The sequence below is a fragment of the Haemaphysalis longicornis genome, unplaced genomic scaffold (genome assembly GCF_048455015.1).
Source record: "Haemaphysalis longicornis isolate Haplotype H1 unplaced genomic scaffold, Haemaphysalis longicornis Haplotype H1 scaffold_4, whole genome shotgun sequence".
Classification (NCBI taxonomy): domain Eukaryota; kingdom Metazoa; phylum Arthropoda; class Arachnida; order Ixodida; family Ixodidae; genus Haemaphysalis; species Haemaphysalis longicornis.
In genome coordinates, this window is record NW_027526361.1 from 182,152,802 (window position 1) to 182,221,761 (window position 68,960).

The following is a 68,960-nucleotide window of genomic DNA, read 5'->3' on the forward strand; positions in this document are numbered from 1 at the left end:
TCTCCTCGTATTAGGAACAAATTTGCACATACACTTGCAAACTATGATCAAAATAGAAATATCAATCTAATAATACCGCATTCCTCACTCGACCCGCCATGGTGGCTCAGTGGCTATGTTGTTGTGCTGCTGAGCACGAGGATGCGGGTTCGATTCTTGGCCTCGGCGGCCGCTTTTCTAAAAAGGTAAAAAGCAAAAATGCCCGTGTGTACGATATTTCAGCGCATGTTAAAGGTCGCCAGGTGGTCAAAATTAATCCGGAGCCCTTCACTACGGCACGCCTCATCACCTGCGTTGCGTCGGCACGTTAAACCCTTCAATCAATCAATCAATCAATCAATCAATCAATCAATCAATCAATCAATCAATCAATCAATCAATCAATCAATCAATCAATCAATCAATCAATCAATCAATCAATCAATCAATCAATCAATCAAATCAAATGCAGTCCTCTATCAATGCCAAGGACAAATTGTGTGCAAGCTTAACAAACATGAAACTAAATGGCGCACTAAAATATTCAGACAGTTTTAAATATTTATCATGGTGGCTCAAATAAGCAATTGAATGCCTTAACGTAACCAGCCCTACTGCCGGAATTTTTTGTCGGGAACAATCAACTCAAACCCATACTTTACGAATTCATCGTTGATGAAATGAGGGTTGTAGACAAAATGTTTTCTTTTTGCCGCATCACCTAGCTGGAATAGATCCACAAATACTGAATTATCGGTTGATAATATTTGAAATTATGTTACCGTGGTAAGTTGGTGTCTGCAAACACCGGTTGGTCGATAGAGGGTAAATCAAAGTGTCGATTTTTTATTATTCTAGACAAGTTACGCTTGTCTTCGACAATGTAGTCAGGGTAGCATAAAAAACGGCCGCTGTTGTTCATAATTTTCTTTCTGAAATGCAGTAAAACAAACGCCGCGGTATTATACTTCGTTAACTAATCATTCTGGAAGCGCCGAATTTCTCTTTCCAGTAAGACGGTGGCCGAAGCAGATATCAGCAGAACGTGTATGCATGAGATAGCAAGCGTTTTTATAATTTTTCTTCCTCGTGAGTTAGCCGATCTCCTTCCAACAGCACTAAAAGGTACCCGTATGTGCCTAAAGGATGAGAAAAGCTGCACGTAACTATTCAGCTTTATATCACCGAAGAACGGACGTGACTATTCAGCTTTATATCACCGAAGAACGGACATTAAAACAATACCAGAAATGCACACAATTACACCAGTCTTATTTCTTCAACCGTCATCTCAACTAATTCTCCTGGTCCCACCATGTAGCAGTAGTCCCACAGAATTCGGTACTGCTGTTTATCACTGTTTTTTAAACGTTTAGTGTTTTTCTGCAGCGCGCAACGCAGAGGCAGTACTTCAAGGTGGCCAAAGTGCTGAGATCACATTCGAGCAGCTGATTCGCCCTGCCAGGGGCTCTCTGTGCGTCGTTGTTGACTATGGGAAAGGTCCCAACAAGGCCGGGCAGCCGGATCGCGGGATCTTGAACCTCGTTGTGACGCCCGTTGAGAGATCGGAGTGACAGAGCACCATCAACCTATCGGGAGGTTCTGCCTTGGTCATCAGTGCGCAACTCAACCTCAGAATCAATGTTCTCTGCAGGTGAGCGGAGTTGTCAACGCCTGTGAATAATACTTTACCGAAAAGATAAAATCTTCATGCGAAAAATCTCGAGGTCTCGCCAGTTATTAAGAGCCTGAAAACAAAACGGCATGAAAACAACAGCTGCGTAAACATTGGCTCTTGTCATTAACACGCTCAATAGCAAGCGCGAAGTCGTTGCTTAAGTTTAGTTGGATGGTTTGAGTGGTGTTTTTTCAGCAGTGGTGAAGGTTAGGAACTGATTCAAATCCCCAGGGCACCACTAAACGGGCCAAAAAACCTCGAACAAAATCACATTTTCGTACTTCAATTCTTCTAAACGAGCCTCTCCTCCCCCAAAACGAATTTCAATATCACCGAATTCCCCCGGGGTGCCGAAGTTTCGGAAAGATTGACTCATAATTACGCGGTAACACGATATCCTATGGATTTCAAAGACGCTTTCTATGGGTCACTCTGGATCCCCGATTACAACAGTGACGGGTGGGATACCGACCATTTGCTAAATAGTTTTATGCAGATCGGGTTATCTTTCGTCGTGCCAGAAGAACGACCAAGCCAGCTGGTAAATATCCGCAGCATCGCCATGTACGACAAAGCTTGCTCCTAGTAAGGCATGACCAAGACAAGTCTGACTCGAAGGCCTCGCCTTTCATGAGTTTTGCCTGGCATGTTCAATAAGCATTCAATGAATGATTGTTACCCACTTAATATCCGTACATTTTTTCAGAATTATACGTAATGCTTGTGAACCCCATGCATTAGAGACAATAAAACTTGATTGAAAATTTTATTTGCTCAATGTTAATGAGGATCTGGAGGCACTCTAGCCAAAAAATGTTTGTGACATGCGGAAACTCAAACGTTTGATGCAATTATGTATCCTAGGTAATTTTAAGCTGGTTGGAAAAGAAAGAAAAAGAACTTAGCCTCAGTCTGTAAAGCCGCGCCTTGACGTGTTCGGCAGATTTCATTGTTTAAAATAAAGTGCAAAGGTGAAAAAATAGAACAAGATTGAAAGTCGTGATTTTTCGTCCCCTAGGAATGCAATCAAAGAAAAAAAAGTCGCAAAGTAAGGATGTTGCAGTTCTAAGTGCCAAGTACATATTTGAAATATGTGTTAATTAATCGAAATAGTTCAGTTGTAACCGACTTATCGACTAATACGAATGGCAGCGGGCAGGAAGAGGCGGGAGCCAAAGTTGTATGTTGCTGTAAAATAGTGCCTTGCTTCTATAATGTACTTCACACGGCAAGCAAGCAAGCCAGCACAGAAGCAAGAAACCAAATAGGGAAGGCCACCGATAATGCCAGCGAGGTGCGAGGAGCAGTTTTCATTTACAGATTCAGCGATAGAGAATATGGGCGATGTGTTAGATACAATCTTTTTTCTTTTTCAGCCCATGTGACATCCAGAAGTTACATCACAGTGTAGTCTACCAGGAATCAATGAGCCTCGACTAAGTTCTAAGCCAGTACAGGTGGACTATTTCTCAACTTGGATTTTGAACTGACCACGCACGAGACGTAGCTTCACACGTAGGCATAATTTTACAAACACAAATTGAAGATCACTTTAGTACTCCTGAAGAGCCAACACTAAGTCGAGGAAAACGGAAGTAGTTCATTTGTAGCTCCTTCTGCTTGCATGAAATTATCAAAATGAAATATTTTTGTGCGGCAGTGGCGTTCCGAAATGTTCAGCTTTTTCCTGGTATGTTTCAAGCATGTTGCAGACGGTTGCACCCCTGCATGCTGATTTCTGCGATTGCCTCAACAAAACTGAGAAACAAATTTTGCAGAAATTCCGAGAATTATCCACAAATGCGAAGCATTCTTAGGCCGCTTGTCTTGAGTGAGAATTTTCGCCATCTAATTTTTTTTATTTTTTTCGAAATCCTCGCAACGATTGCAGGTGAAACTTCTGCGAAATCTTCGTCATTGTGGAAATTCAGGGTGATACATGCTTCGCCATTTTCCGTTTTATTTTATATTTGTACTATTCTTTTAGTTTTTCGTAATTTAGTTCAACCAATTAAGTTCATTTAAGCTATTACAACGATTACAGGTGGAACTTTTGCGAAATCTGCTTTATCGTTGAAATGCCATGCGGTATACATTTGCCCATTTTCCGTATTTTTAAAATATTTTTCTTATTTCTTACTTATTCAAAATTTCGTCCGACCAATTATCTGCACTTACGCGATAACAACGCTTACATTTGAAACTTTCCCGAAATCTTCAATATTCTGGAAATACAGGGCGCCAGACGTTTGGCTATTTTCCGTAATTAACTATATTTTTCTTATTTTTTTATTTTTTTCAAAATTTCTTTCGACCAATTATCTGCACTTACGTTATCACAACGATTACATTTGCAACGTTCGCGAAAAAGGCACCACTATTGTGAAAATGCAGGGCCTTACATGGTTCGCCCTTTTGCGTAAGTATTTTATAGATTGCGTATCTCTTTAGCTTTTCGAAATTTCGTTCCACAAAATATGTCCATTTACTCTAATATAACGACTACAGGTAGAACTTTCGTAAAATCTGCATTATTGTGGAAATGGCATGCGACATGCGTTTTGACATTCTACATATTTTTAAAATATTTTTTTTAGTTTTTTAGTTTTTCCAAATTTAGCTCGACGAATTATCTCCATTTACGTTATTACAACGATTACATTTAGAACTTTCGCGAAATACGCACGGTTGTAGAAATGCACGGTGTTACACGGTCCTAGCTGTGGGGGTGCTCGGCAAAGAATGCTACGCATTAAAACATTTCATTTTTATTCCACCAGCGGTGTTTAGCGCGAAAGCTTCAGTACTCCACATTTGAAGAAACGCTTGGAGGGAAAAAAAAAACAGTTATGAAGGGCACAGCACCCCACAAAAAAAAATTGGAGGTCAAGGTGTGGATCGCACGCCGGGAAAGGTTAATAGCAGTGCCGCAGTAGGGTCCGAGGAAGGCCCAAAAAAGGGGTGATGGAGCTCAATGACCCAGGAGGGTAGGCCTGCGGCGCATCTGATATACGATCCGCCTTGAAAGCGGTAGAGGCTGACGGGGACAACAGGGTGCTCATGGAGATGGTGAGCAAGAGTAACGAGCTTCGGGGTAAGCTATACAGGTGGCTAGTCAAGTCCATTTGGCTAGTCAAGTCGCCACGGTCGCTGCCACTACAATAAAGGGACTGTTCAGCAACAGGTGAACGGGACGCTCCTGGTGGTGGCAAGCGAACGCAATGAATTTTGGAAAGTGCTGAGCAGGAGGTTGGGCAAGTGGAGACCGGTGCAGCTGAAACGTTCACCAGAAAGTTCAAGAACAGATCAGCGAGAGGTCTTGGTGAAGGCGAGTGGGCGAAACGAGTTTCGCAGGGTGCTGTCCAGAAGGCTAGTCAAGTGGCGATGGGCGCGGCCGTAATGTTCAACACAAAGCTCAACAGCATATCACGAGCAGTGTGTCGGTGATGGCGGGCGAGTAGAACGAGTTTGGGAGGGGGCTGTCCAGAGGGATGGTCAAGCGGGAACGAGCATGGCCGCAAAGTTTAACCGAACATTCAACAGAAAATAACCGACTCACGCTGTTTGAAAGCCCTAAGCATCCCCTACAATTTCCACGAGGGCACAGATCTCGAATGATATTATGGCGAGAAATATTTAATTAATAAAAAAAGAAACGCCTTTTTCTTAAGGAAAATATGGTGAAAAGGCGAAGCTTTCTTCCATACAGCATGAGGTAGAGTGAAAGTACGAAATCCAAACTGCTTCGACCGTATCCGAATGGTGCAATCTGATTGACGTCGGCTTCATATTGCGAGGGATCGGGGTTTGATTCCGACCAAACTCTAAGAAAAAACGGTAGAAAAAGGGAGCAACTTTCACTGTTCGTCCCTTCAGCCTCCCTCTGACTGTTCAGCCTTCAGCCTCCCTCTGACTAACTGGTTAGTCCCTCAGCTGCGCGGGTATCGGGCGAGGAGCAACGTTGCTCCTCCGCGAACCACTCCCTCTCACCCTCCACGGCGAGAAACATGTCTGCTCAGCGGTGCCGAACAAGCGGCAGCCAGCGGCATCAACCGCTCGCCCCCACTCACCACCGTGTTTTGATTTGCGCAATCTAAGTGCTACATGCATGAAATAAGCGAATTTCGTAAATATTTAACCACAGACTGCTCCACGCGCCCATAATAGCGGCGCTCATCGCATATCGCCCGCTATACTAAGCCTATTCCGGCGGGCGGAGATGTCTTGGCCGCTCTCAGCGATTTAAAACACCCGCACCGGCGCAGCCTGACGTGGACCGTACCTCAGGGAGAAACACGTCAATCACCCCAGGCAGCCACCGCGCGCGCCGATCCTCACTCACTTGCAGTTACCAGTTCCAGTTTTGTCTACTCTTTGGTTACAGTTAGCTATCATGTAAACAAGAAGATATGTGCAGTCGCTAACGCCCCAATTCCTGACCGTTTTGTGTTTTAGAAATACTAATGCACAGTTTCGTAAACATGCAAAGAGTGGCACACTCTTAACAAAAAAGCTCGTAAAAGGGTAGTAACGTGTGTATTTACTAACTTTTTAGGGAGTTTACTACTCCAAAATACGGTACGTAGTTCCTACCACTAAGTGTGGAACCGTTACTAGTCTAGACCGTGCACTTAGTAACTGCTGCTGGTTTGATACTAACATTCATGGAAGTAACAAATTCTATGAATTATTGAACATAATAACTGCAGCTTTTTTTCCACACCAAATCACGATTAAAACGTTTTTGCAAATCCCCATGCTGTCTTGTATAAGCTCACATTAAACTGCATAATTCTGAAATTATCGCTAAAATATTTTATTTTTATGACCAGCCCACTGACTCTCTCGGGGGCTTTCCGCTGCTGGCTATAAAAGCAAGATCAGATGTATTTATAAGGTAACTAAGTAATACTCGCTCTCCTCGTGCATCCCGTTGACTTTCTTGCTCAATTCGCTTGTTGATTGTCCACGTGTGATGAGTTCGTGATGAATGTGTCTATGTCGCGCTGCGCACTCAGCAGATTCGCATTGTCACGCGTAGTTTTTTACTAGTTCATCATTGACCAGTTAGTAAAAGCAACTAACTACCTAGTCAATACTGGGACAAGTTCCGGCCTCATTCCGGCGCCCACATTTGACAAACGGCGGCTATATATATATATATATATATATATATATATATATATATATATATATATATATATATATGAAGTGTAGTCATTGCGAATAACGAATTCTTGTGCCGCGTATGTTTCCGTTTATGTCGTTTGTGCTGTGGTGTGCATGTGGTGTGTTATTGACGTCGGGTTTATGGCGCATCCTTGCAGAGAGTGTGGTGCGTGTGAATGCAAGCCTCTGGGAATTACATATACGTCCGAAAAGGCTCTGCGCGCCGACTTGTGCTTTATTTGGTTCCAAGAATCTTTTAGGGCAAAACTATTGGACCTTCTATTAGGCTTTGGTGTTTAACAATCAACTGCGAGCACAATCTACGAACGATCGTTTTTTAAATGCAGAGCATTTCTTTAACTCACGATGTCACCCGTTCTAGGCGTCCGTAGTAGTCCGCATCGCTCGCAGGTGCGCCTTCTCGGCGCGATCGTGGCGTGATAAAGGCGGTGTCGGCGAGGCTGGAACGCACTCATCGCCGCGCTCTCTCGTCAGCCCCGCTCCTCCTCGCCTACTCTCCGCTCGCATCGCGCGCTCTCTCCGCGGTCGGTTCGCGCCCAACAGGTGGAGGCGCGCGCGTCGCGGGATCAACAACATCTGTGGCGTGATCGTGACGTCAGCATCGCGCGCGCGTGGCGCGATCGTGGCGTGATAAAGGCAGGTGTCGGCGAGGCTGGAACGCACTCATCGCCGCGCTCTCTCGTAAGCAGTTGCCACAAGTGCAACAACATTAACGTAACGCGAACTACTCAACGTCGTGCGCCCCCGGAAATGCTCTGCATTTGATCGTGCCCCTCGCGAGGGGGATGTTTCACGCTCCGCTCCACGCCGATGGCAAGCGGGAGCGCCATTGCGCATGCGTGGCGCGCACAGACGCGAACGGCATTGGCTCCGGTTGCGCTGAGCGCGCCGCCGATACCGGAGCCGACCGTCAAAAACGGTCAGCTTTATCTTTCGGCGCGCGTGGTTCTCGAACCGTCGATTCACATCTAGAACATTGTAGATCCAAGAAGATTTTTTCACGGGCCGCTCCGCTCCGATAGCAAGCGGGAGCGCCATTGCGCATGGCTGGCCCGCTTGGCCGCGAACGGCATTGGCTCCGGTTGCGCTGACCGTGCCGCCGATACCGGAGCGGACCGTCGAAAACGGTTAGCTAAAACTCTATTTTTTAAGGCTTTCAGCGGGCTCAAACGCGCCCGCAGTGATCGTCGTAGTGCTCGAAAATGCCCATCAAGGTATTCAAACACGCTCATAGCAGCATGCTCGAACCCCTTAGGTGGTGTTTACTATATGCGTAGCCTGCTGGTGATGAGATATACATAATAGGAAGCAAGAACGAGCGGCGCACTGAGCGGGCTTGTTTACCGGCGGCCATTTTGGTTGAAGGGAGAAACGTTGCTCCCTGTGCTAAAGGCGCAACCTTGCTCCTTTTGGGGACGAGCATATGATACATCGCAGTTAGTCCTTTTAGGGAGCAGCTACCACACCCTTTTTTCTAAGAGTACAGGGGAAGAGCATTTTCTTGAGGCGCTTGATGTTCCTTCGGTTACCACCATCATCCCAAGAAGCAGAAATTGCCAATGCCAAGCATGGCAAATCATCAGTGGCCAATGTTTCCGAGCTTGGCAATACCTCGGCCGCCATCATTGGCTGGCGCTTGGGAAAGGTGACAAGCCAACAATTGGCCAAGCTCTGGAAGGCCAATATTGGACAACGCTTGGCAAAGTATGTCACCATGATATTGCCTATAGGTGGACCCCAGGCTATTTTCATGCACATTTTGGCTTTGTGGCCAGTCCTTATGACCAATGCCTATTTAATGAGTTGCCTCGCGGCCCGATTTTTGCTTTATACATGCCATTGTACAGGAAATTATTTAACGAGTGCGCAATATTTATTTATAGCGCATTCGTTAAATAATTGTTTTGTACAATGGCATGTGTAAAACAGAAATGGGACCGCGAGACACAATAAACACACTGCATCAACTTTGCGAAGCAATTACGTGACTTGCCAAAAACAATTCAGACACACAAAACGCCGGGTCTCTCTCTGTAGTTTTTTATTATGCATATCAAATTTACGAGAAAACTGGCTTAGCAGTGGCAAGAATACGAACACAAACACGAAAGCAAAGACACACACAATAGTCGAGAAAAATTTAAAAAAGCGCTGCTCATGAAGCGCGAACAGATTATGCTTCGTTTAACTGCTTGCGATGCCTACAAAACCAAAGCATTCAGGTAAATGAAAACAGGACCATTACCCCGGTCATTCTCCGACTTGCCAAGATCACGATATTTTGTTGAACAGCACTATTGTAGAATAGCCCAGCTTGGAAAGCTTGTCTCGGCTGCATCCACCACTTGTCCACGGGAAACAACTATACGTAGTAGCGCCTGTAATAAGTAAAAAAAAATAGTTCACCACAATGCTAAATGCACGCTGCTTACTAAATACAGCACCTAGCACCAGCCTTACCACATGTCCGTGAGAAAATATATCCGTGCCGAAAGTTCTGGCTTCTTAACACTCGCTATGAAACATAAAATGTCCTACACTAATCATAAAACATAAAACGCACTGCACTATTCATTTTTCAATACTGCGTTTTACGGTAGCAGTTAGTTGGCTCGTTCTTGAGAAAACAGTCCGGAATTTCACCGAAAATGGGCTTCACTCTTGCTGCAGTCACGCAAGGTAATTAAAAAAAGTCGTATACACAAAGCAACGCGGCTACTGAACCCCCATAAACATTTAATCGCGACTGAAATGTCGTGCCGTCAATGTTTTATTGGCGTAAGTTTTGTTTTCTAACAACGCGGGACCCAGAGACTACAATGTAACGCACTACACAATGGGTTCGGAACGCACGAACGTTCAGTTTTTTTTTTGCAAGACATCTAGCCAACTTGGAGGTTGAATAGAAACCTTGTTTTGAATGCATTATATTTTGAGGGGTAACAAAACAAAGCCACAATTAAAGTCTTAAACTGGTTATGGTGTTGCTGTTGCCGTCGCTCACTTCTGCCTCGTCAGACGCGGCAGATGCGAACGGAACCGACGGAGAAGCCCAGCGGCAGTGTAATTACTTTGTCGCTCGACAATATCTGTACGTTGCTGAAGAAAATAATGAAACGAAAGCTTCATTTATAGCTAGAGTTTAATTAAGCCAGCTTAGTACATCCGCAGCTCTTATACTGCACACGAGTCTTGCTTCAACGCATGCTGAACGTCGTGAACCTGCAGTGGGAGCACGGCCGCTTGTTCGGAAAACACAAAGCCGGAAAAAAGGATAGCTAGAACTGGCGACACACAAATGGAAGCACATGTATGTGACTGCTTTTTTCTTCGCAAGAACCAACAACTCTAAGCAGCACTCACGGGCGCCAGATAAACGACAGCTGAAGTTTTGGCGGGTACGAGCGCGAGCTCTCCCGCACCGCGCAAGGAAAAATTAAATGGTGACTTACGTTTTCAGCGGCGGCCGCAGCAGCCAAACGATGTTATTCCACCAGTCAGGTATACTTCACAGAGCCACCGACACCAAAACGCACCTCACAGACACGTACAGGAGTACTGCGGCAGTTTCAATGCCACAAAAGAGGCGGAGCCATCGGTGCAGCGCGTCCGTCCGCCAGCCCCGCCGCGGGGAGAAAGAACGCGCAAAGGCACAACGCTGAAGTAGTTCGACGGGCACCGTTGCGTTAGGACACACAAATGACCCATTCCTACTGAACGTGTAACACTATCTCTCACGCTCTTTTGAATACGCTGCACTTTAGTTTAAGTACGCTTTGTTTTAAATGCAGAGCATTTCAGTAACTCACGATGTCACCCGCGTTGACGTCCGTAGTCCGCACCGCACCCCTCCCTACTATATAAAAAAAAAATACTATCCGGCGCCCGGTTTCGATCCCTCGACCCTGCGGGCGGAACGCAATGTACATGGTGCTCTACCGACTGCGCCACAAAGCCGACTTTTTTTTTCTTTAATGCATAGAAATTTGATAAAACTTCAAAAGACAAGATACTTAACACACAATATAAACACTAACAGACAGCAAAGGGCAAGGACATCAGTCGAACAAAGATCAAAACTCAGGCAAGCAAACGCACGCATCCAAAAGAGGCAGCCACTCTGGTGGATCACTCTGCGCAGCATAAACGCTCGGCACCAACGCCGCCTGTTCCCGAAAGATGCACTGGGTCGGCCTAGGGGGTTCCGCATGCCGATCAGTCATGCGGCACCTCCACCAGCTAAACAATCCTAGGAGAACGAAAACGTCATATGGCACCCGATTAACATCTTCAAATGGCAGGAAGTGAATGATGTACGGGGTGATGTCAATGTCATTTTTAGTGTCCGCTGCAAAACATCCCAGAAGAACACAGCGTCCCGGCACAACACAAAACAATGATCAATTGTCTCAGGTTGATTACAGAGGCGACAATTATCCGACCAAGGAATAGACATTCCTTTTTCGCGTAGCCATGTCTTAACTGGGAGTGTGGAAGAATGAAGCTTGAAGAAAAATGTTTTTGCATTTGGCGGGATACACATGCTCATTACGCGTTTTAAAACATTGCTTTTCTGGTGGCCTAAGTAAGGCTGGCGATAAATAGGCACCGGGAATAGACTTTCAATAAGAGTGTTCGTCATAGTTTTCCTTGACATGCTGAACAGATATTCCAAGGAAAACCGCGCGGTAAGAAAGTTAAATGACTCCACGACCTCTTTGAGAAATCCCCATGGAGGCTGTTTATTGACTTCGCCCGTACATACAAGCAAAAAAGGCAAATGGAAACTTATGCGCTGCTGAAGTACAGTTATTAAAAGTGGGTGATCAACCAATTTGTAGAAGAAAAAAATTCCCCGCATTTACCCGAGGGGAAGAATGTGAAAGTGCGAATGCAGGAGTTGAATTTGCGCGGTTCGGTAATGTTCGCGAAAGAGAGATCACACACACACACACAACCACAAAGAAAGAAAGATGCATTTATTCACAGACACCTATTTGTGTTGTCGTTGTACTTGATTGCTAGAGCGTATCTAAGCTTTGAAATTTCGTGTCAGTACTCCTTTAAGCGGGTGCATTAGCCCTTCTCACGCCCGATTCCTGTCCAATCCCCCACGTGGGTATGTGCCATGCACAGACACCTATTTGTGTTGTCGTTGTACTTCATTGCTAGAGCGGATCTCAGCTTTGAAATTTCGTGTCAGTACTCCTTTAAGCGGGTGCATTAGCCCTTCTCACGCCCGATTCCTGGCCAATCCCCCACGTGGGTATGTGCCATGTCAGCGGCCAGGCAGCGCGCGCCCATCTCCCCCCGTTGCCAAGGAAGACGAGGAGATTTCTGGCCAATCCCCCACGTGGGTATGTGCCATGTCAGCGGCCAGGCAGCGTGCGCCCATCTCCCCCCGTTGCCAAGGAAGACGAGGAGCGCGCGCACCCGCAGCTGTTGCTATGCGGACGGCGGCGGAATGCGGACGGCGGCGGACGCTTCAGGCTCGCTTAAGAAGTGCATTCGCACTTAAAACGAGACATGAGTTGGTGCACAAACAAATGCATGAGCCCAACACCCCCTGCCTTTAAAGGAAGAAACAAGTTGTCCCTGCGCATAGGTTCCCATTGAGAGCCCCACACAAATGTTGCAAAAACTCTATGTAGGGCCTGAACTTTTGCTCGCGCACAATGAAGCACTTGAAGAACATAAAGGAGCTTTGTGGCAAGGAAGACGTTACACACTCTTGCACGTGCAAACACAGAGAGGTCTCGCCCATTTCATGCCTGCGATGCACGCTTAACTTGCGTGAGCGCTGATGACCAATGAGGCCCTGTGTTCCATATTTGATGTAACGGCACGTCGAGGTAGTGAAGTGGGGCGCTATCCCAAATAATACCAGCGAATCTGGATGGTTTTGTTCCCCATTGTCCGATCCAAAATCCCTTAGTTTTTTCCATATTAACATCCGCTCCAGACACATCGCAGAACTGCTTAGTCACTGGAGGAAGTTAAGGATGCCATTTACGCACTTAAGACTAACAAGACCCCAGGGCCAGATGGCCTTGGTGCGGAGTTCTATCAAAAGTTTTCTAGTATCCTTGCTCCAGTTCTCTTGGACGTATTTACGGTTGCCTATGATCATAATATCTTGCCGCCAACCTTTTATTCAAGACACAAGGTGCTAATCCCCAAAACTGCGGATGCAGAAAAACTAAGGTATGTAGAGGGTTACCGACCAATCTCCCTCTGCAACGTTGACTACAAAATTTTTGCAAACATTTTATCTAGGCGCCTTCAATTTGTAATCACTAGTTTAGTGGGGCCCCACCAAACTTGCGGTATTCGGGGCAGGAGTATTCACACAAATATTCATATCGCTCGTTCTGGCTTGGAGTGCGTGTCCGATTCGGTAGATCAGGTGGCCCTAATATAAATTGACCTTGCAAAAGCGTTTGATCGGGTTTCTCATGATTTCTTATTAGCACTTCTGGCAGCAGTCAACTTAGGCGATGTGTTATATAAGGGCATCAAGCTGTGCTATGATCCGTGCAGTACACAGCTTATCGTCAATCGTATTCTGTCCGAGCCGATTGCGATCAAGTCGTCTGTCAGACAAGGCTGCCCCCTGTCACCGTTGCTGTTTGCATTGTACCTCGAGCCTTTTTATCTCAGCATTCAGCAGAGTCAAAGAGTGAAAGGTTTTTGCTTACAATTGTGCGAAGTTAAGGTACTTGCTTATGCAGATGATATAGCGTATTTTTGCGCTGACAAAAGGAGTGTCCAGGAAGCCCTTACAATGCGCCACAAAGCCGACATAGACTGGGACGCTACGAACGCGCCTGATATCGTTGACTCATTCAAATTACTGCTGACGAGCGCTCTCTCGTCAGCAGTTGCCACAAGTGCAACAACATTAACGTAACGCAAACTACTTAACGTCGTGCGCCCCCGGAAATGCTCTGCATTTGGTCGTGCCCCTCGCGAGGGGGATGTTTCACTGCGTCTTCTCTCGGTCGCGGGACCCGTGGCGCCATCTGGCGGAGGCGCGGCACAACTCGTAGCACTTTCTTTGAAAAAGCTCCTCGAAAGCGCGGCAAATATGAAATAGGGATGACACGCTTTCATGGCCCGGTGCTGTGGCTCTTTAGGTAACTACCTTTTGCTGCGTTGTGGCCTGTTCACTCGCTCTAACCGTCGCCGTTACGGGCTCGGCAAGCTCAAGGCCAAAATGCGCTTTTATCCGTCAGCTGAAGCTCGGCTTCCGATTAGCCTTCCGTGTGACGTTACTTCCGGTCGCCGTTTGCTTGGCGCTCACTCAATCTTTCAGCCGAGTTACCGATGGGTGGCCAATAGCTCAGAAGCCAATGGGGACCCAAGGGGTTTCCAATCATTGGCAATCGGCCTCGGCTGCTTGGGATAGTTTTGTGAAACCCACTGTGTAAAGTCGGCTTTCCTGTAGTGCCTTTTACTCGGATATACGACGCAATCACAAAGACATAGAAAGCTTCGCTTCAATGCATTCAACTGTTTTACATGAGATAAAGAGAACACTTTCAAGTTATGCAAAAGGTATATATTTACTCCGCAAATTAGTATGAACATTTGGGCTGGTAATATAATGACGAAATATGTACAGGGTGTCCTAGCTATCATGCACCAAGATTTAAAAAAAGAGCAATGGCGTTACGCGAAGAAAACCTAGTGCGTAATGTTTGCAGTATTGTGGAGAAGCGGATAGTATTTTTTTCGTTAATGATACTTAACTAATTAATTGTAATTATTTATCTAACTCGAGAAGTACTGTTCTAATCACAGAAGTGTCAATAAGGCACTTGTAGGTACCCACGAGGGGCATCTAACTGCGGTATTTTCAGCGACGAACTAATTGCGTACTCATTTATTCAGACTGATAAAGAAAACCCGCGAAATATGAAAAATACCACGTGGGGGCGCTTCCGCGCGCATTGTAAAGCAGCGTCCCCAAATAAGCTGATTGAAAGCAACTGCTTCGCCTGTCACCCTCCTGAAGAGACAGCGCATCACCTTGATAACGGCATGCATGGAAAGAGCAACAGCAGCAAGATTCGCGGGGCGCGTGTGCAAATAATGCACAAACTCGGTCGCGATTTATTCTGTCTTTCTTTTGCTTATTTCATTCTGGGTAACTCAGAGGCAGCTTGTTTGAGGGCATTGCTTTACGGTGCGCGCTAATGCGCACGGAGGCGCCGTCACGTGGTATTTTTCATATTTCGCGGGTTTTCTTTACCAGTCAGAATAAATGAGTACGCAATTAGTTCGTCGCTGAAAATACCGCAGTTAGATGCCCCTCGTGGGTACCTACAAGTGCCTCATTGACACTTTAGTGATTAGGACAGTTCTTCTCGAGTTAGATAATTAATTACAATTAATTAATTAGGTCTCATTAACGAAAAAAAATGCTGCCCGCTTCTCCACAGTACTGCAAACATTATGCACTAGGTTTTCTTCGAGTTACGCCATTAATCTTTTTTTAAACCTTGGTGCATGATAGCAGGGACACCCTGTATAGGCAGACACCTGTAAACGAAGCGTGTGGGAGCGCGGTAATCGTTCGTTATACACGTCATTTCGTTATATGCGTCGCGAATTTTACTGATCCCCTATTAAGCAGATAAGCATATTGAGAGAAACAATGTTAATTTGCATCATATTTAAACCCCAATAGACGAAAAAAGTCAATTTTTGTCTGCGTAGTAGCATGTCTTGCTGAATGCAGTACCTTTTGCTGTCTGACCTGATGCTGTCGAAAGTCAAGGCGTGCTGAGGGGCGAGGTCAGGGAGTGATATATGCAGTCAGGAATATATCTGCAGCGCGTGCAATGCCGCTACCGTGTCGCGGGTCGTCATAACGCTTCGCTCCTTTTCAAGCCTTCGTCACTGCTCGCCTGGTCATTTGTGGCGCCCCTTTTCCATATGACGGCCTCCACGATGTCATCTGTTGTAATGTCAGAGCAAACCAGGTCCTGGTTTCCCACCGAAACGATATCGTCGGTAACCACAACCGATACCACATCGCCGCACGCGCTGTCCGTATGTATGGATTCCTGCAGCTCCGTGGCCGAAGTGGGTGACAACGGCCATCGGCACACCTATCAGTTGAGTCGTCAGCCAATGGGATCCCGGAATAGGGACTGCACCCAGCGTCGCCAGCAGTGCTGCGCCACTGGGCCAGGGGAGTGAAACTTCCTATACCTTGTATGGGAAGCGATATTCGCTCGCAGTGCCGGACAAACCCCTGGTGTTTGGGGGCGGTACTAAAAACATGGCGACGCGTTACAGACGCCATGCACTGGGTGACGCCATCTTAATGAGGACTGAAAAGCCGAGCGGGAGGGGGGGGGGGGGGGCATTTAGCCTAAAATTCATTTGGGACGCACACGCAAGGCAAATTGAGCGAGTGGCTAGCGCACGACCTTGTTCCTGTTGCGCAAACCACCACATTACCAAAAGAGCAATTGTTTTGCCCTGATTGATGAAGTTTTGCGCGTCCACTTCTTTTTGCAGCACTTATTATAAGTACGACGTTGTTTTGGTTCATTAGTACACACAATGTAGACAATAATAAAGAGTACAGTTATTTTATTTTTATTGCCTAAAATATCATTCGTACAGTAAAAACACAACTTGGATATTTTGCGCTTTTAGTCGCAAACAAAAGTGTATGGCACATGGTCGCATGCTAATAACTAGGTATCCAGCCAGTGCATTTCTGTCCAGTGCCTTGTCTGTCCAAGGTCCGCGCAGTCTCTGCTGGTGAAATGGGCAGGACACAGGCGGTAGCTGCCGCAGATCTGTCGAGGTGGTAAATGAGCCAGGTCCTGCCTTCTCGCACACTGGAGCCAAACGCGAGATCTGGAACATCAACAAGCACGTTTGTATATTGGGGTTAGAATGAATACTAGCTTTAATGCTACTTTCAGGCGCACATAGTTTTGAGTGAAAACTGGCATCTGTATTCGTAATAAACGTGATCTCATATATTTCGAATCTTTCTTTCTTAAATTGATTTTGGCTACAAAGACGACTTGTGACAACACCAATCGTAAAGGCAAATTTTAAATTAAAATCAGCCTTTATTATTAGGAGACCCGGATACGTTTTTCTATTTTTTCGATCATATTGTTCGGTGGCAACGACCCACCTTTAGTCCAAGTCCAAAATACTTTTCTGCAGACAAAAGCAGCCATCCCACACCACAATCGCTAAGCAATTATTCATGCATATTAGATGCAACGCATCTCATTCACCCGCCTTGTCTCTGCATCCGGCGTTGTCGTCGTCGGCGTCCGCCCCTCCCCCATTCTCCTCGCCGCGCCAGCTGCGCTCTGCGCCGCTCACCCCCTCTCCTCTCCGATAGCGAACACTCTCTCGCAAGGGGCATTGGATTGGATTCGATTGGCTTGGCTTGGCTTGGCTTGGATTTGGATGGGATTGGATTAAAGTGGATTGTGTTGGATTGTGTTGCGTCATAGCCGCGGCAGACGCACTGGCGCCGGCGCGTCTCTTCACCGTTATGCGCCCTATAAAACGCGGTGCCTGCGCCGCTCCGCTCCATCGTTACAGCGCCGTTCCTCCGCTGTCCAACGCTGCAACGTGAACCCCCCTATGCGTCGCATGTACACAGGGGTTCCCGCGAGGGGAGGTGGGAGTTTTTTATACTTTCGCGCATTATGTATTCCTCAGGTATTTCTCGGGCCCTGCAGTAAACAGTTGGTTATAAAAACCTGATTTAAGAACCTCTAATAAATTACCAGCAAAGGTTAAGCCTGCATTGTCTAATTATTTATCGGCTTATAGCTGTAACTGCGTTTTTGAGAATATATCGTTCTTGTACTTAAAGCTGAAACTCGAAGCACGGAACTGAAGCGTAAAGTAGAAATTATAAGAGGCGGAATTATAGTTATGATTGTATTATAAACACATACAGTAATTGCTTAGTTTGTATATTTATTCATACAAATTCATTCTGCTATATTCCGTTGATTCACGTGAAGAAAAAATGCAGAACACACAATTGAAACGCAATAAAATAATTTATGTAATTAACACGTACTTAGTTAACATAGTGCTAATAACATGATATGAACCTATGGACCCACCCTTTGAGCCATAAATGTATGGGAGATGCCTTCCTCCATCTGATAACACTGATAATACTGATAATTTTTATAATATTCACGATTATATTAATATTATACTAACAACAACAACGCAGGCAATCAAAAGCTAATAAAAATAGTGCGGATAGGCTTACACTGTTTCATTAGTTATTGTATATGTTGCCTCATATACATTTTCCTGCATACCGTGCATTCCCTGGCGCTAAATGCAAAACACACGATCGAAACTCATTAAATCAATAACGCACGTATAAACAAACGTGTGTAGCTATGTAGACATTGGATTAATTACCAGATGCTTTGCCGCGAATTTTATTCATAATTCAAGAGTGAAAGAAGACAATCACAATGTAAAAACAAATAGTGCACGTGTAGCTCACTTAAATTATAAAGCTAGTGCTGCAACCGCATCCTGCTATCTCGTGCAAGCGTAGAAAAAAATTCCCGCGCCTTCTCGCGAGGGGAACACGAGTAAATGCAGAGCATTGGGGCCCCAGTACTGGTTGAAGGCAGTGTTGCTTCCATCGCTTCTTCCGTGATGCTGGAGTAGCAGACACGAGTAAACGTGGGAGCGAGCGTCAACCAAGGAAGGAAGGAGCAACGCAGTGACTGAAGCACGAGCGACCGCTAGCCGCTTTATATTTGCAGCGCGCGCAGTAGAGGGAGAGCAGTACGGGGGGGAGAGCGCGCATGCGCAAGCAGCGCGCACCCTTCCACGCCCCACCGCGCTGCTATCAAGCACCTGTTGCGCCGAGACCGCGACGGAGCGAACGGGCTGACTACGACGCATGCGAGCGCCAGCTGCTGTTGAGAGAGAGGAGGGAAGGAGGAGAGGCGCACCTGCTGCGGACGCGGAGCTGTGGACGCCGTCCGACGCAGGAAGAGGCGAGGCTAAGAAATGCTCTGCATTTAAAACAAAACGCATGCAGATCGTACCTTTCGTCCGCCGGGATCCAAAAGAAAGTTATGCGGCCTGGCGGGAAGAATTTTGTCACCACTCAGTACAGCACTATCTGTGATGACGGCGCGAATCCATTCATGCGTCTGTTTCGTTGAAACGAACTTTACGGTGGTAAAAGTGGCCCTCGGAACACAGTGAATCATAGCATACCTGTGGTCACGACAAGAAACGCCCCTTTTCAGCGGTGCGAAGTAGAAAGGCGTGGTTCCCGTTTTCCACTCGGGGTGCCGCTCGTGTTTTCGCAATCTCGAACTACAACTTTTAAGTTCACTTGCATATTAAGAACTCCGTAATTAATAAGTAACCTGGCAATAAATATAAAATGCAACAACAACGTTCATTTATGCTCGTATGTAGTACAGCCCCCAAACGTTAGGATCGCTGCAGTCACGGGACAGAAAAACGGCGGAGTTTCATCCCCCTGACTAGGCCATCGGCAACGCCTCCCCCCCCCCCCCCCCCGGCCGATACGGAGCAGCCAAGCTGGTCGATTTCGATTCGCTGCTGTGCGTTCCCACGTGTGCGGCTGGCTGGCAATAGTCCTTATCAAGCAATTGGGCGATTTCTTCATTAAGCAGGTGCCGTAGTGGCCTCCGCTGTAGTAACGTTCAAAACACATAGGAAACGTCGGAATCTGGCCAGGTCATGTGACTATGTGGCATGCTTAGTTTTACAGGCTATTTTGTAGTACAAACGTTCGTTGTAGCGGCGTTTGACGGTACAGCACAAATGATATACTCCAGCGTAAACAAAATGCTATTCCGTGGTTAGCTGGCAACAGCAGCTGACATCGGCAAGAGGGAGACTTCACGGAGCACTCCGTGAGCACCATAAATGACAAGAGGACAATGCAGAGGTGGGGTTGAACACTGCGAGCATTGACGATAACTGCCAATCTATTCTATCCCAGCTTATTTCCCCCAACAAAAATTTCTAATAGCAACGTTCACAGGGCCATCACTTGTTCGCGAATCTTCGAGGGGCATAAGGCAAGGCTAGCTGCAAGGCACACTGCCCGCACGTAATGCTGAATATCGTGCCATAAGAGATCTGATACAAAAGGAAACCCCTTTATCACATAAGTGCTGCTGCAAGGCGAATGCACAACATTTTTATGTAGTACTGAATCGGGGTTGCAATGGTGGGACCCCTTTGCTAAAAATATTTGATCTTGTATGCTAATTCCGTTTCTCAGTTCTCCATGATCGTGCAATACCGCAATGTCACCCTCCAGAAAGCATGCTGTCAAGCAAAAAAAAAAAAAAAATGATGAACCATTTCGCTCTTACAACGTGGATGAAGTGTGGAGTATGATGAGGTGAAGCGTGGTGTCGGGAATAGTTTCTCGGCAGCTTATACTGAAGTATTTTGAGGAAGGATACAGGAAAAAGCACAGCAGGAAACAAGAAAATTATTTCTTCGTTCTAAACATATATTTGCCTCCAAACACACGCAGCAGAGAAAAATTGAGAAAGGGCATCACCATTAGACTGGAAATTGTAGTGGGTGCTTCAGATACTGGGTCAATTCACGTATTTTTCTTAAGATGGAGGAACATCTTTCGCTATTAAAATTATTTTATTGAGAAAGAAAGCATAAACAGGATACTGTTGCGAAGTAGTCGTGTCCTAGTTTGAGCAATTTTATCGCTGGCGCTGCGCATCAATACGGCTCGCTTCGCTGAAGTAAGTAGCTTTAATTAGGCGGAACGCTGCAGTAAAGCAATTCGCTGCCACATTCCGGCAGTACACCAACTGAGGACTATGTGCGAGGAACTCGCGTAAGCATGGAGGTATCTTGAAGACACAATAAGGGGTAGTTAAAATGGGTGGATCGGTCGGCCGCTGTCGATGCGATGATCACTGAAACGATGACTCGCTCACTCTTTGGCCGACGGCACGTAGGCGACAACTGTCTACGCCAAGCAAAAGCAAGATTTACAATATGTACACTTTATTCACGCAACGTATTTACAACCATCAAGCCTCATGAACGCATAAAAGAGGTCGGGACGAGGCCCGCGTGGAGCGGGGCTCGCCACTCTCCCCTCTCTTTTCCTCCAAAACACCAAATTCCTCGGTTTTACCGCCGAAACCCCGCCCACAAAAGGGACGTCACAATTTGAGAGTGAGGATGGCTTATTAATTAACCCCCACTAGGCCACTGGTTGGCCAGCGTGACAAACAAAGCTGGATGGATTCAAAATATTCACGTGACCTACATCTCAATCTCACACATAAACCCGGGGTTCCGCAAAACAGAAATATAAGACAAATAAAAACCAACCAACTAAAAGCACAACTAGCGCCGGCCATCGGTTATCGAGCGGCTCGCCTTAAAGTATTGTCCATAACGTGCACGCCTATGTTTGTGCTCCCCGCCGCCGAAATTTCTTTGCACTGTAAGCACGCCGAGTGCATAACAATGCCTGGGCGCCTGTCCACTGACGCATCCCAGCCACCGAGTTGTCAGGGCCAGACATGGAGCGAATGGAAACTTGGCCCAGTAGCCTTCAGCTGCATGTGTACCCGTGCTAGACAGAACGTCGGGTGCCTCCTTCTCACGTTTGACCCCTTGACTGACCTTCAGATGCCGTCCGCTTCGGGCATTCTCGTGGCGGTAATCGCGGACGTTAAAGTGTCAACGGTACCACTCCGACGGCTTCCCAAACGAGCTAGACGAAAGCCTTCGTCAAAGGCTTACATCGCTTTTAACTGTTGTGGGGTGACCGAGGCATTTGTATAAGGCCTCCCCGGGCCCGCTCGCCGGTTGAACACAAAAGCGCGGCGAACAAAGAAGAAGCCTCCGCGGTTTCTCCTCATGCATGCCCCTCGCGTCCAAGTCAAGTCGGCCGGCATGACAACAAACACCATAAAGGTAAGCAAGCTAAGTTCAACGAACGATACCTAGTTGCCGGGTGGATCGAATTAAGTGCGGTGCGTGAACTCAACAGGGGTGTAAAAAATTTTCTCGTTGCGTATTTCGCTGTTCTGAATCCCACCTCCACTCGAGCCTAATGAACCGCCATGCACTATTGTGCTCAATATGACAGTAAACGCTCATCAGTATCCAGGAGATTACAGTCAAACCCGTTTATAGCGAATTGCAATATGCACCGCGATTAGTTCGATATATCCAATAGTTCGATATAGCCGAACCCACCTATGACGAACTTATCGTTACAAGTTCGCCATCCGCGGGAGCCCCCCTCCTCCTCCTCAAATCCACCATCCCCGCATGCAAAAACGAACACAGTAAAGTAGCCGTTACCATACCCAAAATAATCCATTTATTGCAAGTATCAAAGCTACTTTCCGCCTGAACTGCCTACTTTGCAAAGAAAAAAGCGGTGATTTTTGTTTTCACTTTCGTTTTGGCGGCTTCAACTAGCATAGCATTCTCTACACGAAACATTATTTGCACCAGTTCGAGTCCGCGTCCTCCAAAATCTAAGAAGCATTGGCGGAGCACATTGACTGCCGAAAGCGCTTCATTATAAGCGTCGGACGGCTTTCACTCGCGACATCATCGGGAATGTGGGGCAGCTCTTCCCACAGTTCACCGATGCTGCTGTCTTGGTCCGGAATCGCTGACTGTGCGGGTTCCGTCCTGAGTCCCGCGCGTCGGAAGCAGTCAATAAAGTGTCGGGCGTCATGTCGCTCCGTGCGAGGCGCAATGTCTAAGTCGCAACTCTTGCTCTGTGGTCGCGGCCTATCCACATCTCAATCTCCGCTCCGAGACCATGCATTTCGGCGGCCATTCTAGGCGCGCAGAGTTCGATATATCGGATGTGAACTTCGTTATAAGGAATATGTTTCCCATGTATTTCCGTAACTGAATTATTTTTGTTCGATATATAGCATGATTCGCTCTATCCGGGTTCGTTATAACCGGTTTTGACTGTATATCGGCAAGGCAATGACTATTGGTATAAACGTTCGTAAAAGGCTTGGTTGATTGGGGTGTCGTGCTCCTAATGCGTCCTTAATCTTTAACCCCCGGGTACCAGACGAAGGTTTTTCATAGCGGTGAATACTAGTGAGTGTTGCAGGCCACAGTGAGCGTCACAGTACTACTGTTAATAAATCGCTCTTCATCTTTTGCCATCGATCGTCTCATTTGCTCTGCCGCCGCATATCAGTATGCACCACGGTCTTGCACCAGTCTTGTGCTGCGAGTATGCTCCCGACACCAGCTCAGCCCATATGCCCGTTTAATGCTCCATGCCGTGAAACATTCATATTGAACAGCCTCCTGCTTACGTTGATGTCGGCAGGAATCATGCGACGTGAATGCGAATGTTTACCTCATCCTGGAATCATCTTTTCAATACCATAGTCTTTCTTGGGCCGCTAAGCACAGAAATTGTCTGTCTGTCTGCCTGTCTGTCTGTCTGTCCGTCTGTCTGTCTGTCCGTCTGTCCGTCTGTCCGTCTGTCTGTCTGTCTGTCTGTTGGTAAGTCGGGCAGCTGGTCAGTCAGGTCAGGTCAGCTTGCCAGCCAGCCAGCCAGCCAGCCAGCCCGCCAGCCAATTCAGGGCCGAGAGTTGAAAAAAATGCTTGAACGAGAAATTAAGATATGAAGGACCTTTTCGGAATACTAAAACTGCTCACGTGCTCCATACATGTGAGCATTGTTTAGCAAAAAACAAGTTACGCATATGTGAAGCAGGTGATGTGACACAGCTTATAGCGGAAGGGTTCAAGGGGCACGTGGGATTGGCTGCTGCGGTATTAAATAAAGAAACGTCAAATGGTGTCGCAAAGAGGCGAGATAAAACGAAATATTTTCAAAAGGCGCCTCGTTTAGCTGTTCAAAGAGCAACGAAAAACGGTTGCCAGCGGATGAAACGCGGCCAGTGCGAAAGCGGGAACATTGAAGGGAATTGAGCAAATGTCAGTTTTATTCCTCATAGGGGGAGGAGGGAAGTGGAACGGTGTGACGAAAGGAAGCGAGAGAGAGAGATGTTGTTCGATGTCAAAGGAGAGGGTAACATAACCAACTGGAGGGCGAACGTCGGTGCAGGGCATGCTGAAATCACGTATGCTCTTATCATGCTAGCGTAAAGTTTGGTCAAACCTGAGGCGTGTGCATACCCACATCCTCGACTCCCACTGCAGAGCTGTTCCTCAGCAAAGATTGCGGGCACTCTCTTTCTGCGTTTTTAATTTGTAGTATTCAGGCACTGCGAGCTGCTGAAGCCACATGTCGCGTGCACGCCGTCTTTCGGTACGTGCTTTTGCAAAATATCACTCTCAGCCCCGTGATAAGCGCTGGGAGTTTCAAGTGCGTGCCGGCAACGAATAAGTAACAGACCATCCACAAGAACTGCGACTTGGTCTTGTTGGTATAGGTTCATGATGGGAAACAGCGCAAAACAAGACTTGGACAAGAAAGACTACGGGGCGAAGCCCTAAAGAAGACTCGGACAAGAAGGACTACGGGATGAAGCGCTTCGTCCCGTAGTATTTCTTTCCAAGTCTTGTTTTGCGCTGTTTCCCATCACGAAGTAAAAGACCGACCTCGGCGAGAAAGATTCGGCTCCAATCCACCCTGTGAAGGTGGTTGGAAAGCGAAGCTGTAAACGACATCCACAACGATTACGCATGCGACGTTACTTGAATTTACACACGTGGCTGTACAAAGAGTAAAACCAGAAACTCTGCAGCTGTAAAACCAGAGACTCTGGCAGACAACCCAGCAGCGACGGCAGAAAGAAAACAGATGAGCGTCGGCTGAAGGACGAGCAGGAGGGCTGCACGTGGAGTTACGGCGTCATCAATATCACTGCTCCCCCCTCACTCTTGTTTCATGCGCCCCCGCCAAAGAACTCCTTTTGTGCGTTCCTCCTCCCCTGACGCTGTTCCGTTCGCCGCTATCCAAACCACGTGAAAGCTGTTAACATACATTATGCGGTTTGCCCTTCACACCTGGGCTCTGAATGAGCGCACGCGGCATACCCGCCAGTCTGCTCGTTGAGTTCACCGTCTGTCTCCCCGTCTCCTCGTGTGGGCGTATCTTAGTCGGTCAGGCGATGGGCTCCAACCCCGTTCCTCAATGCGGGTCCACGTCCGATTCCAAGCGGTGAAGGAAATTTATTTTATTTAGGCTGGGAGTTTTCTGTTGACGCGGACACGAAAATTTTTATGGCTGGTAAAGGTATTCTGCTTCGCAGTAAGGTGTAAGGTAGTGTTTTCACGAGAGCTAAGCAAGGCGTATCCGGTCGACATCTTTGCTTTTGGCGACAATAGCATGTACAGCTCCTTGTGCACAGGAGAAAACATATCTGAAGTTGTTTAGCGGAAAATAAAATTTCCCTTCCTATAAAAGAATTCCATAAGTCGGCTCGGGTCACTGGGGCGTTGAGAAGCTAGCGGCAAATTTGAAACTTTTAACACTGTTAAACTTAAACTACTGCAGATGTCGCCCTAGTTTTTATGTAAAGACTGCATACTCTCAAATGATGGGCCGTGTTGGTGTTTGGTGTGCAGATTGAATTTTGTTGAATAAAAATTCCCAAACTAAAAACGCCTTTTAACATTGCCCAAATTTAGGGCAGTTTTTCTTTGCAAATTAACAAGCTAGGTAGTTCCCATTTTTTTAGTGTCATTCTTCTGTTCTTCTTGAAGCTACGTGCACATTGTAGTTGATGTTGTCAGACGGTTATGCGTATTTCAGAAGAAGCACTTTACTGCAGCCAACTAACGCATTTTGGTACATTTTGAGAACCAATAAAAAGGGGCTATATCTTCCATTTATTTAATTTTCACACATTAAAGCCAAGGTTGCTCTGTATCACCTACATAAAAACATGTTGCACTATCTTCGTTGTTTTGCAGCTGCAAAGCGCCACAGATGGCGGTGACACACTCAAGTGGTTTGCAAGGAGCTTATGACTGCAATGTAGAGAGAGAAATGGCTGTTACAAAGACAAAATGATTAAGGAAAAGTTGCGGTGAGCATGCTTTTGTCAAACTAAGCGTGAACAAAGTACGGATCATTAGGAAAGCACCACAAATAAATCGTTCAAGCTAACGCACTCGCTCTTCAGGATGCATCTTTTCATGCACTGCTCAGTGTTTTGCGTGCACGAGCTGCGCAGGCCCAGTTGCATATACAGGGATGGTAAGATGAGATCCGGACCTCTCGGGAGTGATCGGAGAGCGTGGGCTATGCACGAGCCGAGCCTAACAAGCCGAGCCGAGCCGAGCATAGCCGAGCCAAAATGGAAAGAATAGAAAAAAAGCATATAACCATGACCTTAGCCGCCATGAGCAATAGCAGGAGGCGGCCCAAAGAAATCGCCCCAGCCAGGAACACTTTCTGCGTAATCATCGCCTTCTGCGATTCGCGCGCATCGGCGGGCCGCAGGAGGTTGAATGGCCCAAGAGTAGTGTGAAGCGCGTGCTTTGTGCTGATTATTGGAGATGGCATGAGAAAAGAATTGTGTCATGTAGAAACTTCGGTAGTGTGAAAGATCTGGATATTGGAAAAAAAGATCCGGTTGAGCCGACAAACAAGCACATACATCCTTGCCTGTAAGGTCGCTAGACGGCTGCCACCCTTGTACCGTTAGCATCTAAGACGCCATAGTTGCCGCTAACCCGCTATTGGCCGCTGAGGTCAGCCTCACTAGCCCTCCTGCTTCATGCTCAAACAAATGGCAGTAAGTACGTATGGCATCGTCGGTGCTAAGTGCGCTGTAGTAGCACATGGTGCCGAAGAGATCCTCGTGAACCAGTTCGTGCGAACTTAAATTTTCAGTTAACAGACAATTGCACGCGCGGGCTATTCATGAAGTTTGAAGAGAGCGCGAGTACCAGATCAGACAATTGAAATACGCATAGTTCGAAGTAAAGGATAATTTGCAGTCTTGGTTCATTAAAGGGATTTTTGTATCACTCCATGGATCCGTTGTGTTTCATCCAAAATGTCACGGCAATCATTTAAATTCCAGTGGTTTAAGAAGGCCTGGTCTCGAATTGTGCGGTTGAGACGTGACCAGAAAATAATTATAAGCAGGACTAAGCCGGACTCGGAAGCCGGAGCTTCAACACGGCATTTAGGTGCCATGTACCCGATACACATTTATTTCACCAACGTATGCTCACCGCAAAGCTTCTTTAGCAATTTCCTCTTAGTAACGGCCATTTCTCGACCTACTGTGCGGTCATAACCTTCTAACAAACCACATGAATATGTTTCCGCCGTACTGCAAACAAGGCCGTATTTGGCGCTTAAAACTTCAAAACAACAAACATAGTGCTACATATTTTTGATGTAGGGAATAGAGAGTTACGCTGGCTTTGAGTTGTGCAAGTTTAAAAAATTCCATGGCCTTATTGGTTTTCAAAATACACCAAAATGGGTTACCTAGCTGCAGTGCAGTGCTTTTTTTTAAAATTGAACCGTCTTGACTACATAAACTGATATTTATATAAAGGTAGAAAAAGAATAGAAGAATAATGCTAAAAAAATTGAACTGCCTAGATCGTTTAGTTGCAGAGGAAAACGGCCCCACATTTGGGCAATTTTAAAAAAAACCTTCAATTCGGAAATCTTTATTTAAAAAATTCGCTGTGCATGCCTATCACTAGTACGGCAAATAATTTGAGAGTATGCAAAGTCTTTACATAAAAAGAAATGGGGTGATAGCTTCTGCAGTTTTTGTTTTACACTGGCCGAAGTTTCAAGTTCTCCACAGTTCGCTCAACGCGCCAGTGCTCCTAGACGATTTTGGAAATTTTTTTGAGGACGGGAAATTTTTTTTCCCACAAAATAACTTGAGATATGTTTCCCCATCGGCACAAGGCGCTATATATAAGATGGCCGTCTAAATCAAAGATATCGACGAGACAACCAGGTCTGATCTCTTGTGAAAATTAGTCCCCGTAATTTCGCTTATTAGAGCGAAATGAGTACTAATCAACATAGCTCAAGATTCTCAAGAATCGACCTCGCGCCACCCTAAAATTCGCCGCGAGCGCTCAAGCTCGCAACGTGGCCGCTGTTGCATGACACGAGTAGGCCAGTGTGAAACGACTGCTTCCGCTGCTCCTTATCGCCCAGTCTCGGCGGGACCGCCTGCGTGGGCGTTTCGGCACACGCGAACCACGTGACTAGGCGAGGGTTTAGCGACTAGTATACGAAAACACTTCGCTGAATAAGTTTACAGACGCAAATACTAGAGAAAAAAATTCAAGCCTCTCCGCGAAGTGAATCATGACGAGTGGGCGAAGTACTGGGGATCGTTCTTACCGTAAATCACCTGTGGCATTGCCCACTCGCGCGTGTAAATGAGTGACAATGCGTGTGCACAGCATATAGAATTCCAATCCAATCCAATCCGATACAATTTAATTTATTATAGTCCAATCCAAATCTAATCGAGACCTATTACAATACAATCCAATTCAATCCAGTTCTCCTCACGCATGCGCAACACTGTCTACACGGACGCGAAGGCACAAGCCACGAACAAAGCGAGGTCCTAAGGTGCGCTGCCCCTAAAACGCAATGCACGCATACGAGAGACCTGCTTTACCGGTTGCTTTGACAGCGCTTGATTCCCCAGTCTCGCCATCGATGGCGCTCTGGCTGACTCTGCGTGAACTTCAGAGCAGAGCAAGCTAAAGAGGAATTCAATCGTCCGGTTGAGATACTTACCGGCCAGGCTTCGAAATCTGAAGCAACGGCACACCTTGACAAACACTGTGTGCATATCTTCGCTTTCGCTTGTGATAACTATGGTTAGCAGTGTTAAAAGCGGGGTCTTTTTATTTCCTATTATTTGGCTCACGGGGCCCAGACCACATTATCTATCCAGCTAACTAGCCATGCGCTTAAGGATTAATCACTTTATAAGTGCAAGAAATTGTTCACGCTACTTTCTCTACATTATGGCCACTGCTTAGTTTTCATAGCATTCTCATTCGCTTTCTTAAAAACTAGGACAGAAACGCCCTTTCCCCCTGATTCTTCGCCATTGCCAGCTTGTACTGCTTTCCTGCTCATGGCAGTCCTTTCAACAGTGAGTACTCTGCAGTTTTTTAGCGAAATGTAAAGTATTTTCGCGCAGCTAAAATCGGGGTTGAAAACTTGCTTTGTACACAGTTTCAAGTCTAGCAAATTGCGCCACTAAGCTCCAGAGCCATGGAAACTATCCTATACAAATGCATGTGGAGTAATATTTAACAGCGAATTACACAAAAAATATTCAGAATGCTGGAAAATTCTTTTACAGTTTTCATTTCCACGTTGACTTCTTGCGTTGTGCCAAATATCACTTTCCCTAAGTGGTTTTGCTATGTTCCTGAGAGGTCGGAATGTCGAGCGAGAAAGCTGGGTATGTGTCGGTCGACACTGCAGTACTCAGGAGCAGACTGTGGTTGCCTATCACGAACCCTAATTTGAGACCGCGTAATCTCAAGCGCCGACTGCTCGACGGCTGATTGCATCGTGGTGTGCGGTTTCATTCCGGCACGTTCTCGCCCGAAACCTTCTTTCCCGGAAGAAATCCGAAGCGTTTTCTCAAGGCTCGCATAGAGGAACCAAGTGGGGTGAAACGTGGACGTGGTGACGTGGACCGCTCAATAAGAAGGTAAGCCCACCGCAACAAAATTTAGCTCTCCTGTTAACACGCATGCAATGCCCGGAACTAGGTGGTCAAAACACTCCGTTGAAAAGGATGTTTCATTCCTAATTGCTGTTCTCCCTTGCACGTCCAGTGATAAAACACGCGAAAAAAAAAAAAAGTCGAACAAAACGAAATAGCTGTAACTTGCATTTCCACGCCTGGAAAGAAAAAAGGCAAGGTGCATATTTTTCTTGCTTGTGTTTCCTTGCTAAACCAGCTGGTACACAAAACCACCTGCTACACCAGCTGGTACACATAATTTAACCTTAGTTTCACCTAAAATAATGAAAAAAATGGCACTTACCTAAAGGATGCCTGCCGTTTTTATTCGAGCATGACGTAGTTTAGGGGAACTGCATACGCGATAGACTAGTATTTATTTCAAATCTTTTGGTAGTTTGCCTCGGTTATGGCAGAAAACTCATTTGTTTTACATTTTGGTTGATGCGTGTATGTTTGTCCTAAAGATCTGGTGAGCGGTAATTGCATTTTTTTATTCGGGTTCCATGTTCCGCCAGTATATTATTCGCCATTCCTTAATTTTAGAAAAGGAAATTGTTTTTTTCTTATTTGGGGTTCTATTTTCTGAAACTATATTACTCGCCAGACCTTAATTTGAGAAAAGGACATCGTGATAGGAGTAAGAATTCAGTATTCTGATATTTTCCTTCATCAGGACTTGAACTACACACAGCAAGGCTCAAGAGGAATGGGAGTTGGGGGAGTTGCTGAATATCAATCTATATAAAAAGAAAAAAAGACAAAAGGATGTAACGGATAGGACAACCTCGATTACGCAAAAATTATGCTTTTGACAAAACACAGCTCCTATTCGCACTTCCACAAACCACACGGTGCAACAGCCCAATAGAGAGGCGCAACAACCTAATAAAGAGAGCACCGCGCACGGGAGGTCTACGCTATCGCAATTAAGCTATCGGCTCGGGTAAGGAGGGATATCGTTTGAATACGCAAATTCTCGATCATATAATAGTATGTAGGGCACGCTAATGTAGAGGACTCCAAATCGTGTTAAATGGGATGCCTCGATTATCTGCCGCGTTGTTTGGTCCCTCTGTTTCGAAAGCACCGTGCAATCTTCAAGAACTGGCATACAACCGCTCATGCTACAACGTTTCGCTAAATGAGAGTGCGGTTTATCTTGGAGGGATAGCCGGTGCTCCGATAGTTTAGAAAATACTGCAAGTTTTATGACAGCTGAACAAGCATGTGATGGGAACACCGAAAGATCATACCCGGCTTGAACGCCCAGCTTGGAATTAACAAATATACTTGCCTAAAACCGCCGAATTACGTGTCGGCACGAAGAGAGAATGTAGAAAAAAATTAAACCATACCAGTGGCGCATCAATGTATTTAAGTATTCCTTCTTTCCCAATACAATTAACGATTGGATCATGCTCCCCAATGAAATTGTGTGCTCACCCAATGTTTTGAGTGCTATCGAAAGTGTTTCCTGAATGCTACCTTTTGATTTTGTTGCTTTTGACCGTATATTGTTGCTATGTTTTGAATTATGTTCTGTTGCTATGTTCTGCTGTGTTCTGATTACCGAGTCAAACCTGCATTGTCATTCTATAGCTTGAATTTGTATGATTACTTGTTGTTTTGTGATTACTAAACCCCCCTACAAAAATGTCGAATGGGTGCTGTAGGTATTTGGAATAAATAAATAAATAAATAAATAAATAAATAAATAAATAAATAAATAAATAAATAAATAAATAAATAAATAAATAAATAAAAAACACTATATAAATAAAAAATAATAAATAAATAAATAAATAAATAAATAAATAAATAAATAAATAAATAAATAAATAAATAAACAAATAAATAAATAAATAAATAAATAAATAAATAAATAAATAACCAAACAAACAAAAAAATAAATAAATAAATAAAACCCTCCGCACTTTACACATCTTTTGAAGCTCCAAAGCTTTTTTTACAGTTATGCGCCGCCCGCTTCCCTTACACATCTACAGAACCAGCTATGAAGTTTGAGGTGAGCCGGCTGAGAGAGCTGGTCGTCGTCCTCTTGGCGGTGGCCTTGCATGGCTCCAAAGCCCGTCTGGTACCAAGTGGGGGAAGCCAGGGCGCCGAAGAGTGCGAAAGCATTCACCTGCGCTTCAGCCCGGATCACGTCTTGTGCAAGCAGAATGACGGCGCCTGCCAACTCATCCGGACCGGCCTCAACAACACCGACAAGGACGCCATACTGCACCTACACAACCACTTCCGGAGCCAGGTCGCTATTGGCAACACCTCGGGGCTGCCTCCGGCCTCTGACATGCTGGAAATGGTGAGTGCCTTATGTGCGCTGTGACTTTGATGATAGTAAATGGCCACCGATCAGTAGTCAAGCGCCCACAGCCTTCGACGTTGTCGGAATGGAGCACTTTGGGACCAACCTATACGCGAAAAAAAGTAGACATTTTATCTGCCGAATGCGCCCTTCGTCGAATGACATTACTTTTTGGTGCAGTGTGTTAGGTCGGCGTTTTGAGAAGGAATTCGTATTCGTTGCAGTTAACTCGGTAAGCACTATCAAGTAATCAATAGTAAGCTATTTATGTCACTAAAGGTAATGGTGAACCTCCAGTGCGTACTTCTGTTGATAATTAGTGCTACGCTAACTTGGACTTGACATCTTTAAAAATGTTTGGATAAGCCACACGAGCCATGAAAATGACGTTAGGTGTAGTGCTAGGCAATATTTAAGGAGCAACTTGTAAAAACAAAGTGCTTAGGAGGAAGGTATCATGGCTCAAATTAAAAGGATGTGGTATTAGACATTATATGGGATTCGGAGGGTTTGTAGCAGGAGAACCATCCGATTAAATGGATGGATACTGGGGCGTACGACTAGAAGCAGCAGAAAAGATGTGACTCAACGGAAAGATGAGAGGAAAACTCACACGCATAGAAAATATTTGAATTGGGGAGGGGTTCTGCGTCTTTTTAAAAGAGCTACTCCGGTTAAAATGGACGATTGCTTGCGATGTGGAACGACTTTTGTAGTTGCGGCGTTATAGCGTTGTCGCCTCGTGAAAGCCGGACAGTTGCACTACAAAAAAAAAAAAAAACCCCGGTGACCAGTCGGGACCGGTCACGGCAGCATGCCGCCGTCTTTTTTTTTTTTTTTGTTATTGGAAGATCACAACTTCGGTGCTGGTTATACTTCCTACCCTTATGTTAGGCACATTTTGTCATGCGGACACTTCAAGGCAAATAACAATAAGCTTATATCAAAACACGCACTGGAAGCAACTTTATATGAAGAACCAGGGCTAAATAAATCCTGCTGTCCTAAGGATTCCACCGTCATAAGCTAAGTATACTCGCGATACGTGGAGCTGATTGCGCTTCTGGGGCCAAACCCGGGATAAGAGTGGTACGGTATTTCGAAGGTGCATTTTGAAGTCTCGCGTGGGCGATGTGGGCGATGAGTGGGACGATTCGTGTGGCGATGAGCTACGAATAGCCTTTTTTTCAGTGTGTTGAACATGTTTTAAAGTAATCCCCTGATTTCACGCACACTATATGAAGCAAGCTGGAGGTGTTTTATTCATAAACGGCTAAACCACTATAATCAGTGATTGGAAAGAAAAAAAAACTTTCCCAGATGGCGCAAAATGTCATGTGTTCTGATCTTGGCGCATTTTATACAAAGAAACGTTTCAATAAAAACAGTTGTATCCAGCTATACGATATGAGAAGAGCGGCGTTTAATAGACTCTCTTGCACCAAACAGGGGATTTGTGTTTTGGTGAAAAGTTGTGTGAGGACTGTCATAAGCTACGGTAATAATAGCGGCGATGAAATGTCAGCCGCGACGCTAAGCCTAAAGTGCCCAATATCCGACTCCGAGCATCCGAAACCGGCTGCGGGTTGTTGAAGAAGACCCTCTTCGAAAACTCGCCGCGCGCGTTTTGGTTCTTCTAACTTCTTGGGGGCTCCCAACTCTTGGTTCCCGTATTCTAAAACTCCCCATTAAGCCACGAAGTGTTTCGCCACGTACAGAGGCGCGGCTTCCGTGGGCCCTCCGGAGTTCTCGAACTTGATGCGAGGGAAAGGCGCAGGTTCATTGTAAACAGACGAAAGCCCGCGTTGCAACTATAAATTCCTATGGCGCGGTCCTAATTAAAAGCAAACCTAGGCATGTCTAAACCCCGCTCGAAGGCGTTGAAAAGTCGCGTTGATACCGTCCATACATTGCGGATAAGTTGTGCTGAAAAACATACTTGCCGTACAGAGTATACGGCAGTGATCGTTAATCAAATCAGGGCATGGATATAAAAACAAACATCGGAGAAGAAATAGGCACTGCTTAAGCCAAACTGCAGATAGTATCAGCACTCTTACGCATGTGTGGCGAGCAATCCGCTCAGCGTTCTCACGTACACTCATTTACCAGGCAATGCGCGCCGTGCGCGGTGAGATCACAACTAAGCGGCACGGTTTCATCGCTGTTGCAAGCTCTATTTTCTTGGCACACACAGTCCCGTACATGTCACATCGCAAGAATTTTATAATGAATTAACAGCGTAATTTTCTCGGCATCAATTGCATCGGCCTCGGCTTTAGCTGGCTGCGTACGAGTTGTCGGTGGCGATGGTAGCAACTACCTAGACGCGGCGGTGTCGCCAGAAAGAAGCGAGTGGTTGATTGCTTGCCCGGGTTATTCAGTCTGCAGGCAACGTTTTCCTGTAATTTGCATGAAAACCGCGAGAAGGGGGCACACTGTAGCCACAACAAAAAACGCGCGGTCACAAAAGCACAGGAAATATGTTCGAGCAGACGGCATCATAACCCTGCATCGTACAAGTGACGTCACTCGTTGTTGGCGGCACGGTATGTCTCGATGCCAATAAAGAATTGTTTGGGCCACCGCGCACAGTTCACCGCAGGCGTAATCGCACAACGCCTCCCCGGCGTGCACGATCTGCCTGAATATACGCGCTTCGCGCTGCTTCCACACTGGCCCTTAAACACAAGCACGTGTTCAAGCGTACATTGGTAGCGTTGGAACCTACAACATGTAGATGAATGTTCTGTTCTAGAATCCATTTCGCCAATATGGCCATCGTTCTGTATACCCTCTCCCTGTCGTAACCCCTTGCAAACACTTCCAGAGCATTCTAGACTTTCCTCGCATAAACAGTCTACCGGCAGTTCAAGAATGCAGTGGGCCGAGGGTTCTAAAGAAATACAACGCAAAGCGGGGTACAAGATTGCATTTCGGGAATCCCTGGCTTACGATATCTGAGGCCTATTCCGACGTTTTTCTTTGCAGGAATGGGACGAAGAGCTCGCCAGAGTGGCTCAAGCTCACGCCAACCTCTGCTCCCCTCAGCCTTCGTGCCCGTCCTGCATAAGAGTAGGTATGTAACAGCGAAATTTTCCATAGTTTCTTGTGCTGAAATTTAAATGGGAAAGTGTTGGCCGTGGCAGTCTGTGAGCTTGTTTCTGCAGAAGAGGCGGGGCGAAACCTTGTTTGGCGGGCACGGGACTACAAAGAGCTGTTTTTTAAACAGTATTCTACAGCTTGTTTTCCTCTTCAGCGTATTGCAATAGGTATTGCGGGTTGTAATCAGAATAGGAATTTGGAGGGTTTGGATACCCCTCGTGCCTTGCCCCATTGTAAGTTAAGCAATAGCGGGAAGCGTTAGGGGACCATATTGGCTGGCATGGACATCTTTTACAGAGTACTGGCAATGACGCCAAAACGGCAAAAACATATCGCTGCTATACATGGCTTAGATACTACTTACCTCTTTTATCAAATAGCCACACTGAGGCCACTTTTATGTAAAAAAAATTGGTTGATTCCTCTGTCATACGAATCGGTAAAACACGAAAGTGAAATGTGCAGCGAAATCTTCAACTGAGCACATTTTGCGGGTCGGCGGCAGTCTTGGGGGCGTGCTTGGCGAGCGACGTCCTGCTTGCGGGTCGCTTCGGTAAAGGTGTACTAGCGTCACTTCCGTGACGGATATGATATCAGTGAAATCTTGGTGTATCCCGGCATATAATACTTTTGTCTAAAAATATAAAACCCGGAAACGAACAACGCTACGTATAACGTGCTGCTGCTGATGATGATGATTTCTATTGGTTTCCCCTTTGTATCGGGGTGATTGGTTTCCCCTTTGTATCGGGGTGATTGTACCGAGACATACCGTGCTCTTTACTACTAAAGGTTGCTTCCCCGCAAGAAGACCGTGTTGTGCAGGGGTGCATCCTTTACAAGCTATTGATTTGTTGTACTGGCGTCATTTCAGTGACGGATATGACGTCATTGAAACATTCGTGTATCCCAGAAAACACTTTCGTGTTAAAATGGTTCGATATTTTGCGCTAAGCTTTCTATGACATCAAAATCACGTTTGCTTTCATTAGTAGGGAAGAGTCCCAGCTCCTTTTTCGCAGAATGCGCAGCTATTTAAACCATATGGATGCACTGACACTTACCGCCATAAAAAGTTTAAATATTATTCTCATAGACCAGTTTTTCTTTCGCTCTACCAAGATTACTGTGGGATAACCGTAAATGGCAACGTGAACAGCAAAATGTGTTATTCTGCGTTTAGTTACCAGCAGCTTGTCCATGCGGTTGGAAATGACCCGCCCCGTGGTAGGTGTAATTTAGGACAACGATATAAACACTCATATCGTTTTTATGGCGTTGTGGGGATTTCAGAGAAGTTTCCGTTCGTCGGGCGCACGGGCTGCTTGATACGTTCCAACTCCGAGGACAACACACGTGACTGGGAAGGATGTATCAGAGACATGTACGGGGAGGCCGGCAGGATTCCCTCTGCATCATCTAATTCTGCCCTTAAGACGACCCGTGGCGCCGAAAGTTTCTCCCAGGTAAGTCACTCGGTCCGCACCAGTCAAGAGCTTCAGAAAAATAAAAGGAGTATTTGTGACGCTGTGCAAGTAAATGTCGAATCAGCGGATCGCTTGGTCTCTACGAAGGCACAATAAAATTTGCTGTATCAACGAAATATTAAGAATTCTGACAGAATAATGGGGGAGAAAAATAGACACTAATAGTTTCTGTATGTAATGACGAATTGCATCGACGGTGTTGTAAGAGATTTCAGTATTCAATCAAACAACAATGCGACTTCGTTGCGTTGATCTCAAGCGCTTAAATGAGTACGACAGCCCTGCATGATATGGAAAGTTATTTGTCACTGTATGCGACAGGTGCTCTTGGTCATTGAGGTGACCTTGCTGTAACTGAGGCGCGTGTCACATTGTGTTTAAAAACGCATGCGGTACCACTGCGTGTTGCTTCAGATTTTTCATTTCATGATATTTTGTCTTGTCCAATCTTAGAACTTTACGTTGTCCTTACTTTACTCGCAGCTGGCGTGGGCAAAAACCTGGAGAGTGGGCTGCGGATACGCGATGTATCCGTCGCAGCGCCAAGGTTCTCGCTTCGAGAAGCGCTTTACCTGCGCCTATGGACCTGGGTGAGAAGAGTTGAGATGTTCCACTGAAGCAATGGAAGACTTTGGGTTTGTTGGTTCATATCACCAAGAGAAAACATCCCCATTTTTAAATGTTTTATGTGGCTTCTCTCTTTCCCCACTTCTTGGGGAGCAGCCTTTTTGTTTATATTGCCGTGCGGCGGATAAACACTTTTGTTGGTGTTTCGTGGGCGAACAGGGGCAGCGACGGACAAATTGCAGGTACACTTCAGAAGGCCATAGATACAATAGAGAAATATCTTGCGTCGATCGGGTCGAAATGCTTGGCAGAAAAATCAGAGGCTCTTCTTCTACCATCTACAAAGACGAAAAGCAACAGTCTCCCTTGCAAGAGCTACGACATTGCTTTACGAGTGAATGTCAATTACATACCGACCCTAGACAGTATTAGAGTCCTAGGGCTGCTCATACAAACAAATGGCAAAAACACTGAAACTATCAGGAGACTTGAAGCGAGTACCAGCCACACGTGCTGGTTACTTAAGCGCATTTCTAGCAAGCAAAGCATGCGGGGATGAAGGAGGCCAATCTCCTGATATTGGTTCATCCTTTCGTCATAAGTCGTGGGCTATTCGTGTCCTCCTATGTCAAACTTGGTAAAACAGAGAAAGATAAAATTGAAATGATACTCATTAGAGGGATCAAAACCGCACTAGATCTTCCTCCGAACACCCCGACGGTAAAGCTTCTACGACTAGGTGTATCCAACACTCTAGATGAGCTCATAGAAGCCGCCACGGTGTCGCAGCATCAAATAATTTTAAGAAGTAAAACTGGAAGGAACATCATGAAGCGTCAGGGATTCCAACCCTCTCAGTGCTCCAAGCAGACTGATATCGTACCTAGACATACTGGGAATAGACTCATGATTTTACCGCTGCCTAAAAACATGCAGCCGGTATTTCACGAACGCAGACGAAAAAAGAGGGCTATGGCCTTGCAGGCGAAATTTGGAGGTAGGTCTGATGTGCTCTACACTTACGCTGCTGAATGCGATACTAACGAGACCGCACACACTGGTGGTTCATGTGAGTGGAGACCCGGTTTCGTGCTGCACCGTAAAAAAAAAAACAAGTGCAACTGAGGCAGAAGAAGTGGCTATTGCTCTAGCAATAGCACAAACAGGTACAAGGGTGGTTGTTAGTGACTCTAAGGCAGCCATTAAGAATTATGATATGGGCAGAGTCTCTGCTGCAGCCGCCAAAATTCTCAGAGGTCAAGTACCAGCAGAGCAAATCTCACTGATGTGGTTCCCGGCCCACCAGGGCCTGTGGGGGAACGAGAAGGCGCATGCGACCGCCCGAGGCCTCACTTGCCGGTCGATCGCAGCTGACTCACCGCCTCCACGCGAGGAACCCCTTCCTTCTGGTGACGAACTCGGGACATTTCACGAGATAATTTATCATTATAAGCTCGGTCGCAAGACCTATCCAGCGGCGGATAAACAGCTCAGCAAAAAGGAGGAAGTTTTGTGGAGAAAACTGCAAACCGGGGTTTTTCCGAACCCTCAGCTGTACAGCAAATGGCATCCGGAAGCAATTAGTCCTAGATGCACTCACAGCAATAGCATTGCAGACCTAGTCCTCATGGTGTCGACATGCCCTTCCTATAACGACCCGAACAGAAATGTGGAATTTCGGGAGACCTTGTTACTCAACCACAAAGCAGAAGAGCGACGCAAAGTCATCGGTCTCGCCCTGACCGCCGCCGAATCATAAGGGATTCCGGCCAACGGTTAGTAGGATGAACGGGGGTGTAGGCTCATGCTCTCTGCGTCGTCATTTTCGACGTGTGCACATAAAAACTATTTCTTTCTTAAAGTTTACTCCTTCTATAATACCTTGTTTAAGAACTGCAAAAATTTTTTTATTGCAATGTAGGAAGTAAGGCTTCGGGTAGTATTTGCTGTTTGAAGTTACGCGTTATCCGATTTTGTCGTCCTTCTTTGGGGCTAATTATGTAACAAAATGCTCAGCTGTACAATTCTAGTTCGACGCATGGGGTACCTTGCTAATACTAATTTTTTTTTTAAACTGAACTTTTACTTATAGTAGAGATTCTGACAGAATCCTATCTGGCCGGTAGGGTATATTGAAGTAAAAAATACACGCTGATTATTCCAAAGAATCACTGAACGTTCCGGCTTCCAGCACGGAAACCATGTTTAAAAAAGCAGATTGTGAACAAGGTTTCTTTGCTGGACGCCGAAACGCCAAGAATGACTTTTTGGAATACTCGTCATCTCTCTTTCGCTTCGGTGTTTTGTTACTTCTAGACGTTTACTGAATAACAAGGAAAATAAGCCTGCTACGCCCATGTGATCGTGTATTGCGAAGCGTTCGCCTCGTTGTCGAGTTGGGAGTTAAATCAAACGAATGAACCGCTTTTTTTTGGCCAGGCGAAAGAAGTTCGGGATCATTTTCTTGAACAGTTGAAAGGGAATGACATCGTTGAACACCAGGACGACCCGGCCTGACCCCTGCGATTTGCCAGTTCTTATCTCCTCCGTCCGTCAATGGTCCTTGCGTCTGTAAGGGGCGGGCGACTGTCATAGTTGCTCTAGAGAACAGGGTTCGTAGTTCGTAGTCTTCACGGGGAGATGATGAATGGCATTAACTAAAAATGACATCCAAAATGTATTTGTAAGGAGATATAGCAAAGTATGTTCTGAAGTATTTATATTCATGGGTAATGAAATTCTTTGTATTCGAACAAAAGTGGGGCATTTGTAAATTGCCAAGGCGTTTGAATGAAACTCTTTATTGTTGATTTAGTGGTAAAGAAGGCTTACAGACAGGATTATTCCGCCCCAGGTTCCCTTTTTGTAAGGTATCGTGGATTACAGGATACTATGAAAATTCATTTTGTCTCCCTCGTGTACAACAACTTGATTGCCACCCCCAATCCGAATACTGAAGATGTCCGAACACGTTTTATAAAAATTATTTATCATCAGCCTTTTCACCTAAAAATTCAGTTCACCTGACCCGTATGATCACATGTTGGAACAATTGAATTCAGTTACGCTGTTTAAGCGAAGAAGGGACCTAATGCCTTGTTCCCCCTTTCAATGCCTAATACAGAGATCGCTTACGACAGTTTGGAGTCGCGGTATCCGTGCGGGCGCTTTAACAGCGTTTCATAGAAATCATTGTTTGCAATGAACAAAGTTTGTGCTGTTGGGCAGTTACTGTGTAACCTAGCTGTTCATGTTATGGGGTTCAATGATTAAACATTTTAACAATATTCTGCTGCATTTAAACTGCCTCTAGCAAATCTGTAGTTTTTAATTGTCCCAAGTAATTAATACAATGGAATGCTGCTTTATTAATCACAAAAACAGTACAGTGTTGAGTACAGCAGCAGGTACGACTCCGAAAGTCGTAGACTGCAGGAGACCTCCTACAATGCAGGGGAATCTTCTCTGTATTATGTTTTATGGACCTTTATTCTCTTCCGCCTTGTTTTGTTTTTCTTTTTTTCATGCACCATCGTTTTGTGCATGACATGGTCTGTTGGTGACACGTACAATTAAAGATGCTCAATGTATGAATAAATGAATGAATGAATGAATGGCTAACTTAACCAACTGCTGATTATTTACTGGAAACCTAACCAAGTATAAATAAATAAATAAATAAATAAATAAATAAATAAATAAATAAATAAATAAATAAATAAATAAATAAATAAATAAATAAATAAATAAATAAATAAATAAATAAATATAATTTAATAAATAAATAAATAAATAAATAAATCAGCACTCTTAAAACAGGTCATATTGGCGTAGTGGGAATTCATGACCGCTGGGTGCCTTGTGGACCGCCTGTGCGCCGTTTTTTATGGAGATATAGTTACAGGTGGGCATTCGTATGGGGCTGCCGTGCCGTGTGAGGTGTTATTGCGTGCTTTCAATGCGTTTGAGCAGCTGGTTCCCTACCGGTATCAGGCTGACATCTGCCTAATTTTAGCAATTTTCTTTCATCCCACTGTTTTTTGGTTCAAAATATGTCAAAGAGGTTACACGAAAAACAACAATTATCAGTTGCGTCGGTGGTCCTCTTGCTAAAGAAACACGAAGTTGACCTTGAATGCGTTGTTTCACAGAGGCAACATGCGGGGCGAAGATGTGTACAAGGTCGGCCAGCCTTGCTCAGACTGTCCGGAAGGGACCTGCTGCGGAGCGTCCTGCCGAAGATATGGATATACTGCACCGTTTGAAGGCCTCTGCAGTGAGTGGGGATAGCAGTCTCATAGCGATAGGAAGAATTGAACTGAGAGAAGTGTAGAAGACCAAACAAATCGCGCGTGATTGGGATACCTGCAGTGCCTGCTTACGAGAAATTGCCAGATCAAAAAAGGTGGCGTGTGAACAACCCTTCATTTTGCTCTGCGGGAAGACAGAGGGCGACTACAAATAAGAATAATTTGTCGGACGCAGTTTCACTTATACCGAGGTGAGACGTAGATCACAAAACGCGGCAGTCACATGGCGTGAGAAACGTACGTAGGCCAGTAGACAGACGCAAGAGCAGCACGTGTCAGCTGCAAGCACCTTCATACACTACGGCCTGTGTTCCTACATTATGCCGAGAGCCCGCCCCCCCCCCCTCTCCTCCCCCGATTTTCTGAGTGCCGAGCACTTTAGGCGCTCACCTTGTCGTCTTAGCTGGCTCGCTGGACCCAAGTAAATCAACAGGATGCCCGTGGTGACGCTGTCGTTCACGGCGTACCCCAGAGGCTTCGAAATCCAAGCGGTTTGTACAGTCATAAGCGTTCGAAACTTGAACTGCTGGCGCTTGTCCAACATATCTTCGTTGCTTAGCACAAATAAAAATATAGGTACATTTGAGGCAAAATATACGTAATTAACCGGCAGCGCCCGCGTTCATTTAGTTAGGAATGCTCGTTGGGTTGGTTTTTACGATGGCAAGCGAAAAAACGGGCGCACAAGAAAAAAATGCCGCGTTCGGAATGACACAAAACAGCTCCAGCATACGAAATTAATGCAAGCAAAAGAAAGAACAGACCTCCCGCTGGCGCAGTTTCAGGCAGGAGGCGCGCGAGCACTGTGAAGGCAGGAAATTTGAATTACATGGGGTGGTAGTCGTGAGCAGGCAACGGCGGTACTTGCCATTATGGCGAATCACTGCCCTGCACTTCCGAAAGCTTTCACATCGAGTGGAACGGCTTTAATTTTTATTACGGAATCTCGCCCAGAAAGAAACTTTGGCTCAGCAGGTGTCCCTGTAAAGGTGTTGTTCGGTCCAGCCGTGTTCGAACGGTGAAATTTGCGTGTTTGAGGATTGTGCAATTACAACCCAAGCACAGAAACATTTCTTTTTTCTCAGACTGCACTTCAGCGAAAAGAATTCACAGTTTTAGGGTAATGCGTCAAACATAGCCTAGAACGCCAATTTAGCTGCCACTGCCACGAAAGCAGGCATGCTGCTTGTGGGGAACAGACAAGACAAATGACACGTTGTCCTCTCTGGGTTCTGATCGGCTTTGGTCTGTATTTTAACACAGCTGTAAACCAAAGAGTCGAATGATCGTGTCCAGAAAAATAAGTTGCGAGTGAACACTGCAGGACAATGCAACATCCCAAAATAATCCATGGAGAATGCAGATACACTTTGGGGGAAAAACAAGCTTTCCATACTGTATGTCAAGGAACGATCCCTGCAACGGGTGACGTGGAAAAACAATGCAATAGACCGTGCAACTAGTCTTACCAAAACAACGAGAATTTTTGAATACGGAGCCCAAGATGGCAGTCGCGGCTGCCACGCCTAAATTGACGCGCTCATCGTATTTTGATGATCACCTGAGCAGATGTAATTCTGCACACATGTTTGCAGGGTATGATGTACGTTAGAAAAGTGAAATTGATTACAACTTATTTGAATAATCAATTTGGCAAAGTTTAGTCGCTGTAACTAGAGTTTCAAGGGTCAATTGAACAGGATCTCCAAAACAAAAATTGGTAACAGCCACGCAGAACAGCGCTGTCGCACACTTTCGTAAGATGTTAGCAATTGTGCGAAAAAATCTAAACGCCATGTACGCGCATGTGAACACTCATGATTTAAACTCCTAAACATAAGAAATGAGAAGCAAACAAGAAAGCAAAATGCACTAGATAGATGTTTAAGATACCAATTTCTGACAATTTTTTCTAGGCAGAAAAGGTTTTGTTTTCACATATGTCCGCCTGTTAGGTTCGGCTGCGCAGGCAGCTGAAATAAAAATTGCTTCTTTCTTGCCAATACAACCATAGCACTCTATTCATCCTGTACCTGAGTGATATGAAAAGGTTATGCTATTCAGAAATATGTCGGCAATGCGAAAACGTATGATTTGGAGGCAAAGAACATACGGTGAACTGGATAGAGTTGTAAAGAACAACGCGAAATGCTTCGTTCAAAAGCGAGCAGTTATTGCCGGGCAAGCTGCATTTGATATTGTTTTAATTTAAAAAAGAAGACCCGACATCGACTTAGTGGACAGGCACAAGAATTGAATTTTCATTTATGCACTAATTCTAGACGCCGCTTTCCGATAGTTGGTTGATGTAACCATGAACCTCGAGTTGTTCTAGTACATTCCTGTAAATGTGATACAAAGCCACTGTTTGTATGATAAGTGCCGAAGTACCGAAGAAAACTTTAGCAAAGCCGTTGTGGATGGCCGTGTCAGTAGGCTTAGTGAAAACTGGGAAAATTCAGTGGAAACGAGTACTTAGGGGAAACTGGAAACACCCAAAACCCGGGCCCTAAAATCTGGTAATAACCGAAGTAATGCGTAGCTGGTATGAGCGGAAAGCCCTTTCAGCAGGAACCGTTTGTCAAAATTGAGTGTTTAACTTACAACTTTGTGCCCAGAATTATTTGTTTAACACAAAACCCTTCGGTATTCTTTCTTAGAATAAGCACTTCCATTACACGGCGTTTAATCAGTATTTACAAGATTTTCGGCTGACCTTACTAACGCGGTTGGCCACTTGTTTGTTGTGTACCTTCCGTTTCAACACCGATGTGGAAATTACACTACTTACGTTAGATGGCACCAAAAACAGCTTCTTCTGGCCCCCGTCGGACCCGCTGCAAGGCCGTAGTGGGCTTCTGAGGAAAGCGCCTTCTTGAAAACAAAAAGTAAAATAAAATACGAAAACAAAAACGCCTGTCGTCATTGCCACATTTTTTTCTCGCCGAGTTAGGGTGGAGCGTTAATCATCTAGAAACTTAGGGTCCTAATGGCGACTTCGGGATTTTAATATGAGTTCGAGTATCGTTTGCGGAAACAAACGGTAACCTAAAAGTCACGTTTATACCTTTAGCTTTGACGATACGTCAGTTTTTGGACGCTCAGATTACAAGAATCGCGATAAAGTTACCTCGCATTGCGCAGAAAAGATATAGAAGCACTTTATCTGCATTTCAGAAATGAAGACAGAAGTAGACGCTAGTCTTAAAAATACTTCTTTGTATTTGGAAATGGCGTTAATAGGGTAAGGTGATCCAGCAATTTGGATCTAAATGCGAGCGAAAATGTTTTGAACTGATTAACCTCGCGGAACCTTTTTTGTTATATTATTACTTCTTCTTTCATTTTGCAAGATTTTGAGTGCTCTTTTTTAGGGCAAACATGAAAACTGGATTTTCCGCTGTTGCTTTATTATACCGGCAACGCTACCGTCTGCTGCTATGTGACACGAAGTTTATGCCGTCAATGCAGACGAGTAAGTTCGTAGTCTCGGCTCTTTGATGCGGAGAGGACAACAAAGACCTTCGGCTGATAGTGACAAACCATACTGATGCTGCTGGTGCAGTCATTATTCAAGCTCTAACTCACTCAGCGCGGTAAGAAATAAAAGAGCGAGTTCTTTTTCTTGCCTTCGTTTAGAGCATTTTACCGGGATAAATGCAGTGTGTGGGGTACTTTGTAACAGCGAGGCATGGGCTGCATCCTTGTGGTGCTGTTACGCCAAACCAATAACCACCATTTTATTGCTATTCGTAAAAACAAAACATGAAAGTCATTTTTATGCCCAACTATTTCTGACTCAAACGCAGTCAAGTTATATTTTTTTCGCTAGTAAGAAATCTGAAACGGCATCAGGCGGCAAAGAACGGCTGGTGTAGATTCAAGAAGAATTCACGACAGTAAAAATCCGCAAAATCTTTCCCCATTTCGAGCCGATGGCAGTCGCCATTTTCAAGAACTTAGCGGAAAACATCGGACCATTTTCCTGCCTTAAGTTGCCAATGTGTGACGTTAACGTTGCCACCAACCGTTTAAAGCACGTCAGGACTTCTCGGGCAATCGCAGAGTGTGTGGTCATCAGGCAATATCCTTTTTGACTAGCAAAAATATGCCTACATCGTAGTGTTCTTTTTTGCCTTTCGTAAGTTTTTCAATGGCTGCCAGGAACTGCGTGCCTTCAGTGGACAATACAGGTAAGTAGACAATACAGCTTGTGCCGTTACACGTCATGAAACATCAAAATGACGAATGCACAGACAGCCACTTCGTCAGCCGGAAGCGCGCAGCAAAACTAGAAGCCAACTAAAGAAATCAACAAATTCAGAGAATTGTCCAATCAGGCGTACCATTATTATTCCGCTTGCCTACATTATAAGTTCCTTACAGCCAGCTCTCGCTATGAGCAGCCGAGGACGTTGGGTTGTTCTGTTGTTTCCGACATTTTCCTTCCTTTATTCTCTCCAATGATGTGAATTGTAGTGGTGCTGCCGTGCCCACGGATTTTCTGTTCCGAGATTTGTTGCTTTCTGTATGACGTTGCTTCGTCATGCCGGTAGATACTCTTGCTAGAAGGGAATATTGAGGCCAACACCGGCCCCGACCTGGCGAAAATAGCGAAACAACACAATGATATCGCTAGTGATATTAGGCTAATCAAAGAAAAACGGCTTTGAGATATTCAAAGGAAACTTGATGCCTTAACAGTAATTGACACCAAGGTAATTTCATGTTAGGAACAGATTGCTTACATGTCTACTACAACTCATAAACTTGAGAACAAACTAGACGACCTCGACAATCGAAGTAGAAGGTCTTGCCTCGTTACTTACGGACTACCTGAAGCTGAGGGTGAAAGTAGCTACTCGTTGGAGCATATTGTAAACCAAGAGATAGTCAAAGGCATTGTTACTTTGAATCCCGTGGATATAGGTGAATTCATAGACCCTGAAGGCCATAATCCGGAAAACTAAGGCCAGTAATTTTCAAGCTGCTAGATTCAAGGGACAAAGTTGCCATTTCGAAAAAAAAGAAGCAAATTAAAAGGCACAAATTCCTCGATGTGCGAAGATTTTTCAAAAAGGCTGAGAGACTTAAGAAGGAAGCTCTGGTAAAGCTCCAAGGAAAACCGTGATAACGGAGACAAAACTTCGCTGATTTTTGATAAATTATACATAACCAATACGGCCTATGTCTAGGATGACGGGAAAAATGACAAAGGTCCTGTGCAAAAAAAAAAAAAAAAGAAAACGAAATCGGATAATCAAACCGGCCAACGATGCGTAGCCAAGCGCCACTGCAGATCTAATTGAAAGGAATGTCAATGGCTACCTTGATTCACTCACTTCGAGGATCACATGGTCTTGCTCAAACATAAAAAAATGTGTCAAATGAGAAACAATTAGGGCTGCTCAGTATAAATACACGCAGTGTGATTATAAGATAGATTTTACTGGAGGTTCGATTATTTCAACATGATCCGCACAAAGCCATAATAACTGAAACTTATATAAAAAAATGCAATTGGGGATGATGAAGTTCTCCCGCCCCGTTACACCGTCATCAAAGACAGGGCCACCAGAGGGGAGGGGGGGGGGGGCGGCTCTGTTTTAGCCGAGCTCTGTTTTAGACTTGGTGTATGTGAATCGCGATTTTTCTAAGCGAACTGTGTTGGTAAAAAAAAAGGCTCATCTGATAATCGCCTTGTTAGCGTTTCTATCACGCCTGTAAAACCCGTTTGTTATAAAAAAAACCGTCTGTTCAAACTTCCAAAGATTATTTCAGAGCAAACGATGCTTGCGTTATTGAACATAAGGAAGCGGCCTTTGTTGATTTTAGAGATGATTTAAATGACGCATGCGCTCTTTGAGATCATTTTTTAGAAATATTCCCCTACTCTAACACCAACTTTGTGCCGAATAAACGTTAAAAAGCGAACCAACGGACACCCTGCATGACGCGCAGTATCGTCAATCTCAAGCGAAAAATTAAACAATTGAAAAAGAGGCACGCCCAATGAGGTGTGATCCAAGAGCTACAAAGAAGCCTTCTAAATGAGGTGCAACAATCCAAAGACAATTACTTTGAAACGTTAATGCCGAATTTTATTAAAAGGAACCCAACAAAGTTTTAGAATTATCTATGCGATAACAACAGGCCAGTGATGTCAATTTCTGTCAAAGGGCGCATGGTTACAAACCGCAGTGACATCGAGAATCAATCCAACAACGATTTTCAGCGCGTGTTCGCAAATTCTTCAATATGTGTGCCTAATACTTTTTCGTTTGAACCGTAAAAAGCAAATCTCATTCGATATTCTGGTTTGGTCTGTATGCTTTTAAACTTGAAAACAACAAAAAAAAATTGCGGTGGTCCTCATGACCTTAGGAATGTGTTTCTTCGGCGTGATGCCGGAATTCTTCTTGTCATATTCCAAACGTCTTTGTTACCTGCAACGCTACCTCGTGACTGAAGGATAGCTAGCGTCATCCAAATCTTTAAAAATGACATTGATTAATTCCAGATAACTACGGTCCTATATCTTTATCAACATGCTGCAAATTAACTGAGCACTATGTAGCAAACCGTAGTATTGAATTCCTTGAAAGGCACTCGATTCAAACAAGCTTACAACATAGTTTTAGGAAAGGCTATTCGACTGTGACTCAACTGGTCACCGTCACACACGACTTTGCGGAGGCACTTTACAATAACGTTGAGGTAGACACAATTTTTTATGATCTTAGCAAATCATTTGATAAGGTTACTCAGAAAAAATAATTACAAAATTAAAAAGTACAAATCTTTCTGAAATTTTAGTTGCAGGGTTGTCTAGGTACTTGATGAATAGAGAGCTGTACGTTTTTATTGATGGTCATGCCTCCAGCTGTCTTCCAGTCACATTCGGGGTGCCCGAAGGTAGTGTTCTGGGGCCGTTGCTTTTTCTTTCATATATCAATAATATCGTCACTGTAGTTACACCCACCACTCATATCCGTCTGTTTGCAGCTGACTGTATTTTATTCTGTGAAAGCTCAAGCATGCAAAATCAAACCTAACTTAACACAAACCTGGACAATATATGCAGTTGGTGCAAAGAATGGGGCATGGTTGTCAACGCAGAAAAAACTGTTTCCGTCCGCATAACGCGTAAAAATTCTTCATCCGAATTTCAGTACACACTGGGATCGTGTATAGGGAACAAAGTCAGCAGCTTCAAATACCTAGGCGTAACATTTGCTAATAATCTTTCATGGAACTTGCCCATCGACAACATCTGCTCCTCCGCTTTTCGAAAACTGTGTTTCTTGAGACACAAACTTCGCGATTGACCTCTAAGTGTTAAATTTCTTTGCTACCATTCATATGTTAGACCGAAACTTGAGTATGCCGCTGCACTATGGTACCCGTACAACAAAAATAACGTCGATAAATTGGAAAGGATTCAGAGGAAAGCTATTAGGTTTATTTTTTCAAAAATTCGTCATGCGGATTCCCCTTCTGAATTAATGATTGCCAAACACATTCCCAAGCTTCAGTTCAGAAGACAGGAAGTTCGTCTCGATTTCCTCCGCTCCCTTACTAACCATGATTTGGCTATCGATCCCTACATGCACATGACTACAAGTCACACGTGGCACCACCACCCAATATCGTTAACACTATACAGTGCGAATTCTCATACCTACATATTTTCATTTTTTCCACGTACCCTGACTGGGTGGAGTTTCATTACTGAGCCATACTCGTTAAATTCTATATAACCCTGTTTATTAGTTGTTTTTTGTGTCCTGGTGTTGGCAATTTCAATGCAATGGCCGGTGTTTAATTTTTATTTCTATTGCTCTTCCATTTGAAAAAAAAAACTAGCCTATTGTAAGTAACTGACGCTTATCCCACAACTAAAGACGTTTTTTTTATTTAAGCGATTCTTTGAAGTTTGCCATAAAATTGGTATCATTGTTATCAGGAAAAAGCAATCTTTTAGTGAACTAAATTTTATTTGGTCCTTATTGCCTCTCTAAAGGCGAGGCTTAAGCGTCTTTTCCGTTTATTTTTGTTTTTCCTCCCTCCTACAGCTAGAAATGCTTGTGATAATTACACTGGAAATTGACTGTTCTTTTCGGCTGCCTTGTATCATGTATATCTTAATTCGTTGGTCATTTGACATTGCTAGGCCGACGGCTGGGCCTCGTTCGCGTTCGGTGTACTCTGAAGTGCGTACTAAAAAGTTCATGTAGCACTCCCAAGGTTATATCAGCCTGTTTATCTACAAAGAATTGAGAGAATGCTTATCTCCTGTTTTGAATATGGGGAAGGTCTTAGCCAATTTCTATACGTCTGGAAGTTATCCAGATGATAATGATTGTCTAAAAATGTGATAAGGAATTTTACTGGAAACGGAGATGGTGCTTTTTAGAATAGTGGAATTAATGTTATTCACGCCAGAAGATGTAGCTAATTTTAGAATATTAATCAGACAGGTGACGCCTTCCTCAGTAATTTGAACAGGTTTCATGTACGGCCAGGCATATTTCGGAAAGAGAGGCAAGTTAGAATAATCCTCCTGACTAAATACCGATGAGAAGCATGAATTAAAGCTGATGGGCATTCGATTTCCAGGTAGTGGCTTGTGCTCATAGTTATGCGAAAATATCATGTTATTGTTATGATCATGCGATATCACTCGCTAAACCTTGTTTGGATTTGATGTCAGAAGCGATGGCAGGTCGTGGGAAAAGTACTTGTGTTTAGCTGAGCCTAATTCGCGTCAAGTTATTCTTTGTAACTTGGCCAAGCTTGGTGTGTGTGGGTGGCTCAATGCGCCAAGTCAGCTGTCCTGGGTAATCGACCGGTTTGGGTCTGGATTGGTGTGTTGCACAGAGAATGATATGCCTACGACTGGACAGCGAAAAGGACGCCCACGTGCGTGTCCGGTAGTATAGAGGTCGAAGTCCTCGAGGTGTGAACTCGCTACGGGACGGACGCATGTCGCTCGCTTGGAAGAAGGAGAGCTTAATCATAAGAGGCGTCAGCCCGAACCGAAGCGTGAATCGGCACGAAAACTACGGAAAGCCGCTGCCGCCGCTGTTGCCGCCTCAAGTTCCAGCTGGCTCTGCAGCTGCGAATCCGTCATGGATGAACAGCAACTGATCGGCTTGGAACGCCGACGTGGGCCAATATCACTGGTTCAGCTTGAAGGACTTTCAGAGCGCCGTGTTTGACAGTATCTTTCACTTCTAAGCACACGCTCATGACCGGTTGCTGGTTTATGGGTGCACGGGTTGGGATAGGAAGGTGGTAGGTGGGGAGAGGAGGGGGGGGGGTGAGTGGCAGGCACACGCAGATAATGGTTTGATACCCTTGCTGATGACATGTCCGTTGTGTTGGCGCGAGGTTCAACGTGGCCATCAAACAGCCCAATGCGATCGGTCCGGTGTCATCGCAAGTAGAGTGGATTGGTATGGCGCGTTACACAAACAGTAAGATGCGTACGACGCGGAAGGGGAAGACACAGCTCTACATTTGTCCGCTGGGATAAAGCTCGGGTCTGTTCCACATTTCATTCCGGTAATGGGCTAGGAAGTATGCTCAGTCGTAAATTACAAACATGTTTTGTTTCGTGCACTCTGTGCAGGGCGCGCTGCTTTGCAGGTTATCCTTCTTCATAGACTGGAAGGGTACTAAATTTTTTTATTCTTTATGCATTGTGCCACACGCTGAACCCACGCCGCTGAATAAACTACGGAAAGCACAACACAGAGCCGTTACCTATCGACGAGCAGCGTATGTCGCCAGAGAGAGGTAGACTTTATTTTCGGTCAGACTAAGACCTATTGGTAGGTCGCCAGCCAGAGTAAATCGCAATGCGCACTAGATAACTAAGTACGCGAGTTTTTTTTAAACAAGGGGGCGATAACAGGGGGTATTGGGCATATAAAGCTTAGCTGTAAATTATAACAGCCTAATACAAATTTATTCGTTAACCACACGAACGCCCCCGTGAACGTAATTTTATGTTCCGCTAGTTTTAAATCTGATCGGGAGCGGGCTTTGATCGGATTGTATTTTTGACGATCAACGCCAAGAATTATTCCCGCCGAATTTCAATATAAAGCGAACGTGTATTACAACGGTAAAATTACTAAAAAACTTCGATATTTTTGCAGAGGTTACTCGAGATGGCCCCAGTCCCACCATCGACGAAGAGAATCTTATCTGGACGTGTCAATTCAACAGGGAGACCCAGCGTGGCTGTCGGGCTCGGAGCGAACCGGCTGATGGCTTCGTAACCAAAACGTTCTTTTCATGTGAGTACAAATGCCATCTGGTGATGCTTATCTAGAGGCCACGAAACGCCGGTCAGAAGTAGGCTCCTGGCTGTTTCTGCATTGCTTGTAACAAAATTATTGAATTGCTGAGCGGAAACTGTGCAGTTCAACTGTTGAGCAGAGCTCTTTAAGCAAGGTAAGCAGAAATATTGGGGAGTCACCAAGGAACTTGGAAAAGCAGGATATACCCAATTATTCAGCATTAGACCCTGACATAACATATTGTCTGCTTTAGGGAGGAATGAAACAATCGTAAAACAGTACAAAGGATGAAAATAAAGGGCACGACATTCATCGGAATTCAAGGAATCTACAAAGTTTACGCGTTTGTACAGTCGTCGAAAGAGTTGACAACAACAAAGAACGAGGTGTCAGCCTATGCACAGAACGGCAGCTTCATATCGCGCCCTGCCTAGTAATAGAGGTTTCGCGCATGCGCTAGAGCAGGCGGTGCAGAAGGCCAGCCTCCTGAGCGCCAATCATCAGCCACCAAAGATTATCGAGTGTGTATCGTAAGCGGACGCTGTGTGACTGGGTTGACACAAGCTTCTTGGTTGTTGTAAACGCGTATGGTGACTGCGCATACAACAAGAAAGCGTGTACTAATAACACATTTATCTGAATTGTCGTGACGGGCGATCGTCGCGTTTTGCAATTCAGTTTAGCGGCAGAAGATCATTGACAAATTCGTTCTAGCCTGATTGTCAGCGGAACAAAGCAGAAAAGACACGGTTGGGATAACAAAACTGCCCCAATTTTCTACAATTGCCTTATTATACTGAAAGCGTACTCAAGCATATAAACTGAATTTAGTAGCAAGGTTTCGGATTTACTGATCATTTCCAGACCGTCCCGTTTCAATGCCAACCAAAGAAGCCCCGTGAGAACGTATCGGCGTTGCTTGTATGTAACACCAACCGAGGCAACGGTATGTTCATTGAGAGGACGAAATATTTGGCGCGTCATCATTACATTTTTCTTAGTGGAGCCATAAAAAGGAAAGGATGAATTTTTAATATAACGACATTTTGTGCTATTTTGTTCCGCAGGGTAATGAAGCGATACTTGTCGCGATTTTGTGTTTCTCCGGTCGTGCATTGCGCAGCGGGGTATGCGGAGGCCGTACTGGAAGCCGGCCAAAGCGCGGAGATGACCTTCGATCAGATCATTCGCCCAGGAAGAGGCTCGCTTTGCGTCGTGGCAGAGTACAGCAAAGGCCCGAACGTGGCGGGGCAGCCCGATCGCGGCCTCTTCAACCTTGTCGTGACGCCCGTGGAGAGGCCAGAGAGGCAGCGGACCATCAACTTTTCGGGCGGCTCCAGCGCGGTCCTCCGAATGCGGGTCACCCTCATGTACGACGTTCCTCTGCAGGTGGGTACTCTCAACATCAGTAATTATCATGTGCGGTACCTCATTTAAGCTAACCTTAGATGCCACTCCAAATAACACCAGCGAAACAGCGTAAAAAGAACAAGGATGCAAAAGAGAGGCAAAGAAACAACGCGGATACTTTTTTTTGTAGATACCCTTCTTATGAAAATATCAATATTCATCATGAGTGTGCGGACCATTGCCATCACTACCACCACCAAGATCATCAACATCGTCATCATCACTACCATCATCATCGCCAAAGTGGTCATCAGAGCTATTAGCTATGTCGCAGTTTCCGTTTCCGCTGTTTCAGTTTCCGCTGTTTGCCCAACGGAATTAAATGAAAAATGACCAACGCAGCTTACGTAGGCCTGATCGTATGATCCATACATTGGTACCAACTTGCTAGCACTTTGTTTTGCTATATTGGCCGAACTGACACTTGGTAATGAAAATCTACTCAAAACAGCAATGTTTTTGTTCCCGCTTTTCTGTGCCATCGCCAGCACCACTTCATGCACTGCGTAACGCTGTTTCATAAATTGTAACACCATAAGTGTCGACTGTGTGCCACTTTTTCCCTCAAGCGCTGTTACATTTCCACGACGCTATCGTTCTTTCATACATGTTCATGCATTCATTCATGTTCTCGCAGTCATTCATTCCCCGCCGAACACAGTTATTCGTCCTCCGTAGAACAAAAAAACGTGCTACCTGGATCACAGAACAACCTCGATTAGATGATATAGTTCAAATAACGAAAAAGAAATAGACTTGGGCTGGCCACTTATTAAGACATAATGACAACCGCTGGACCACCAGGGTAACACAGTGGATACCGAGAGACGGACCAAGAACTCGATGGAGAGACGAAATAAAAACAAAGTTCAGTTTACTTTTTATGGCTTACGTGTTGTATTTTACACACATATGCATTATTCACTAGCTTTGAAATTACGATGTGTTAGCGTATAGTGGCCTTTTTCCTTCACGCATTGTATTTTTCATGGAGGAAGAAAAAAACATCCCCCTCGCGAGGGGCACGATCAAATGCAGAGCATTTCCGCGGGGGGCGCGCGTGCAAGTCGTATGGATAACGTATTGGTTGTTGTTGTAATTGTTGTCTTCCAGCGTAGACATTGTCGATGAAGTCGATGGTGAAACGTTAAACGTGCCGTGAACCCCCTGCCGCGGCTATGACGCAACGTGGAGCGGCTATGACGCAACTTGGCGCGGCTATGACGCAATACAATCCAACACAATCCACTTTAATCCAATTCAATCCAAATCCAAGCCAATCCAAGCCAATCCAATCGAATCCAATCCAATGCCCGCGCGAACCCAACGCGGCGAGAGAGGGTGTTGCGCACGTCCCCACCTGTTGTGCGCCCGAACCGAACGCGGCGAGAGAGGGTGTCGCGAGCGGAGAGAAGGCAAGGACGATGCGGGGGAGAGGGCGCACCTGTGGCCGACGGTTGAATGAGTCAAGGATATAAGGCGCGTTCGTAACCTTCCGTTCTGTGTCGGCTTTGTGGCCCAGTGGGTTGAGCATCATGTACCTTGCGTTCCGCCCGCAGAGTTGTGGGATCGAAACCTGGCGCCGGTAAGTATTATTTTTTATATAGTGTAGGGGGAGCGATGCGGACTACGGACGCCAACGCGGGTGACATCGTGAGTTACTGAAATGCTCTGCATTTAAAAAGCCTACCCCGACATGTTGCCACTGAATAAAACATGAGAAATTCAAGACCTGTTATTACCTGATTACCTGAAAGGCTGTAATCATGCTTTTGCCTGTGTAATATTTTTCACAATCCCCATTTGACTCTTACTGCCATTGCTTGAGTTTTCTATACCTGTCAGTTATATTTCTCATTGCGTATTCTTTTTTGTTTGCTGTTCTGTGCGCGTGCTGCTGGGATATTATACCGTCTTACTGAGGGTCCTAGGTACATGAATAAAAAAAAGAACGTGACTTTTGCGCATCTAAAGCAAACGAATAGTTCCGTGAGAATATTTCAGGACCAATCAGTAACATACCCCCAGAAATGTTATTACCGATACTTATGGCGGTTGAAGTTTTCACCACACAGGCGAGCACTACTTGAGGCTTATGCAGAATCGTACGAATTCCAGAGGCATAATCAGGTGCCCAAGTACCGCAGTTTTCCGATAAACAGAGATCGCTGCCTTAGTTATGCTACAAAAAAATCAAATTGAGATATTTAAAGATTTAGGTGAAGCGTATGCACGAGGCTAACCACGGCCCAGAGCGTCGCCTCGCAGAACGTTAGGAATGAATTAAAACCTCAAGGACAATCATAACGTCCGCCAATGTCTCAAAGGCATTTCCGTTTTCCTACTTCAACCCTAAGCGATACAGAGCCTCCCACCAGATATTTAAAATCAGGACCGCAACTCAACAGAGTAACCTGCTAAAGCGGCAAGTTGAGCACGTTGGTTTCTAACTAAGCAAACCTGTGTTTCGTTTCTTCTTCCCTCAATCCGGTTTGGCGTTCGCCACCGCGGCGAATTTCTTTGACAGTAACCTGCGTCGCGCCAGTTAACGCCTTCTGTGTGACGAAATGCACTCAGATCATGCCGCTTCTAGGGCAATTATTCTATGTATGTAAATTTGTCAAGTAAAGCTTTACGTGGGTTGTACATTTTTAACTTTTCTCTGCGGCTGAAACAAGCCCAGGGTGGTGCTTGCGGAGCTTAAGATGCGGATAATAAATTCTCTGAGGGAATGCACTTATTTTTCACAAATTTAATTCTACCATTTTGCACTTGAGTGCCGACAAAAATTTGGATTCCTCTTTATGACCTGCTTGGTCACATTCAAAATTCCTAGTGCGTGTTTTATTAGGAATTAGGACTTAGCTAGCGACCCGCTAGAGAAGTACCCAGTGAGAAAGTAACCATGTGATGCCTCGACTCCCGCAGATCGGGTTCTCCTTCGTCGTGCCAGGAGGAAGCCCAAGCCAGTACGTCAATATCCGTAGCGTTGCTGTATACGACAGAGCTTGCTCTGAATGAGACAAGGTCAAAGAGAGGTCCGAAGAGGTCTCAACTGTCATGAATTCTGCTTGGAACCCTCCATACGAATTTAAGTGACAACTGTTACCGAGTGCATGTCTGCAAATCCTTTCAGGACAGCTCTTCAACCTTGTAAACGGCTGTTTTGACGTTAATAAAGATTTATAACTCACTGTCTCGCTCCCACAGCCTAATGTAATTAATATTGACTTCTTGAGAGATGGAATCATTGTAGTCGGTAAGAATGTTCTCTTTTGACCTGCGGTGACAATAGAACACTTAAAACGGTACGAAGCCATTGTAGACTACTAACTCTCATCAAGCTATTTTTTCAGCAATAAAGACAAAAAGAAAGAATACCTAAGCTCTGCCTTCGCGAAAAAGCTCTAGGCCAGGCTGGTAAGTTTAAGAAGTAGGGCATAAATTAGCAAAGCGACAAAAATGCACGTTATCAAAAATGTTACCTTATTTTCTCTTGGGAAAACTTTCGAGGGATTATAATACGACGTCAGCTATCTTACAACGCCATGAAGAAAGCCAGCACGCAAGCTCGCAAGGGAGCCAGCTGTCATTTTTGACCGATTCGGCACACTGGTTTGTGGTCATACGGTAGTATCCAGTGGTTTTATGTTGTTTTTAGCCTCAGGTGATGATGGGCCATTTGGCGTTTTGGAGCATCACGCGACCATTCGAATCTACCGAGTAATCGATTAACCTTGGCCAATTGCCTGGCTAATGGCTTTGCGAGGTCCTGTCCCGAGAAATTTGCTTTATTCCTCCAATCGTAATTTGGCGTGTTCACGCCCGAACCCTGTTATACCCATCAACCTTGAAACTGTTTACACAGCAGCAGGTCTAAAAAGCAACTCAGTATAACAAGGCAAACTGGCTTCCAGTTTCTTCGGTTTGTATGAAACAAGGAACACGTTTGAATGTGTATCAGGCCGTGGTGACCTTAAATACAGGTTTTTAAAGACGATTGTCTTTCTTGGGCTACTTAAACACCAAACTTTTGGTCTGTCTGTCTGTCTGTGACTCGATTCAGCCACCCGGCCACAGTAAAATAGATATTGCGCGACGAGGGGCGTAGCCAGGAATTTTTTTTGCGGGGGGGGGGGGGGCGGGGGCGGGCGACCAAAAGATGGGAGAAGGAAATGTGTAGGCAAGGCTTCTTGCGCGTTGTTTTTCTAACGAAGTTTGAAATAACTGACGTGAACATGCGATTTGTGTACGCAAAACGCTAACAGTAAAGCCCACCTTAGGAGCTAGATGATGATGATGATGACCTAAATTCCCGTTCCTCGGTCTGTGGGCAGGCCACGGGTGATTCCTTCGCCTGTAGAGCAGGTGGTTATGCGGGCACGCGCTCGTGAGCGTGATCATGGGTGTGCTCGTGAGTGGCGCGCGGTCCCCGAAGTTCGTCAGGCGGAAGTGGAGGCCAGCCCTTGGTTACTACCAAGATTCGCGTGTTTTAGATTTTCTTTAGGAAAGGGACTAATAAGTTTTCTTATCAGCTATGAAGTACAGGTCCGCGCAGAAGTAAACGGAGCACGGGAGCGGTGGCCGAACTGCATCGCTGCGCCGCGTATGGGCGCCGACGGGAACCATGGAGCGCTGGTCAAATATTGTGTTCGCAGTGCCCCCGCCGCCCTATCTGATATGTTTAATCGCCGCTCTGCTGACGCGTCATGCTCGGTGAGACTGTCTTCAAAAGCAGCGCGGGGCTATAGAGCGGCGCTGCTTGCATTGCCGCTCGCAGGCATCAGCGGCGAACGCATCCGCTGCTTATGAGCTGGACGAAGCTGCGCGCGCCCAAAAACGTTCCTTGTTGCGCGCTCTAAAGGGCGGCATAAAATTGTAGGCCGCTGTGGTTTGGCAAAGCATGTCATTGCGATATAATTAATTTTAAGCCGGCAACAAAATTGCCCAGGACGATATATAAAGCACATTCACGGATATTTTCGCTGTTCGGGAAAAAGATCGCGCTTCCGACATTTTTTTTTAAATATTGAGCTTGTCCCAAGTTATTGCTTCCCGTCAGTCCAGGTCTGTCCAGACGGCAGGGAAATAAAAAAAATTCCATGTGGTAGAAATTCTGTGTTACAAAACACCGTAAAGAATAGGTACAATCGTTGCCTGCTATTACAGCCGGCCTCACAGGGTGCATATTTTATTGTCGCATTAACCCTTTCGCCCCCGTTGACGAGGATAGCCGTCATAAGATTTTGAACCAAATTAACCGATGACGAGTATGGTAGTAATCGGTCATGACGACTATACTAATCACCGGTCTTTTGGGGGCCCTCACGGCGCTTTTCTGCAAGACACTAGGGTAATGCAGTGAAGCCATCTTATCATTCAATGTGGAGTTTAAATCTTCAACACATTCTTAACTAATACAAGGTGCTCGTTAAAAATAATAACGCCGCTTTAAATGCAAAAACAAAATATGTGCCCTATGAGGCCCGCTGTAATAGCGGGCAATGATTGTATACGGTGTTCTCTAACACAGAATTTCTACCACATGGAATTTTTTTATTTCCCTGTCTTAAGAACAGACCTGGAGAGTGACCGGCAGCAATAACTTGGGACAAACCCAAAAGAAAGAAATAAATCCCGCAAGCGAGATTTTTTTTCCTGAACAACGAAAATGCTTGTGAATGTGCTTTTTATTTGACCAGGGCAATTTTGTTGCCGGCTAACAACTGATTACATCGCAATGACATGCTATGCCAAACCAAAGCGGCCTACAATTTTGTGCCGCCCTTTACAGCGCGCAACAAGGCACGTTTCAGGGCGCACGCAGCTTTGTCCAGCTCATGACCAGCAGATTCGGTCGCCGCTGATGCCTGCGAGCTGCAATGCAACCAGCGCCCCTCTATAGCCCAGCGCTGCCTTTGAAGACCGTCTTGCCGAGCATGACACGCCAGTAGAGCGGCGATTAAACATATATCAGATAAGGCGGCGGGGGCAGGGCGAACACACTCTTCGACCGGCGCTCCATGGTTCCCGTCGGCGCCCATACGCGGCGCAACGATGCAGTTCGGCCACCGCTCCCGTGCTCCGTTTACTTCTGCGCGGACCTGTACATTCGAGCACAATTTGAAGGTTACCGCGCCAGCACAGAGCGGTCAAGCGTGCCACCGGCCTCGTAGGCCGGTTGCACGCTTGGCAAGAGTGGCAAGAGTGCGAAATCTTGATATTCATGGTTCCGAAACGAAACCGTTTCGCACACTTCTCTCCCTTCTTGGCTGTTCCATGCTACAGCAATGGCCCGCACGGCTGGCCTGCCCCCCTTTGGATTTCAAGCTTTTCATTCGTTGTTATCAAGCACAGACTTGGTTGCCTTTTATCTACGCCGACGATAGCGAAAGTGGTATGGAAGATTTGCTAAAGCTGGTTTTCTGTGTGCTCCATTTGGAAGAGTATCTTTCCCGCGATAACGTTCAAATCGCACTGGACTGTACGTGCGGCACATTCGTATATTATGGCGGTGAAGCTAGCAAACGTGCGTCTCCGTCCTTAAGTTATCGCCTGTTTGTTATTTGCTGTGCTAGTAACGGGAATACTAAACTTCCGCTTAGCGGAACACCTTATTGCACTGATGTTGAATGTTCAGCTTGTTCCACGTTTCCTAAATTTCATCCTATTTCTAGCCGTTACATTGAACAGACATGGCTTCAATAAAATTCCGGTTAAGCAAATACACAATGCTGATTATAACCAAGAGGGAGGTCAAGGAAACAATTAAATATTGCCAAAAGACACAAAGCTCCACCATAAAGAGAATTGTACACTTTTATTGATGTGGAGGAAATACAAGATGGGCAGAGCAATGCTTTCCATACAGCAGAAATTATGAAACTGCAATAGTCAATGAAATGCGATGTCGGTGGAAAAATAAACATATCAAAGATTCATAGCTGACTGAACAAAATACAGTGACATGTTATTACACGTTGCACAGTGTAAAGACGAGGAATGACACGCTCAAGTGAAGACCACATATATGCCTATATGAGGCTTTTCCTGGTGTTCCGCCCAATCCCGGCCGTGCTGTTTCGCCAGCGGAACAGCGGGACTGTCTCGATGGGCTCGCGGCAGGTTACAGTGCAGCTCGGTGTATCCGGCGCAAAATGCAGCCGGGCTCTATATGTGGAGTTGTACAGCACCTGGATCGGGCATAGGGATCAGACAGTGACGTAGCTCTTGTTTTCAGCTTTATATGAACAAGAATGTTGCTGGTTCCTAGCCTCATGAAGTGGTTCTTCCGGCTACTTGAACTGCACCCCAGCCTGGCAAGAACCATTTCGGGGGGGCACGGGCCCGGTGTGCCGTCCTCCCCCTCTGGCTACGCCCCTGTGCGCAACAGTCTGATATAGTCACAGCCAAATGTGAACAGAAGCCCGGTTTATATGTTCATAATTGTCAATTTTGTTGAACAAAAACAAGACATTACACAAATATAAGTCAGGAAATTAGTACACAAAGGATATTTTAGTGTTCCTTTATTAAAAGAAATTGTGGATGCTTGGTTTTTCGATAGAAAATAATATTTCACATCTACTGCAGAAAATTGCCGCCTGCTGTTGCCCACGCCACCTCCTGGCGGCATATAAAAAATCACGCGTTAACAGCAACAAAATGTTCCACTAGCTAGGTTCCACGTTCTGCTTGGAACGCACGTTGACCACGGCCACGCGGTTCTATAAACCTTGCAGTCGGCCGCCTTGATTCACGCGCGTCTCCGCCGTACTGCAGCGCTGGCATCGAGGAACCTGGCCTGTAGCAGTGGAACGCGGTAAATTCAAATCGCCTTTAGCAAACCTTTAGTGTGTTTACCTTGGGATGAGTGCGACAGTACAGGAACAGCCGGAGACGTGAGCGGGAAAGCAAAGGGGGGCATTTTCTTGGCAAATATCTACAAAGTCTATCGTCTTTTGACGACATTTGCAACGAAATGAGCAGATACGCGGCCAATTTTTTTCTTCTAATATTTCAAGCGTATTGCAAAATGGCACTCCCCCGCAGGCTGGAATAGACAATGGCTGTGCAAATTTTGGAGAGAACTGTACGAATTTATTTTTAGAGACTATATTAAAGCTGATAGTGTTTCCTGGGCTACTTAAAACCGAAAGTATTGGTCTATCTGTTTATCTCTTCTTCCGTCCCTCATTTTAGCCACCTGGCCAAAGAGTTCGCGATCGAGAGCTTTTTATAGGCAAAAATTTTCTAAACTAATAAATGTGTAAACACACATTTATTTACACACATCATGTGTAAACAAACATGATACATAACCGGATCTGGCAGTGCTCTTTTATTTTAAAAATATGTGTGCTTAATTTAGCAACATGAATTAGAAATTAGGCGTTAAAACACAACCATTTGACCCAAAAAACAAGAAAGTATCGCAAAAGGAGCCTATGCCCCGTGGCATAGGATCGGTAAAAAAAGGTGTCAATGGATGGCAAGTGAGCAGTGAAACGCAGGAAAAGTGATTTGACGAGCTAACCTGCATGGTGTTTGTGGGGAGGGGGGGGGGGGCGATGAGCCAGAGTCAAATGTTAGTATTGATGAAGACATTCTCGGTTGGAAACAATGATACCGTCGCAATTACATTGACCAGGTTGGACGTTGAGCGGATCATTCCTATGATGTTCAACGAATGTCCCTAACCCGATTTCTTAGTAACTTCAGGCAGGCAAAAAACCAAAGGAATCCAGGAGTAGCACCAGTTGTTGACAACATGCAGGAGGTCTTGGGCGACTCTTTTTTGAATATGTTTTTTTGGGAACTAGAACATCGTGTGGGACTGGTTGCGCACCGGAAATACGGTGACGCGTTTGGTGTACACTCGGGAGCAAGTTAAGGGCGGCCATAGCTCATGTACGGTGTCACTCCGCCGAAGCGACGGACCCCGATGTCAGCGCGCGCGCGTTCTGAAAGGAGCTTGAATGCGTGACATCGCCTGCTCTTTCTGAGAGCGTTTGTCGTCGCTGAAGTAGTTTATAAAAAGATTAAGTCCCAAAAATCACGGAAAAGGCTCGTGCCACGTTGAAAATATTCCCAGTAATGCACTACTTGTGCCACGTTGAGAAACATCCGGCTGCAGCGTTAAGGCACAGCGGGAACTACCGTTGCACGTTCCGTTGCCGTTGTGCGCAGTCAACCTGGGCGGACGTGCTTTTTTGGTGCTCCGACAACAGCGTGTTTCTACAGTGAAGGACAGCGGAACGGCAGAGACAGCGGAGGACAGCCGAAGCTGAGTATTTACCGGCACGATTCTTTCTCGTTGTGTCGGGTTTTTCAGCCGAGATGACGCGTAGAAAGCTGGTACAGTGTGGTAGCTGTCCGCGGCAAGTAGACGCAGAGGAGCTTCAGCGGGATGGCGGCGAGGCAGACGAAGGGGCAGGTACGTGTCTTTTAGGCTTAGGGGTGTCGCGGCTCGAACGCGTAGTAGCGGATAACCCGGGGTTTGTTAAGTGGGCTGCAGAACCTGAAGCAGCGCTGATTAACAAACGCGATGAAGGGAGGGCCGTTGAGTTAAAGTTAGAAGCAGCTGAGAGGAAGCTATAAAAGATCGTCATTTCGTCAAAAAATGACGAACACCGTGGCCCATGCAAGGGAGCGGAGGCATGCACCGACGTGACACACGGGGCGGAAGATACGAAAGGCAACAGATATCCCCGCGTGCTGCAAGATAGTCCAGCAAAATGAGTCGATAAGCAGGGTACCCGTAAAGAGTAGCACGTGACATAGAGCGTGGTAAAAATTGCGGGAGATTCTAATATGAAGAGAAGAAGTGTTGCCATAGTGGAAAGGGTAAAGGGGGATAAGCGTGTAAAGGTGGGGTGTTTCCCAGGTCAAACGATGCAGACGGTGATGACTGCAGCGAAGGGGCAGCTGGCCTTGTCTAGTAAAGCTAGAAACCTTGTGGTGATTGCTGCGGGGCTTAACGATGTTCTAAAGGGAGAGGAGGGAAAACTTGGCCAGGAGATAGCGAAGGGGGTAAAGGACCTGCGGGCGACGGCCCCAAATGTGCGCATTGCAGTCTGCACCGTGCCGGAGGTGATGAAGCAGGGCGTGCACACCGAGCGGGCAGTACTCGCTGCTAACAGCGATATCGTGAGGTGCGGCAGGGAACTTGGGCTTGAAGTTATTGACGTGAACAGGGTAGTGGGCAGCATCGGACATAGGCAAGCTTTTTAGTGGGACGGGATTCACTTCAGCCCCAGGCTAGGAAACAAGGTGGGGTGGCGCTTAGGTGAGAGAACGGTAGCTTTTTTAGGGGGACCCGCGTAGCTAAGGAAGGCAAACTAGGAGACATAGGGGAAGCAGGGGACACATGCACACTCTAGGCTGGGAGGCAGCCAGGCCAAGAGCTAAATGGAAAATCTACAGACATAACTCAGAACGTTGACAGAAGCGATTTAACTGGAAACAATAGAGCGAGAAATTTAGTAAAGGGCAAAAAGAGACTCGGAAAGGAAAAAAAAAACAAATGCAATAAATATTTCATCAGCTACATAAATATGCAGGGAGGCAGAAAGCCTGATAAGCGGGTAGAAATTCAAGACAAACTTCAAAGGGAAGAAATAAACGCGTACGCTTTAGCCGAGACTCACCTCCGAGGCGTTGAAGCACCACCTGTCATAGACAATTATGTCTGGGAAGATTTAAATAGCATTACAGGAATGAAGAGAGGGGGGGGGGGTGTTGGCATGCTCATTAAACAAGGAACCGACTGGCAGAGAGTGCATGGAAGCTGTAAAGAGCATCTATGGGTTAGAGGAACCATAGCGGGAAAAAATAAATGGTTAAGAGTTGTGTATCTGTGGCCGGAAGCAGTGCTAGGGAGGAAAATGATGAAATCGTAAACTGTTTGAGAAGAGATATAAACGAGTTCAAATAATCAGGTGAAATAATCTCAGTTGGAGATATGAATTCCCACATCGAAGATTTAGATGGATACACAGACCACAGCGGTTCTCCAGAGATAGATCTACGGCAGGAAAACCGGCTTGTAATAGTAAACACGGAAAACACGTGTGACGGACAAATAACGTGTGGAAGTGGTAACAGACCGCGAAGCATAAACCATAGTCTAGTCTCCCAGACAGTATGCGAAAGGTTGCAGGAAATGAGGATAGATGAAAATGGAACAGACAGCTTAGGAAGCGACCACAAGCGGCTTACCTTGCACTTTGGGGCGCCACCCGGACAAATTTAGAAATATTTACGACAGGAGGAACTATGTAGTTTGAACAATTGGTAGTTAATGATCATCGCTGATAGGATGGAAGATGAAATAAATAAATACTCAGACAAATATTACCACGAAATGATTGCTTTCATAATGTGTAAGCTTAATGAAGCAAAGCAAGAAAACCGATGGAAAGGGAAGAGAAAGCCGAGAAGCTGGTGGAATAAGGAAATAAAATAGGCTATTCACCAGCGAAGGAAGGTGTCGAGAGAACATAGAGAAGCAAAAAGAACTGGTATGAAACCGGAGGTAGTGAAGGAGAAATGGGATATCTACGGGGGGAAAAATGAAGTGCAGAAAATGGTGCAAGGAAAGATCAAGAAGAAAAGGGAACAATGGATGACAGAAATACGAACGAAGGACAAAGGCACATCCAAGAAGTGTTAGAACCATGTAAAATTACAAAGCTCGAACAACGATATCCATCAAAAATTCTTGATTGACGGGGAGGGGAAACACTTAGGAGAGCACGTGTTGGCGCCTATTCATCGAGTGATTAGTGAGAACTTTACGTAAATAGAAGTAGGGAAGTCTGCACCGATAACATCAGTGCCACAGAAGACTGCGGAAACGGAAGTAAGTTTGAGCAACTTTGATTGAAAAAAAAAGCAGAGCAAAACGTTTTCCCCCAAACCGCAGTTTGCCCGGACGGAATACCTATGCAGCTGATAAACCTGCGCATACCTAAAAATAACCTATCGTTTATGAGGGCAATAGGTAAGGCGATACAGATAAACCTGGAGGTAACAAACCTCTATGTAACGAATTCATGGATTTAACGAAGTTTTCCAATGCCCCATCGCCACCCCCATTGAAGCCTATGCATTAGCGACCTCTATGTTACGAAACTTCGTGGCCGTTAACCCTGATTGATTGTGGGGTTTAACGCGCCGACGCAACGCAGGCGATGAGGCGCGCCGTAGTGGAGGGCTCCGGATTAATTTTGACCACCTGGGGATCTTTATCGTGCGCCGAAATCGCGTACATACGGGCGTTTTTGCTTTTCGCCTCCATCAGAAAAGCGGCCGCCGCGGCCGGGAATCGAACCCGCGACCTCGTGCTCGACAGCGCAACGCTTTAGCCACTGAGCCACCGCGGCGGGTGGCCGTTAACCCTGATGCAATGAGGTCGGCGAGGTCATGGGTCATTGTTTTTTGCACTTTTACTCAAAAATTGACCGGAGAAATGTACTTATTTAGCGAATGCTAGCACTACCGTAAGGAGCCAGCAGCAATGAGAGCGTCTGGAATCGCCTAAACACGAAATTAGTCACGATGATAATGATGATGATGAATGGAGGGTCTAACACCATCCCGTGGATAACGTAGCAGTCACTTCTGGTTTTGCTTGGGTACCGCTACACTACACCAGCTAGGAAGAGTAACTACCCTTCACGGTTTTTTTTCGCCCACCCTGCAAACTGCAAAAGTGCGGTTTCGGTTTCAGCCTTGAGTTTTGAGGTGGTTTGCGTGGAAAACGGGGCGTGTTGGTACATAATCTACGCAAACCTGCGCAAAAAAGACAAGGACAGAGAAAGATAGACGACAGGGACTGCGCTGAGGTGTTCCAGGTGGTTTTTGTAACTGTTAAGGCGCTGATAAGTGCGAAGAGGTGTGCAAAATGTGAAAGTTACAGTTGCTAATACGGGAGTGAGTAACCTTGCTTCTTTGTAGAGCCGTGTAGTGCCTAAGCTCGTTCCAAAGCAGGAGGCGCCACTCCGCAGTTTTTCGCTGTGCAATAAATCTATGATGCGTGAGTTGACCTTCATTGATGTCTAGCATTTTGGCTTGATTTCTGCTTCATTCCCGCCAGCTTTAAATAAAGAAGGAGTTCACCTTCATGGAGCAGTTTGGTTTCTGCTTCATTCTCCCGAGCCTTAACTCAAAATCTGCATGTAACGAAAACTTGGTTGTAACGAGAAATTGCGAGCTTTTGTCAACTTGATTACATCCATGTTTAACAGTCAAAAACCAAACAAATACCGGAGGACTGGCTAGAAAGCAGGATGAATGTAATATATCAAGACAGGGGCAACAAAACCTGTATTTATTCATACAGACCACTCACAGTAACGTCAGTGGTGTATAGAGTCTCATTGCAGGCGATAAAATCAGAAATTAAAGCAAGGATGGAAGCAAATGAAATCCTTCGGGAATTGCAGAATGGATTTAGACAGGACCGGCGATTGGATGATTATTTGTTCGTGATAACACAGTGCATTGAAATTACGAAAGTGCAGAATACACCATTATGGATTAAGTGTTTGGACATTAACCCGCCGCGGTGGCTCAGTGGCTAAGGCGTCGCGCTGCTGAGCACGAGGGCGCGGGTTGGATTCCCGGCCGCGGTGGTCGCTTTTCTGATGGAGGCAAAAAGCAAAAATGCCCGTGCGTACGAGATTTCGGCGCACGTTAAAGATCCCCAGGTGGTCAAAATTAGTCCGGAGCCCTCCACTACGGCGCGCCTCATCGCCTGCGTTGCGTCGGCGCGTTGAACCCTACAATCAATACAATCAATCAAGTGTTTGAACATTAAATGCGCATATGATGAAAACTGCTGTGGAGAATGCTGAAGCTACAGGGATTAGATAACGAGTTAATACAGTTCCTTATAAAATAATAGAGTGCACCTGACATGCGAGGGGCAGGAAAGCGCACAGAAGGTAAGCACCCATGGAGGACTGAAACAAGGATGCCCTTTGATCCCAATACTGTTCATGCTTTACATGGCAGGGTTAGAAAGGAAACTCGAAGAAAGTCAATTAGGGTTCCACCTAACGCATATGCTGCAAGGTGAAGTAGTACAACAGTGTATTCCGCGAATTATTATACGCAGACGACATGGCTGTTTTAGCTGATAACAAGACCGATTAGCAACGGCTCATAAATATTAGCGGCCAAGAAGCCACCGACCAAGGGTAAAATTTTAGCGCAGAAAAATCTGGAATAAGGGCTTTCAATGACAATAGCACTGACGCAGTGTTAATCCAGCGTGTCCAGTTATCCAGAGTCAAGGAATATAAATATTTGGTAATGTCGATAAATGAAGGGGATAACTACTTAAGGACTCACGAGGAGCAACTTAAGGGTAAGGCAAAACGAAACGGCGCTATAATGAAGCATAGAGCTCTGTGGGGCATAACAAATATGAAGTAGCGATATGATTGTGAAAAGGAGTAATGGTTCCGGGTCTGACATTTGGGAATACCGTATACTCTGCTTAAAATTAGACGCTCTAGCATTACTTCAAGTAAACCACCGAACGGTAATCCGTTTGGCCTTAGGAACGCATGGAAAAACAACTAAAGGAGCAGTGCAGAGAGATATGGGCTTGGCGTCGTTTGAACTCCGAGAAGCGCAGAGTAAAGTATCTTTTGAGAGGAGGTGGAGTGCAATGAATCAACGTATGTGAAAAGCTAAAGATTTTATGTACCTATACTTAAAAAGCGTGGAGACGCGGTGGTTAAGGAAGACTAGAAAACTAACGATGAAATGCGGAAAGAACGGTGTAGAGTACGAAACAGCCAAGGTAATCAAAATAGAGGCAAGCGAGATAGAAACGAATAAATGGAGAGAAAAAATGGAAGCTAAAACCTCGTTTCAGATGTACAGGGCCGAGAAATTCAACATCAGAAAGGAAAATTTCAACGATAATTCTAAAGGCAGTGCTTTGTTTTTTGAGGCTAGGGCACGTTGCTTGCGAACTAAGAGCTTTGTGGGGAAGTATACTCAGAATGATGGGATATGCCTGGTCTGCGGAAAAGAAACAGAAACTATGCGTCCCAATGTTAGAATGCGAGAGTATCCATCCAAATATAGAGGGAAATATTCGGCTTTTAGGAGGCCTATGATGTAAGGGTAGTACAGAGGGAGCTAACTTAAATGCTGTCGAGCCGACAAAATGAAAATTAGAATGCTGGCGGACGAAAAGCAGAGAGGGGAATATTGCCTAGGGCAGGTACCACCTGAAACAGAAAAAATGGATATTTTGTGCCTAATAAGTTTTTTGTGCCTAACAAGAGCAGCGCTAGTATTAACCGAAGAGAGTAAAATGTAGGTATAATATAGTTTCTTCTTAAGTCTTTTTTGTAAGATGAGACGTCATCACCCCGCTACAAGGTGATACCCCTATCAATCCATAACAAATCAATCAATATCAATGAATCGTTGCCGTTTTTTAACTTGTGCCCGTGCATAGCTGAGCCATCGTTACCTCGTCAAGGTCAAGAGCTGCCGGTGCAGTACAGGGGAGTCTTGTCAAAAAAAGACATGCAACATGCCTGCACACCTAGAGCCAATCGACACAGGAAGAGCTTTAGGGGGCTCGGGGCGCGCATGACCGAGTGAAGGTTGGTGTGCCAACGCTGCTTTTACTAATCGCAAAAAGGCATAGAGCCTGCCTATTAGAAGTTTTTTATAGAGAAGAGAAGCGGCTTCTGTTAGGCACCTTCTCTCCTGAAGAGTTGAACTACTTACAGTTGCTCCAATCGGCTCAGCAACGATTATAGCGGATCTTTTCGGCGATGTCTTCTTTCGGCGGTAGTCTCTCGTGTGTTCATCCTTTCAT

General features: G+C 45.5%; 1 protein-coding gene across 1 annotated transcript; it reads left to right on the plus strand.

Moving 5' to 3' along the window:
• Nucleotides 1-29,429: 29,429 nt before the first annotated feature.
• LOC144179548 (venom allergen 5-like) lies at nt 29,430-56,303 on the plus strand. The gene is made up of 9 exons (XM_077707939.1): nt 29,430-29,553; nt 31,599-31,915; nt 34,910-34,997; nt 36,317-36,489; nt 36,994-37,100; nt 41,229-41,353; nt 51,554-51,694; nt 52,821-53,086; nt 56,036-56,303. Exons 2-9 carry the CDS (start codon nt 31,607-31,609, stop codon nt 56,126-56,128), a joined length of 1,302 nt encoding a protein of 433 aa, XP_077564065.1. The 5' UTR covers nt 29,430-29,553; nt 31,599-31,606; the 3' UTR covers nt 56,129-56,303.
• Nucleotides 56,304-68,960: the final 12,657 nt, after the last annotated feature.

Excerpts from the sequence above, each read along its gene's own strand:
- LOC144179548 (XM_077707939.1), top strand. The coding sequence starts at position 31,607 with ATGAAGTTTGAGGTGAGCCGGCTGAGAGAGCTGGTCGTCGTCCTCTTG. Across the intron at positions 34,998-36,316 it reads CCCGTCCTGCATAAGAGTAG|AGAAGTTTCCGTTCGTCGGG; the intron begins GTATGTAACAGC and ends TGGGGATTTCAG. Across the intron at positions 51,695-52,820 it reads AACCAAAACGTTCTTTTCAT|CGGGGTATGCGGAGGCCGTA; the intron begins GTGAGTACAAAT and ends TGCATTGCGCAG.